General features: G+C 26.8%; 3 protein-coding genes across 3 annotated transcripts; 2 read left to right on the top strand and 1 right to left on the bottom strand.

The window, feature by feature from the left end:
• Positions 1-37,264: 37,264 nt before the first annotated feature.
• LOC113554588 (xenotropic and polytropic retrovirus receptor 1-like) lies at positions 37,265-42,894 on the bottom strand. The gene is made up of 10 exons (XM_026958502.2): positions 42,515-42,894; positions 42,285-42,438; positions 41,970-42,217; positions 39,669-39,930; positions 39,236-39,600; positions 39,013-39,160; positions 38,746-38,940; positions 38,498-38,667; positions 38,215-38,348; positions 37,265-38,144 (listed from the first exon to the last, which is right to left on the bottom strand). The coding sequence occupies exons 1-10, from the start codon at positions 42,581-42,583 to the stop codon at positions 37,889-37,891; spliced, it is 2,001 nt and encodes a 666-aa protein (XP_026814303.1). The 5' UTR covers positions 42,584-42,894; the 3' UTR covers positions 37,265-37,888.
• Positions 42,895-43,093: 199 nt separating this feature from the next.
• On the top strand, positions 43,094-54,325 carry LOC113560763. The gene is made up of 6 exons (XM_026966821.1): positions 43,094-43,819; positions 50,421-50,510; positions 52,924-53,049; positions 53,155-53,273; positions 53,416-53,584; positions 53,680-54,325. The coding sequence occupies exons 1-6, from the start codon at positions 43,622-43,624 to the stop codon at positions 54,037-54,039; spliced, it is 1,062 nt and encodes a 353-aa protein (XP_026822622.1). The 5' UTR covers positions 43,094-43,621; the 3' UTR covers positions 54,040-54,325.
• A 1,469-nt stretch (positions 54,326-55,794) lies between these two features.
• Positions 55,795-63,149, top strand: LOC113550395. Its single transcript, XM_026952187.1, has 2 exons — positions 55,795-55,933; positions 62,869-63,149. Exons 1-2 carry the CDS (start codon positions 55,795-55,797, stop codon positions 63,147-63,149), a joined length of 420 nt encoding a protein of 139 aa, XP_026807988.1.
• The last annotated feature ends 3,877 nt before the right edge of the window (positions 63,150-67,026 follow it).

The following is a 67,026-nucleotide window of genomic DNA, read 5'->3' as shown; positions in this document are numbered from 1 at the left end:
AATTACATAGTTGTCATAATGATAATAACGATATCAATATATATTTTTACGTATATACTTGTAAACGAATGGGCTGCCGTGAAATGAATATATTATATTACACTTTGTTATGTTTTTCTATAATATATGCCGAGTAAGTATGTTTAAACTTCAATTTATGTAGTATCATACGTATTATACTATTAGAATGGTTTTAAATTATATTTGATGAAAGTAAATTGTGAACTTAACTATGAATTTACAGGAATTTAAATGCTGTTTTATAAATTGGACTATTTCTTTTTAAAAATCATGAAAATTCTTTATTGAGGAAGTATTTATGTACAACTATTTTTTTTTTTTTGTAGTTACCCTTGTAAGTTGTTATTATAATACTATTTATTTTTAAATTATAAAAGCAATATTTATTCTATACTTGACTTATTTATTTATTTAAGATTGGAATTTTTACTTTTTATAAGCACATGTGTAAATCTTGACTTTATACATGATAATTGGTATTTGGTAAAATATACCTGCAGTCATGTTTACAATAGTAAAATTAATCCCTGTTCTAAGTTTAAATATGCCTATAATATCAAAATGAAACGACGGTGAATTGTAGTAACGCGCGTTTAGGTACGTTTAAAATTTTTCACCCAGTTCGTGATTCGTGAATAATTCTGTACGAAACTGGTTTGCATCGACTGTTCGCGATTAATTTACTTTTTACGCCGTTCGTGTACTATTATTTTAGTCCAAGCGAGGACGGTGACACACAATTGAGAGGGGCGTAAGTAACATACCTATACTATCGTGATCGTATATAATATACATCTAAGTAAACTTCGGAAATGTTTAGAATAAGTTTCCTTCCGATATCTGTGTAATACTGTAAAATAGGGTCATTTACATTTAAAGGTATAGATATTTATCCGCAATGTTATGCATAAATGCGTACTAAGAATTATGTCACATGTTTATCGTGGTGAAAAATAAATAAATAAAAACTCGTTTGGCAATATAACCTTGAACATAACTGTACATACACCCATTATAGGTTAGGTAGTTTATATTTATCTTTTTCTTTCTGTATCTCTCTTTCTCCCCTCTCGGAACATATATTTCCTCAAGTCTCGAACGCAGACCACCAGACATACAACTCAAGACGTATAATAATGTATGTAAATAATATATATATATCCGTATATATACGGACGTAACCTCTCCAATGGTATGTTAAATTGCGAGAAAATAGTTGTATGCGTGCCGACTTTGTTGATACCGTATTTGTGTGAGCAGAAAAATCGTCTTTGAAATATTTAATATAAATTCTAATGTAGCAGAAAAAAACCGTTGATATAATATTCATCGTCGTTATAAATCAATATTATGTATGAATTTTTTTTCCTTCGGAACTAATTATATATAATACTATGTGCTTAATACAGTTTAGCTATGCATAACATGAAGATCAATAATATTATGTACAAAGTGGATTTTATTATTTTGCCGCTTGATAACATTATGCAAGTGTGTCAAAATTAACAAATTTATCGAATACCACCTAGTAAGTATATTATTATTAATTATGATCGTGATTCATGAAATATAGGTAAAAATCTTACATATCATGCATAAATATAAATATAACAAAAATAGATTATCATAATACGTAAAAAATAAATTACACATTACATATGACAATTTACAATGTAGGAGAACCCTTAATAGACTAATCGACATAAAAGTTCATAATAACTAATAAAATACATGACGTATCCTATAGAAAAAAAATATATTAATTTAAAAAAATATGTTTATTGTAAAATGTGTTACATAGTTTCGCTCAGAATTTAAAATTTCGATAAATAATAAATTAGGGTGATATCTATTAAACTGTAAAAAATACATATTATATTAATAATTATATTTAAAATTCTATGTTATAGTATATTATGTACCTATGGTGTTATTTTTTTGAGAACCTTACAATAATCATTCATTCAATAATTAAAGGTTATTTTAAAAAAAATAACATTTTTATTTTCTTTAGATCACTTCAATAATATTATTTAACATGTACACTGTTTACTTCTATATTAACAATAACTGCCAACCATAATATATTATAATATAATGATCGTATTTAGTTTTAATAATTACGAAATATTTTTTGTATATTATACATATTTATATTTAGGTACCTATTGAATAATATTGTAGGTTCACTTAAAATATTATACCTACCTAGCACATATTTTGTAAATAGTAGGTAACTAAAATCAAATTGCTTATTTAATAATTTAACCAGATTTTATAAATAAAACTTTTATAAGATTCTATGTAATATAATACAGTCACAAAAATTAGAGAAGTAAACGCTTTTGTAAAGTATACCTATGTTCAAAATATAGATTAAAAAACGCAGACTTTTTATACTGTATGATAAAAATACAAAACAATGGACGCAGACAGTTTAGATTTATTAAATATATTTTGTAAAAACAATGAATTACAAATAATTATGTCATTCTCATTATCAAAATAATTGACATATTGTTATTATTATTATTGACATATTATACACAACTTTAAAAAATAAAAAATAAAATGTTAAAGTAGGTATGAAATTATGTTATTAATTTATTATAATGTTAAGTTATTACCTCAGGTGGATACTTGAAATCCGATTGTACGGCATTGTAAATAGGCAATTTAATACCATCTCTGCACATCCTACCGAAAATATTTAATATTATGCCACAGCTAATACGTTTGTTTATTTCTATTATACCTACTTATATGACAACTTGACCGCATTGACTATTCTCTACTGTTGCACTCAAAGCTCGTATATATTATAATATAATATTGTTATAGTAAAATGGTATTAATTTAATTGTAGACTATAATATCATATAATAAAATACACAGTGTTATTAATATATGAAATTAATAATTACCATTTACTAGTCAATAATTAAATTTGCCCAAAATTAATTTCTTCAGTAAATACTTTCATAAAAATAATATTCTTAAATAGTTACACTATAAACTGTTTACTATAATAGTCGAGATGAATATTCAAAAATTAATTTTGTTAGATACCGTTAGACTATGCCTGTTATTATTTATAAATATTAATTTAACATAAATACAAATTTTAAAAAAATAACGCAGAGTTTTAAAAATAATAATAATACATTACGTAATTTTTACTATAATATAATACGACGGATATTTTCGCAAGTACTCGTAATTTGTTTTTATTATTTGTATCAAAAAATTAATTTAAAAATTACTATCTGTAATTTTAAGTTGAGATTATTATATCCTGTATCTGATTAATAATGTTTTTTTTTAATAACTTAATAAACTTCACATTTTTTATACAAGTACTAATTCGCCATCTGGTGGAGTGGGGTGATGGTTAGTCTATAATAAAATTATAACAAATTATATAGGTAAGGAGAACTCATTTTATTTGTATACATATTTATTATTTATTTATTATATTTTAAATTTTGAAGTTTTCTGAATCTATAATTATAACTTTGAAATGTCCATGACATTATTTGGACCGTAATAAAATAGCAAAATAATAATTGATTTGACGAAAAAAAATATCCTCCAAATTACGGTTTACTATAATTGATATATAATTTTGTAAAATCCATATCATTGACGCGTTTCTGCGTTTTAAGAAAGACATTACTATACACTGAATACATATGTTAATGTTGTTATTTTAGTGATTATACCTAATTATTTAGTTGTTCTTTCAGTATTAATGATTAACAACGTTAGTCGACTTATTTAATGGGTAGGTATATAATTTATGTGATTCATAATAATTTAATTTAACGTTTCCGGTTAAGTGATATAATGTATTTTTTTTAGAACTTTTATTACAAGAAACAACATTGAAGCTTAACATTTTTTTAAACGTGCATGAATAAATAAAACAATGCAGAAAAATACAAAAATATTTTGGATCGAATCATATAACAGATTTATCATACTAAGTATAACCAGTGCAATATTTATTTAAGAATATAATTAAGAAGGTAAAATTATTACTGTTCTTGAGCTGCACTTATGGATTAGTTCTCATTGTGAGTAGGTATATTTTAAAAATTGATAAATACAATTTTGTTCATCTTATTTATCTATGATCATCTTGTGTTCTTAATTAATACAATTAGAATATACATCAAACATTTGTCGAATTTTCAATTCGAAGAAACCGTAATTATAAGATATTACATCATATAGATTATAATATAATCATTAACCACGTACATTTAGTTTTCAAAATTAATTTCATTATACGTCAAATGCTTATTAGTGGCTTCGATAATTATTAGTTTTTGCTTACGAATTGTCAAATAATTTTACATATGGTTTTTTAGGTCGAGGACGGATATTATTTAGACTAATTAGACGACGCGAAGTCTTAACAGACAACTGTAGTTCAAAGCCGAGCATTAATTATAATATTTAATATTTACACATTTTAAACATTCGTGGAACCATTTTAATATTTTTAGTCTTTGTGACATTTTGAGTCAAAATCTGAGAAATAATTTATGATTTAATTATTATAAATAATGGTACACTTTTTATTTGGTTAATATTTACATGATATCATTAAATACTTATCTAATTCTAATACTTAAATATTAAATGAGTTGTAATAATAGCATTATAATATTTTAAGAGAAAAAAATATAAATAACCAAAACCGTATCTGTATAAACACATAGGAAACATAACCTGTAAGTTTGGAATCTATTATTTTTCGGTCCGATACAGCACATACACTAGCAAAAATGAAGAAAACGACAAATCAAATAACATATTTTACCTGCTAACGGCACTATTACTACAAAATAGTTTGCAATTTTTGTAATTTTGACAAATTTCGTAAAAATTTTAATTAAAATAAAAACTTAAATCAGATCTTGTATAAAATATCCCTGCATTTTCACCCAGTGAATAACTTTTTATCTACAATTATTATAGAGAAATTATAACATAAAATTTAAAATATCTACATTTATTCGTTTTAGAGTTACACCAAAGAAACAAAAACCTGTTTTTTCATAATTTTTTTTTTTTTTGTTTTTTCTGATTATAAAATTTAATTTTTATTTTTGTCCTATCATACAAGTTCAAATTGGCTACCAGAAACTACCCTCAGTTTTAAAAATTATAAGATTTTTACTCTTCCAAAAATTGTTTATTGACACGAATAATACACATTGTAAAATTAATAAATTCATCGTTCTCCTCAGAATCCAAAATAAGCAATTAACTTTTAAAGAGCTTTTATTGGATTAAAATCTACACAAGAAATTTCAAGAAATTAAATGTGATAAATTTTGTAATTTCCATTTAATCTTGGTATCCAGAATTAACATAATTAGTCATACATCGATTCGAAATCTATTAGACTCTATTTAATTATTCATTTGTGTGAAACCAATAAAACCTCATTTTTATCTCTAATCATCACAGAAGACAAATTAATATCGGCTAGGATTGAATCTCAGAAGAGTTTTACACAGTTTGTTCAAACATTTAAGCACAAGTCTTTCATTTAAGTTTAAATTTGTCAACTTAGTTATTTTAAATTATAATTTGATGTAGCTTTAAGTACTTATAGCCTATTATTCTGTATATTAAAAATATAAACTTAAAAATGTCGTGTGTGTTAAATACGTCCTTACAGGACATTTAATTTGTTAGTTATCAGCCTACAATATCACCACGGCCATACAGCATTATTAGATCTGGTTCTTATCTCATCGTGGTCAACTTGGCCATGTATATAATATACTACATAGTATATACGCCATCGATCTTGTGTGGGATCGATTTCTTCTGAGTATATATATGTATTCACGAAACAATTACGTAGCGTGTGTTATATTATTGTTGGATCTAAGTGTACGTATTTTAAATAAATATATACGTCGAGGTTGAAGTGTATATTAGGCAATATCGAAGTTTCAGTTTGTGGGAATCTACCAAAAATCATATCAGAGAAACAAACATCGATCTTGAAGACACTGGATTTTTGCAATACCAACGGGTATACACAATCTTACGTATCTTAATATTATCACGTTTCGGAATATACGTGCACAAGCTACGTTTAAAGTCAAGAACGCTAACACGCTGTTTATTCTGGATATCAGCCGACTCTATACTGCAGACATCCATTAATATATATGTATAATGTTTTCACCTAAACCCGAGGCGTCGAATATACATTATTATATAACAACATCATCGCACAACCTTCGAAAATTGTTCGTACTTGACTTTTACAATAATCCCGAATCCACGACTTGAGCGGTAAAAATTATTTCCAAAACCAAATATACTGTAGCGGCGATTTACTCGTATATTATTCAATTTGTACATATTATTATACCCATGAGCCGTATATGACGTAAAAATCATGACACCAGTAAAACGTGTGACCTATAAAAATATTTTTTTCGAAAATTTGATAGTTTTATGATATTATGTATATAGTTTTCAATCTACGTATGATAGGTGAAGAGGGGGGTATTATGTATGTTAAATATATATTATGGTTATTGTTAACTGATTATTAATAAATTTTAAAACACAAAAAATGTATGGTTTTTAATGATTACGGTTCATTTAGCATAATACTATAGTAGGATGAACGTGATTTTACGTGCAGACTGTGGCGTGGTCCATTTAAATGAAAAAACTAGAAAACCATAAGACCCATATTTTAAAAAAATTTCTCGTATTTGAATCGTATTCCAGTCTTTTTATGATACGTTGTTTTAAACAACGCTTTCATCGAAAATATCTAAATTCTAAATCAAATAATTTTTATTCATTTTAAGAAATGTATATGCTATATACTTAAGTAAAACATTCTGGAAATAAATAATGTGTTAATTCATAGTATACACATACATCGCTATCGTAGCCATGGGATCTATTATAATAATACATTTCTTACTCGTATTAGTCGTGTGGCTAAGTCAGCACTGTGAAATCGTCGATCATCGTGGATATGAGAGACGTTATTCTGAGTCCAAAAATGTTTATCGTTAGGGGTATGTTTGAATTGCACTTGTACTCATAAAAAGGTATTTCGATAAAAAAAAATTATGCATTTGATGAGGTTAAAATTTAAAAAAACATTAATTTCCCTTCCCATTTGCAGTCTTAGAACTGACAACAATTTTAATCATTGGTGTGGTTAAAAATGAATTGTTTTATATACATAATTATGTTAATTTATATATATATATATATATATTTATTTATCTGTAATAAATTTGACACAATTTGTTAAAACGATTTTTAAACTTTTCAATTATTTTTTGTGGTAATCATAACAAACCGAATTCAAAAACTTTAACCGGGTAATTAATTGTTGACCATGTAAGGATACAATGTATTTTTCAGTTTCGCTTATTTTTTTCCGGCACCGTATAGTTGAAGGTCTAATGTGAATATTCTACATTAAATCATAAGTACCTGTTTGTAATAATGTTGAAACATCAATAAATACAAATATATTTAGATAATAGTGTCATGCGTTTCATTAAGAGATTTTGGTAAAAAAGAACAATTTTTTCGATGTTCATGATGTCTATAATATATGTTTTCATATTCGAGTTATGTTATTATTATTCATTTTATTAATTGTATTAATTCTACGGGAACGTTGATAATTTCTTCCCTAATAATTCGTAGTAGTCTATAAGTACTTTAATCAGCTGCCTTTCTCTTTGCTGAATCTAAAATCATTTTTCGAGGTGAATTAAGTGGTTCTTCATGGTTATTTATTAATCCACATCCAAAAATTATCCGCGTTATTTAAACAGCATTCACGAACTAATAAAATGCTACCAAATACGGTGTAACGTTCGTAAACTGGATTCGTAACATTACATTTATAAGTTTATTTTTCAAATACAAATACTTATGCTGAAACATATTTTTTAAACGAGTGCAGTTCAACAATTACCCAATTTTAAAGTTCAGTTAAGCCATTACCTATTTTTTTTTTTTGCAATCTGATCATTTTAGGTAAATATTACAATTCCGACTATCCCGATCGTGATACGTGGTAAAAGACTATCTAGTTATAGATGTCAGAGTTCGGTAGGCAGCACATATAGTGACAAAAGGAACATTGACATAATCTGAGGGGCAAATCATTGAGCGTAAAAATCGTTGGTCACATGCATTGACTAATGAACGATTACGGTATAGTTAATATATTAGCGTTAAAGTATGATTTGGTGTTATTTCATGAAATATCTAGGTAGTTACTTCACACACAAACCAAATTAGGGCAATAAACCATATATATTTTCAAAATTTAACTTTAAACTTTTAAAGTTATTTAAAATGTTTGCCAAATGTTTATATTAGGTATAGTTTTATTATAGTTATTGATAAAAAGTATCCACAAAAGTAATCTTAACAGTAATTTTTTATATATATATCCATTTAAAGTTAGAATTTTGACAAAATACATCAAAATCGCAAAAAAAATTAAGCTATTTTGTAGTTAGAAATTCATAAATAATTTCTTTTATATTTAAGTTTTGAAAATTTAATGCAAGATTCCTCATAAATAGTTCATAATAAAACCATAAAATATAAAGGCAATTATTTTTTATAGACATTTCAAATTCAAATTTAGTCAACATTACTATTATTAAAGGTAAACAATGATGTAAATTTTTATTAAATTTTGAGTTTTAAAAGCTAATATAATATGGTATAAATATATATTATTATAATTATTCAATAACTTTACTTGTAGAGTTGATTATTAGCGACTCTTTTTTAAAATTTCGCGATTTCCCGGTTGCGCGGACCAGTACCATTATAATTATTATAAGTTATATAAGTTGCATACGTATAATATATGATTATTATATATATATATATATAACATGGATGTACACGGTGGCCGAGAAAATGAAATAATGAAGACTTCCGCTACAAAAAAAAAGTGCAACCCAATAAACGGTTTCAATAGTTTTCAAATGAATATCTTGTTGTTATGTTCGATAATACGTCTTTAGATGCCATTAGATTTATTAGATAATATAATGAAGAGATGCTTATTCTTTGATCGTAAGTAAATCGATTTGTAATCGATACAATCTGTACTTGTTTTGACTTCATCGGTTTGCGGAATTTTATGTTTGCAAATATTTTATTGGTTACATTTTTCAAACTCGGTAAATTTTAATTGTCTGCGTCAAATACTTTTCTGAGAAATCGTGGAATATTGTATGATTATATTTTGTTCGTGTACATTTTTCTGTTGAGTAGATGCTATTTATTTGTTAAAATATTAACAAATTAGTGTTGTAACACGTATATAAACATATTATTTCTGCTAATTTTCCATTGTTTTCTTATGCTAGTCAAAATAATAATTAATTATTTTTATCATATATGGAATATGAATCATTAAATAGTGATTATTATTTTTGTTTTGTGTGTACTTTCTATACATCATAATGTGTTTTATATTATATTTTATAGTATAAGATTTTACTACAGTTCAAGTTTGATTTGGACATAATATATTGTATATTATAATTCGATTTATCAACTTTATCTGTCATAACGTTGTAATGCTCACGGTCTTTATACGCATTGTACAATGTACTTGAATTACACAAGTACCTACTGCATTTACGAACCAAACCATACAAAACCACAGAGCCTTGGTACCTATTTCTTTTTTAAAATTTCAGTTTTAATTATAATATTTCCAACTTACGACGTTATGATTAAATCGAAATTAAGTCGGCTGTTTCACACCTTCGCCGACTATCATTTTGGAAACGTCTACCGTTGCATTTTTGTCACGCAAGCAAAGACAATAACCAAGGACCCATTTAGTATAATTTTTTAAATTTTGTTTTTATATTTAATTATACACGAGCATACACGATTCATGATAAAAAAAAAAAAAAACAAGCCATTACTGTGTATTTGACCATTAAAATTAGTCATTTCCCGGTAATATTGTTTTCTATATTATGTCAAGGTTTACACGACGTATCTGTATGAACAATGGTCGGTTGGGTGCATATTGAAAAAATATTATTATTAGACATAAATTGTTAAAAAATTATAATATTATATGCAAATATGAGTATTAGACAATAATTGTTCGTTTTTAAATAATTATTATTTATTATTTTATCAACGCGTATTTACAGAAGCAATTTTCGTTTAGGCATTTGACAACAGAAAACGCAATACCATTGACATAACCCCATTTTCATTAATGTTTTGACCGATAAAAAGCAAAATCCGATGAATCGTCAATTTTCAAATAATAATATTTAATTAAAACATAAGAATATATCAAATATTCAGTTCAAAATTTAAATTGTCTGTAGGTTTTGTAATATGATATGATATCAATGACATAATGTTATAATATTACTCATTGTTAATAGGGATATTAATATCATATACACAACAACAATAATTATTGTAGACCGTGTTATACTATAATAATTTATATATATATAAATTTTAAATAGGTAACTATTACAATGTCAGTGCAGAATATTATTTTTCCGAATCACAACTACTCACGTGTCAGCGATTTTTGTACGACAATGCGATTCAGACGTACCTAATGAATCGTGAAGAAAAATATCGATCTATGCGTTTTTTCACTGTGGTTTAACACTGCACTTGTGCAACTATGTCAATTATGCATACATATAACCAAAACTATGTTACGCTTGTAAACGGATAGGTACACACAATATATATAATAATAATAATAAACACTATATTATTATATTGTGCGCACGCGTGGGTTTTCGTACAAACGTAAGTATATTATGCCAGGTGATTCGTTTAATAAAAGACACTCATTATTTCAAAAACTATTAACGTTTTAACAATGACTTCAGGACGTCACAAAACAAAATTTTTAAAAATCAATTATATTTTTTAAAATTTTTATAATATTATTATTTTTTTAAGTTTTTTTATATTTGAATGACAACATGTGTATTTAATTTCATATTACGAGAACTTTATTATTCAATGTATAGAAATCAAATACTGAACGAGTTCATTAATTAGTTACAAGTATATTATTTAAGTTAAGACTTAAAAAGTAAGAAAAATGTATTATTGTTGTTTTGTATAACAACTTAAAGTATTGTAAAAAAATATTTTCAGAAGATTTAATAGTTTTAAAATAACGAATGGGTACCTAGATATTGCATGATGAAAATATAAAAAAAATTAACTAGTATAAATATATTGGTTTTCTAACAGACTGTTGACATTACTATTATTACTCAAAATTATAATTTATTATTTTTGCATGTTTAACGCTAAACGGATCGTTTATCATTTTCATTTTTGAATATTGTTTCCAAATTTTGTATCTTATTCCAAGGTGTTTCCATAAAAACAATAGAAAATAATTATTGACACCTAGGAAACATTTCTCGTAAATTTACAATATTCACAGTCTTTGCTAATTATACACATGTCTTAACATACACAACAAACGTTTAACGAGAATACGCGTATTTAAATTTTACCGACACCAGTGAGTAAATAAAATGTAAATTATCCTTATATATTAAGTTCACGAATTACTAATTACCGTTCCTACGCACAGTAATACATTTCATCAATGTTACTTGTTACAAGACATTTGCTTCAGCATAATTATACACATATGTCTTACATTTTTTCAATTCTGAAATCCAATAATACTTGATATTATTTGTACGTACATATTTTAAGTTGTTATTAATATTTTTAATTCTGAAAATTTAAAATTTAAACTATAACAATTATATAAATTATTTTAAATATAAGTTTAAAAAATATTACATATTCTGTTAATCAATCTGATTTTGCGTAATAGTTAGTGTAAACTGTAAAGTTATAGTATCTATATATTATACTTACCTATACTTTGAATTTCGAAATGGTTATTTATTTATTTATTGGTATTAAATTTTCAATATATTACCCCATCAGGTTTTGTAACCTAATATAACTTAGAAATATTAGTTTTAATGTTTTTTTTTTTCAATATTTTTGTGTATGGTTTTGAAAGGTTTACTGGTGATAATGTTATGTACAATTCATTTTTTAATAAAAATATGTCGATCTTTCCTTTTGAACTTTGAAAAAGTATTAAAAAATTGTTACTAATTATATATTATTAAATAATTTCAATATATAATAGTATTGAATAATGTTCATATTATTTTGGTTATAATGTAAAACATTATAAAAATACTTAGGTTATAACCTGCATGGCATTTTTCAAGCAGCACATAAAGAAAAAATATGAATAAAAGTAGAAAAGTTTCAAACCACTCGTGATGCATGAACGTGATATAACCGTTTTTTTTGAATAAATAGATTAATAACTATGAATGATGACGATTTATTTATCATAACTTTATTGCTTTCAAAGCAATTGTGCATCACAGGAATATTATAGAGACTGTGTGGTCAACTAGATTGTTATATTTTAATTTTTACAATTTCGTTCCATTATTATGTTGTGTTCTAGTGCGTGCAATATTCTTCGACGCGTCATCCATCTGTCAAATGTCATACTTTTTTCGCTACACGTCACACAGTTCGCCGCATAAACCATGTCCCATCTATATAATATATATTATTACAAAAACCTTTTTTTATAAAACGTTATTTTGGTTTTGCGTATAACGATCGCCGTGTACACGCATACATATGAATATACGTTTATAAAATTGTATGCTAAAAAACAATGATTAAAGATATAATTATTGTTTATTGCCGAGTAAAAATTATGACAGTAACGCATTTTTTTTGTATCAGCAGAAAAATCAGCAATTATATTATCTCGTCTATGTTAAATAAAGAAAAAAGCCGCAAAAACTTAAGAAAAAATATTACGACAAAATATTTATATAATAACTGTAAATAAAACATTTATCCTTTTATAGTATAACACCGGAAAATAGTGACCACTATCGATGTACAAAAAAGCTATATTTAAATGTTTATATTAATAAAACTTGAAGCATATTTATAGTATATATTATATTCTTAACATTAAACTGATATATTCTGCTCGTTAAATGTTGTTTTGACAACATAGAACACGCCAGACTCACTCAGATTTTTTTAAGGCTAAAGAGAACGCCCCAATTCGCCCAACATGTAGAACCAATCTTACTGCCAAGCACATCAATTCCGACTGCCTAAAATATAATCAAGAAAGGGTCAAACATAAGATATCACAGCACAACTTCGACGCAGCTCTTGGACCCAATCACCAGCAAAATACAGATTTATTTAATTTCCTCAAGCAAACCAATGTATATAACTAAATTTAAAGTTAAATAATTTATAATGTATTATCAAATAACCAAAAATAAAATCATAACGTTTAAATACATATTAATATAAATAATATGTTAGTAAACTAAATTTTAAAATAAAATAACTAATGGCCCTTATTTCTGCCAAAGTTGTAAATGATCAATACAAAAAATCTGTATATATATACATACATAATCACATTCATCTACTTAGAATATATGTTATAACTTATAACTATATATTATATAGGTAAATATAGAAATAAAAAGTTAAGTTCTGAAAAAAGGTTTGGTAAAAATAATTTTCTGACAGCATATTTTTATACATTTTGATAATTCACCACTCTTCTTCCCGTTTTTCTCTGTAAAAATAAATGTAATCAATTAATAATTTTTGAAATTTCATATCATTTAAGAAATCTACATACTTTTCTTTCAAACTTTAATAAACCTTTTTAGTATCAATTGTTAAACAGATGATATTTTTGTAAATGTTGGTATATAAAATGTTATAAAATAAAGTTAAATGTAATATAATGTTTGATATGTTTTAATATTCGTTTGTTTTTAAATACACTTACGTCGCATTTAAGACGATATTTTAAAATTCATTATATATCATTTGTACTACATGAAAAGTGTCCTATGATGATATACGAACCTCTAAATTTTTAAAAGAGAACCCTTCTTTTGTTTATTTTAAAATTATTAAGCGAATAATTTTTAAAAGATTTTGATGTATCGTATAAAAAATTTGAACAATAGTCCCTCAATTATTTAAATGTCTATTAAATTAAGAATGATTTATCTTCAAAAATAGTTTTCTAAAAATAAAATATATGCATCAATATCAGATTAATATTTTAGTATTTATATATACATGGACCATTTTTATAAATTATAAATATTCATAGATTAATAAAAACTACTTTAATATTTAGATTACCATTATATAACATTTCATTCAACATTTTCAGAAAAATTCTACAAAAATAATTTGTAGTAAAAAAATAATGTTGTCATTTGAAAAACAGAAGTTTCTATCCACACAGACCACAATTAATAATATTAAAAATATTTTTAAAAAAAACTTCTAACAAAAATAGTTAGCTTATATTATTCTTTATAATGATTATAATAGATAATGATACCTTTATTTCAATAATATAATAGATCAGAATTAATAAATACGAAGAAAGGTTTGATCTATATTACACGTGTGTGAGCACGAAAAATATGATATTTTCGATGTAATGTCCTCTGTTAATACTTAAAATATATAATAATGTTTGTTTAATACATTTGTAATTTATTATTACGATTGTAATTTTGTATTTCGTATTATCATCATTAGTGAATGAATCAGTACTTAAAGACGTACGTGTGTTTGAACCATCGCTGCGTGGAAGGTGTATAATGTATCTTAACTGCGTAGAAATCTACGAATAAATAACGCATGATAGATGCTAAAAAGAACATAAACAATGCATTTAGCCAGATTGTTCCGGTTGTCAGCGTTTAAAAAAAAAAACAATAGCGAATTCAAATTTGTAATTGTGCTAATTATTATTCAACATAATATCCGAAGTTTGCCGGAAATTCAATATATTCGATGGCAGTATACAAACCATTTAACGCGTACCTAACAATTTATACCTTAGATATAATATATACATATATGAAACGCGCGTTCTCCGTTTTATTTTTTTTCCCATGCGCCCAGAAAACGTTTTTTTCGAAATCTGCTTCATAAGCCAAGGACATGGTAAGGAAAAAAAAATACCTTGAGATGTTTTTTCTTTCAATTTTAAACACATACCATATATTCGTCGAGAAGGTCAGAGATGCGTGTTTGAATCTTTTTCACGAATTTTCTTTTATTCTTCTATTCTTTTCCGATGATCAAGGATCGACCGTCGAGAGTTGTGACGGTATCGGTAAACCAACCTGTAGGTATACATTATTATTATAATATTAAACGTCTGTATGGAAAAAACTAGATGTAAAAAATCCACTAGCCGGGCCCCTCATGACTTTACAATAATTATATTTCAATAGCAATATCGACGGTAAAATTATGTTAAGAGCGTAACATTCGTACGAAATCGTTTGTTTGAATTGTTAAAATAATGTGCGGTCCAAAAACAAGACGTGAGTGATGTTGATATATAAGTGCCCATTATTACTATCCAAGAAATAGGATTCAGAATAATTTGTTAATTACTATTCAGACATAAATCAATATTGCAGCGTTTGAAAGAAGGAATAATTAAAATTATAAATAGGCAGTAGTGTATACTATTTGTACTTGCCTATACTTGGAAATTGAAAAGTGTTTTTAAATAAATAATAAATTCTACAACATATTGTACAGTGTACCTATAGGTTGAGTTACGATTATTTATAAATTGATTAGACAGTATAATATCACATAAAAAATAATATTGATTTATTAAAATTTTTTTCAGTGAACTTTATTTTTATGAACTTGATATAACAATTATTTAAATTAAGAAATATAGAAATATATTATAAAGATATTCATTATGCAATATTATGCCTATTAATCAAAACTGAAGAGACTTTAACGCTAGGTCACTGTGCATGATGATATTTATAAATGAACAAAAACATAATAATGATGTATAATAATATATAAAATATTATATAATAAATAATGCCGTAAAATGCAGTTTATTTATTTTAAAATAAAGTCCGTTATATATACTCTATAAACACAAACATATTTATGTATGCTAATGATATAAATTAAACTTTATTTTTTTTTAAACTATAAATTATATTTTATATATTTTAACATAAGATATGCTTTAAAATTCATCATCCTGAATGAAAACCATTACATTTTCGTTCTTTCGACTAATAAAATATATAAAAAGCACTTAATACACCATAGATCGAGTTGAAAAAGTTTGAAATAGAGAATATACGACTCTACTTCATATACACTATACCTACCTCCACGCAACACGGTAACATCGTAACAAAGTTTAAATAAAAACAAATCGATTATATCTAATACGGAAAACAATAAATACGCTGTAAAAGCTTGATATTTATACGTATGCAGTTTTATAAAAATAATAAATACTACATTACGTAATACCTATATGGGTAAATATATACTGCAGCTACCTGATGTTTTTGTCATTTCAGTTTATTAATTTATCGTTATCAGTTATGAATCAGTGATTGTATTCATGATACATTTACTTACTGGCTATTTAGTGTAAAACTCGGTTAGTATGCTAGCTGTATACGACTGCGTATGCATGCGATTTATAGATTATAAGCAGGTACGCTTAAAATGTCTATAATTTATTTATAATTTGTATCTATACCGAGAGGGAATTTCTTTGTATATTATTGAAATTCACATATATTCCATGCAATTGTTCAATCCTATGTCTTATGTATTATAGAATTAACACACATTTTGTTAAAATTTTGCAGTGTATGCTTATTGACTTTCTAAATGAAATTAAAAACCTATGTGCAGCTTGAAGGCATTCTATTCATTATACTGTGATTATACACTGTGCTGATTATTATTAAAATAATGTAACGAAATTAAATTAACTGCAAAAAAAAACAAGTTTATGAAAGTAACCTAAATTAATAATCAATTTTTCAAATTTATTTAGTGCAGAATCGACTATTCCGGATTTATGTATATACAAAAAAATATAATAATAAAAAATAACAATTAATATATACTTATATTTATATTACTATTATAACATAACTATATGTATTATGTATATGTGTTATACTTTTATAGATTCTCGCTTAGTATAATGGATTTGACGATGGTGAAAAATAGAAGAATTATACTTATTTATACAAAGATAACATAAGTATTTAATATAGAAATATGTTTTTCAATTTCGGAATACACGACTTGGAAAATTTATTTAGTCAGTTACCATTTGGATAATATTTTATATTTACGGTGATGCGTTCCTGAATTTATATATATTACCAAATAGCTACGAGAATCTAAATAAGTAAATATCATAATTTAATACACAGATAACAGATTATAGGTACGTATTATGCATTATAATTTAAAGCCGGAAGGGTTAATTCTAATCTATATTTTTATTTCTGTAGCATTGTTAAATATTATTGTACTTGATAATGCTGCCCTGCTACTGCAAAAAATCAGTAACTACAAAAATCAAATTTTCGGGAAATTGAACTTTTGTGTATTTGTAATGTTTTTAATTAATTGAAAACATTAAAAACAACTTTTGACTGAAATAGATAGAAATTTATGCTAGCAATTCAAAAATGCAATTAGTTTTGTGATTAATAAATTATTTTTGGCAATTTTCACATAATATTACTGTTACTGCGTTTCTGATTAGTATTACTCACATTATATCATAAAGTGGTGCAATGTATAAAATGCAGTATTATTAATATAGCAATTTTATATTATTTATTCATTTTTGTACCATTTGACTTTTATGACTCTCTTGATTCATTTGCATTGTTACATTGTCATTACATTTGATTGTGTAATTTTTAACTGTCTCTTTAATAATTATACTAGATTTAACATGGTTTAGCTTTCTGGCTCTGTTTGATGGGGCCGACATAATAATGATAATTTGTTTACAAATGGTATTATTTAGAATAATAACAATTAAAATAAATATATTAAAAATAATATTTAAACATAAGTCTTACTTCCGTAATATTATGCCAAGTTATCATTAGATAAAGATAATGATTAAATCGACAAAAACAAGTTACGACAGTTGCGCGGCAAATGATAATAATAAAGTTGTTGTATTACTAGAAGAAAACGCAGTAAAAACATTGAATATTTTGATCCCAGCGGTAAACGCAGTAACTACAATGTACATACTGCTTTTAATTGTAGGAATTGTTAATTACTGCGTTTTACTCTAGGAAAAGTACGATTTTTGTAAATGTATTGTAGTTACGACATTTTTTAGTTTTACATTTTATACCATAGATGTAAAATTTTGTGTATTTAACCTTACTAAAATTATTATACTCAGAATAATTTCATTAGCGATATGACATCAAAACCTCATTTTTGATATTTTTGTAGTTATTGCTTTTCGCAGTAGCAGGGCAGAATTCGTGTTGAATTTTATTTAAATTATTAAACTTGTTGAATTATGTGTAAGAAAAAATGTGAACGATTACAATCTTAATGTATAGCTCTATAATTAATGTCTTAAATGTCTTAATATAAATGTAATTTTTGTATACAATTGCAAATGTGTATTGCATATTTAATTTGAATGTATAATGCATATATTGTAATACACATATTATGAATATTATCTCTAAATTTTAATAACTACATTTTATAAATTCTCCATGGAAAGTTAGCAATATTTCAGTCATTTGAGGAACCAATTCTTTCTTGATTCTCACCATATTTAAATGATCGAAAATTAATATGGATGAGATTACACGGAGGCTTCTGACATCACTACCGCTTGATGTTCATTATGATAGTTATCGTTATTTTCCTATTATAGGTACTGTTTATCCTTCTCGTAAATAAGTTGCTCCTTCAATTTTATTTAACGCTTGTTTCAATTATATTAATACCGTTGAAGTATATGTTAGAAAAATGACAGCTTTTTTTATAAAATGCAGTAATTATTATTTATTGTTTACATTTTTCAAAGTTTTAAAATCGGTAGTCAGGTCTAAATCATGTATATTATATATAATATAATGAAAGTACTATACAACTTTGCTTTAAAAATGGCATATATATATATATATGTATATCATTATATTAATCATTATTTTGATGACTAATTCTTTCATTTCACATTAATACGATGCTCTTTAGTTGCTTAGTTAATACGTTGTTTAATAAAATCTGAATTAAGTTAAATATTTTAAAATATATTTTTATTTCAAACTGTCCACAAAAATATTTCTAAAAAACAAAAATTATTAAATAATGAGTATTGTTTGCTAAACGTTTCACTACCTTCACATATATATATACTCGTACGTATATATATTAAAATTGCTAATAAAAGTATTGAAATATTTAGATATTGTGAATAGATATAATAAACATTAAACAAAATTTTCAAAATCACCACAAATTTCAAATTATGTTGCAGTTGAAAATTTATAAAATGCACAATTTTAATAGATTAGACTTAGAAATTTAATAAAAAGTTTCTCTTAACTTCACAAGTAGTTCATAATAAGCAAAAAAATTTAAAAATATATAAGTATAATATTTTTTTCATAGATATTTTCAATTAAAATATAGACGAATTAAGTATTTAAACTATGAAAAACAATATTAATTATTTTTTTATAGTTCAAAAACATTATTCGTGAGAAAATCAAACTATTACGTGTATTATTATATTTTTTACACACAATGATATTTTAAAACGCTATGTTTTTGGCAAAGATTAATTCAATCTATTGTATTTACTAGGTAATAGTAAAATAGTAAAATCTAAAATTCTATTGAACCTAATTTTTAAAAAACCGAATCCAACTCAAACAAAAAGTTAGAAATGTTATAATAAATCTTAACTTCAAAATAATTTCAGTTCTTAAGAAATTTCCGACGTCAAACAAAAAAAATAACTAGAACACGTAAACAAACAAACCGAATAATTCAATAATAAGTTATTAACTAAAAGAAAAACGAGAAAATAGCTCGTACATAAAATGATTTTGACTGTATAATTTATAGAATCGATGTTGCTGGACAATATTAAAATTATGATCGATATTAATCAATGTTCATTATAAATCATTTATAACGTTGGTCCAGTTCGTGATAAGTTGTTACTCTATATACAGCTACACGATACTTATAACTCGTAAATCGTTAAATACAAATACTTATTCAAGTAAGCTGTAAACAACAGAAATAATAAAAATGTTTTACTGACAAGCATCTTCACAAAAAATTATGAAAAAAAATGTCTAAAATACTACAATGTATAAAATTAATTTAATACATAACTTAAATTATTCGGTTACTTAAAATTCACTCATGTAGCTAACTTGGTTCAGAATTAGTTCAGTATTAAACAAAATATTTTGTACGGGTTCGGTACGATGTTGACTAAAAAGTACGGTATGTATATTTTTTAGTTTAGCCAATCTCTATTAATTATTATATATAATGTTAACATTATGTACGTCGATTGATTTGTTTATATTATATTTATTTTAGAATTATATTTATGTTTATATTGTGTATATAAAAATCAATCGTCATGTTGTTTACAACAATCTATTAATTCAACATTAATGATTACTATCATTTAACATTGTATACCTTTAGATAGTCCACCCATCCCGTGATCGGAATTTAAAATCAACCTTATCTGAGGTGAACGAGGACGCTTTTACGAGTTTCAATACATATCTGCCATACCTATTTATCATATGCAGACGATATAATGTGCGTCGGAACTCGGAAGTGCACCTACATTTTTTTTATCCTAAGAAATATTATTATGTTTTTCTGCGTATGCACGAAACGGTTAACAACTCGAGGACGTAATTTTCAATCATCGGGATTTGTCAAGGTCACTCGCGGATCCGATTACCGATCCCATTTTAACAACACACACACAGGGTCGAATTGAAAACTAGGCGTTAAATTTGCATGTAAAACAACGTTTCCCAGAATGACGGTCAAGGTCAACGAATACGCAGCAATCATTTTACTGGCATTTTGTCAAAATGTATTAAGTAGTTCAATCAAAATCCTTGAACGCTAAACGAATATCCAGTATACGCCGCAGTATATACGAGTGATACGACACGCGTATAATGTCGCGTATATAATGATCGTAAATTAATTTTTATCTTAAGGCGTCGGACCGCGGACAATCGCATACCGGACGCTGTCGGCGCTCTTTTCCGTACACAAATTAATCATCGCGGGAGAAACGTCACTTTCGTTGTGTACTTGTATTATATGATAATATCGTGTCTATATAAAATAATGATTAGGTTGGTAAGTACCTGTGTATGCATCGGTGACCAAGAACGGAAATGTAAGTATTTATTGATAGTTTTAACCACTCTTCCGTCTTAACCAAGTAAAGTCTACCCGATATTATCTTATATTTTTGTTGAATTTTACTGCAGACAATTACATATATTACAAACAAAAACGAACGACGATCAGTGACATATTTAGCGGAACAAATGTGGACATTTGCGGACTGAGCCCTTGCTCACGTGGGTTTTAGAGCCTTTAGAACTTTTGATAAACATAACGGAAAATGATTCGATTTAATAACTCCAGTAATGATGTGTCACGTAGCGTCAACTATGATAAATTTATAACTGCATTTCAAACACATCCTCACATATTATTGACAATCAAAACACATACGTTTATTTCTAATATACCTATTGCCTATAAATATTGTCCACAATTAAAAATATTACAAAACATTATTGATAACTTAAAACAAGAACTAAACGTAAAGAGCAGTTTTACAATCAAGTAGTATTTATAATTTTTTTTTTATTCATCTTTGCCTACGTTTTTAAAAAAGTTGTGTTTCAGTGTTTAATTACAGTTTTAAAATGTTAAATACTACAATAGACAAGTAACTATAACTATTTCACAATTAATTGTTATAACTTATAAGTTTAATTTAATTATAAATATAAGGTAATTTAACTCAACATATTTATTTCAAAAAACGAAATGTTGTCCTACCCCAACTGAATAATTATTGTTTTACTGGATTCTTTCATCTCTTTTTAATGTATTCTGTGTAGACCTTTCCTTGTTCAATCTATTATTGATGTCGATAGCGTACGCCTGTAGCAGCCACTGTGCCACAGCTCTGCGTCTAGTGCCAGTGAATATAATTATTTTTATTGACTCGTTTTTTTTCGATATCTGAATTTTGCACAGATTGTTATTGGGTGGCCACTTATCGAAATAATGCGGCGTAGTTATACGCCATTATTTGCAAAATCAATTTCTATAACATTTTGTAGGTCTATTAAAAAATATAAATAAATACAAAAGTAGTTATAATAATAGGTAAACCGTTTGTGATCCTTAAAAATTATAATGTATTTATACTATATTATATACGACGCGTTAATTATTATATATTAATTAATAGGCGAACTGAGCAAAGAGAAGACGAAACCCTAACCGATGAATGCGGTGATGATGCGTAAATACATACATATATATATATATATATATATATATATTATATCATAGGTATATAATATATTTATATATAATAATATTATTGCTGCCGAAGTGTCGAGAATATACATATACGTAATGATGATAGTAATTTATTGTACTGCGACGTTATTAAAAAAAAAAAAAATTACAAATACGAATATTGTGTAAACCAGGAGACAGTATAAGCAAAAAAACCCGGTAATAATATATGTATATATATTTACAGAAATCGAAGACGTATTTCATGTACCACCTACTATAATATGTAATATATGTATATATACTATGTAATATATATATATATATATATATATATATATATATATATATATATAGATAGATAGATAGATATATAGGTATCGATACTGAAGGTACATAATATATTAGGTAAATGTACTAATTGCGTTTTAACGTGATTGCGCGAATTCGATTTTTCGCAGACCTGTCTTGCGTGTACGCACGTTTCACGACAGATAGCCGTTTTATATTATATATAAGTACGTAAGTACACGATGTGTGCGAATGATATGTGTGTATGTGTGTGTTTAATGTACACACTGCATATAATATAACATCAGCCATCAGGGCACCGCCTCTCTGGTCAAGGTGAATGATCTCTCAACACAACAATAATAATAATAATAATAACGATCTATGATAATATAAGACCTAACAGTTTCACAATGTCAATCAGAATCTCTTATAAAATATATCATATTATAATATGTATAAAGGTGCATGCGCACATATGTGTAGCGTGTGTGTGTGTGTGTGTGCTCGAGCGCATGGAAAAAATACGTATTACATTATAGGTATATATTTTACGAGCGCGCCTCTATACACGTTTTAATCTTGTCGATGGACGATGGCCCGCAAATTTATCGCAATATATATATATATATTTATATAGAAGTTAAGTGGGTCGAACGTTAATATACGTCGTCTTGTCGTCTCCGCTGGCGACGTATATGAATTTCGCGCCACTCTTCTTTAAAAAGTTTGACGCGCGTCGACCCGAAATGTAGGTCGACCGGTACCGTTTCGCACTTGTGCAGCACCGAAACGGCGACGCGTAGTTACATTATTTGCTGTATGTCAATAATAAATAATAATATATTATTATTGTTATGAATGACGTTTCGCCGCCGTATGTATTAATTATTGTTGTAAAACAATCGCTGGCCTTTAGCAATTCACGCAATGTATACATAAGGGTTGAATTATTATGATAACGTAATTTTATGTGTTTCTGGGACAACTAAGGCAGACCATAAAGATAAAGATTTCGAAGATATTTATCCACGACCACCGACTAATTGATCCTGATAGTGCGATCGATGTGCGGTCATTCAAATGACGGTGATGAAGATTTCCATTCGGACCATAAACACATAAGTTTAACATTCATATTCATAACTAATAACGCAGTTTTTTATCGTAGAGATTTTTGTGACATATTTATCAATTTTATAACGTTCGATAAAAAATAACTAATTTTAAACAATATTTTCGTAATACTTACCGTTTCTATTATAACTTCTGATATATGTTCAAAATGTCAATTTTTTTGACAAAGGCTAACCGTCTCATAAAAAAATGTATGTGTAATCTGTAATCGCATCCATTTAATTAATTTTATTAAGAGCTTAAGACTAGTAATATCAAAATCAAAATAAATATAATAACTATAATGCACTAAATATATAAAATATTATGAACAATATTTAAGTACAGATAACGACAGAGAACACTAATTTTGAGTATACTAATTGCGAATGCACTTTATCTAATACCTATATATAATAATATTATTGTGTTTATCGCTTAAGGATATATATGTTAGGCAACACAACATACGTCATTTGTTTCTTTTCGCAAATATTAAAAACTTTTCACTTCGTAGGTCAATATACCGACTTGTCGTCATTTCCGGTCACCATAAAGACTATATAGATCTAAAACAGCAACCTCCTATATCTATCAGCGCAAAATAATAATAATCTATCAATATAGATCACTTTCAAAACATATACATACATATTGACGTACTGTATATAGTCTATATGAATATATTAGCAATATAAAACTAGATAACCAGTATCTTTTTGAACCGGTTATGCTTGATTGAAGATCAATACACATAATATGATTAGAAAACTGATAAATTATTATTTTATACGGTTGAAAACGTTTAAAAAATTGATCTAAATACAAAGAAAGTGTTACTGACAAAATATAATATCATAAATATATTTTTGAGATAAAAATTCAGTTTTAAATTTCAAAAAAATACATTGAATATTGATATGTGATTATAATGTTATAATGAATTACATAAAAATAAAATAGAAAAATATTTTTATGTTAACATTTTCATATTTATAAAATTATGTTCTATCATAATAGTATGAAATTAAACAAATTTGGTTATTAATATAATAATATTATTATAATGTTTAATGTTTTAATAATATTTGTAAGTGATTACTAACTATATCAAATTGGTTTATCAAAGTAAAAGTCTATTTACATAATTTAAAGTTTATGCTATCATTTATATAACATGTATAATTATAACTAATTTAACCTATAATATGAAAGTTAAAGAATAAATCAGTTAGTTTACTATAGGTAAAATAAAAAATAATACCAATGAATATTATTATTACATTCACTGAAATGACCACACTTGTCTTCTTTAAATTTTAAATCAAACTTTCTTTCTTTCGACATCTCTAAACCAAGAATTATAATATTTTTTACACATTTAGTTTAGTTTAGAAATAATATATAGTTAAGTTTTTTTTTAAGGTGGATGTATTAATTTCGTATTCGATTATAACTTATTGTAGTAGTTTTGCACACTCCATCTTCACAATGAATAATATTAAATATGATAATTAACCATATGACAAAATATTTTTTTCAAAATCTTAAGCGCATACTATATGTATACATTATACATATACATATATATATATAAGAAAACATATTGTTTTGTGTAAATACAGTAGATTGGGGTTTCAACACCTAAAAAATACTCTTATGTATACGTCATTTATCGTATTAAATTTAGTGCACAATAGTTGACAAATTTTAAAATCGTGTATTTATCGTACATATGAGTAAGGAGTCACCAGTCGGCACTTAAAAGTATTAAACGATCACTCCAAAATAACATATTTTCACGATTATAATAACAAATCGACGAAATGAAAGGATTCCTTGCAAAAAGAAATTGATGAAATAATAATGTTATTTCGATCGATTTGATTGACGTGCAAATAACTATACTAGATAAATATTAAAATGTAGGTACATAATAAAATATGTTCAAGGATTTCGGATAACTGCGCAATACAGCCAAACTAAATTCATTATAAAATCACACTAGCTGCTCCTAACGGATTTTATTAATTTTTTTTTTTTTTTTTTGTAGTTTAATAATAGTATGTCTGTATCTCGTTTTGTATACTCCGAAGAAAGACAGAATTTTATGTACTTTAATCCACTATAGATGACCCAAATAATATTGTTGCCATATACTGCAGACAAGAGCACTTCTGGCGTTTTGCGATTGACAGCGGATGTGATAGGTAGGTACAATAATAATAATAATGCAATACCCGTAGCCATATTTTTAAAAGAATTTGAAAGTCACAATCAATAATATAGTAGCTATATTATAATATATGTTTCAAACTTCAGAACAGACATATTATAATACATATAAAGGTGTATTGTTTATATATTAAGTTATTTAAATAATCGAACCCAACATTCCAAAACAGCCACGATTCAAAAATATCAGGAGCCAGAAAATAAGTTTTTGGTAGGAACAAATTGCATATTATACATTATAATAATGTATAATAATTTATTACTAGGTATAATATATGTTATACCACGCTAATTAAATAATTATATAATTGAGTAGAAATCTTTAGTAGGTACTTCATCGGTTACACATATTTAATGTACTCAAACTTTTAAGTCCCAGCTGAATTCCCTACATTATGTTTAGTTGTACCACTTGATACAACCAGTCGGTTAATTCGACACTACGTGGTTTCTTTGATTTCACATTATGCAATAATTTCTATTGTATTGTATATACCTTAATAGATACTTAAAGAATTAACGTCGTACGTCTTTTACAAAATGTACGTCGTCCTCGAGATCGTATAAAATATAAATTTAAATTCAAACTAAACAAACACTAAACACATATATAAATAAATATTATAGGATATATATCATAAATATAGTATAGTGGGTAGATGTATAATTACTTTAAAATTCATTTTTATATTATTAATATTTTCATACTTCTGCTAGGTATATGCAGTTAAATAGAAGTAAAAAATACTGACGATATTGTTTAGCAGAAATAGCATATAAAATAATTTATAGATACGATTGTATATAAAATGTTGTGGAATTTATTGTAGAAAATGTATACAAAATATTATAAAAAGTAACCATTTTTATAATATGTTTAAATTGATTTTATATTATCTTTAAGGTAATCTAAAATGTATTAAGTGTTAATTAACATTATATAAAAAAACATAATTTAACTATGTAAACATTTATTGTGTAAATTTATCATTATACATTTTACAATTTTAAAATAACATTTAAGTATTTAACGTATATTTTAAGATTTTTAATGCGTAAATACATTTTATTTTAAGGTTTTTGGCGCCTATACAAATGAGGACTTTATATATAATGTACATATATATTAGGTACTTTACCTATACGCATACTTGCGATCTATCTATAATTTTAATATTTACTTACGATCGTTTTATCAGGTCATTGACGTTAACATAATATACCTATTTAAACATGCTGCTAACTATTTTTTTTTATTAATTGAATGCAATTAAATTTTTATGTATCTGATGCGAACAAAACCATTACTTTTATATTCGAAAATCGAAATTCAAGTATAGGTATAATTGGTATTAAAAACTCTGCTTCTGTGGTGGTTACGTTTACCACGTATAATACATGTACCTAGTTATGTTACATCTATATAGTAGTCCGGCAAGTGATCGTTGTCTTCAAATAGTTGCTAAATACAACAAATTTATTCTATTATTTTATAGAACCGATTTAATTTTTTTTTTATCGATATTCTCAAATTAATTCTATACGAAATATTATAATATTATACTTGATGCATTCGATACAACTTATTAATTTAATTTAATATAATTATGTTTATGTTTTTATTTGACTATCTTTGTATAATATTTATATATATTCATACTCGAGGACGTTTATATAAACTTATTAAAAAGATACAAATCGCAACACACCCTCGATGGTTTTTTTTTTTAATAAACTTTTCCACGAAATAACATTTTCCGAAATGTCGAGGTTAATTGGTGATGACGTGTATCTTTATAATAAAACAATTATCAAAACATTTATACTAACGCCTCCGGATGTATTATAAATAATAGTTGGTTTTTTTTTTTTTTAGTTGGTTGTGTAATTATACGACCAATTATACAATGTGTGATGATATTTGTTTTTATGCATAATAATATTATTATTTTGTTGAGACACCAATATGTAGGGTCATCTAAGAATTTAAAACAGATTATCTTATTCAGCCTTGATTTTTGAATTTCAAAAATAAAACCTACGCACTACTTATAAAAAACATTATACAACATATATTGTTCGGTTAAAAATTAAATCTGTACGCAAAACCGGACTACAGGATATCACGAGTTCGCTCACCTCGGCATGAGACAGTACAACAGGTGCGTGTTACTTATTATGATTCAAAATTTTAAAAACGACGATAAATGATCGCATACAATTCGAAATACTGTTCAAGGGTGTATTTATACTACATATATTATAATGTATATTATACATACATATATTATATACCTTTATAAAATACAATTTTGCAGAACACAGCGTGTACAATCCATGAAAAACTATATACTTTATGTTTTTGGTTTCGCGTTTTTTATTTTTTCCAATAATACTTAAATGACACATAAATAATAGTGCGTATGGATATGTATTATATGTAAGAAAATGTTTTGGCAAAGTATATCCACGTATAATATTAAATCAGATAGTATCTATGTTATTATATATATGCATAATTGCATATATAATAATATTTGGATTACGTTAAATTTATACTATTTATGTTGTATGTAAATCTTTAAACGTATACTATAACAGCTTAGTTTAATTTATTAACCATGTATATATATATATATATATATATATATAACCATATAAAGTACATCCATTACGTTCAAACCTTGAAACGAGAAAAAAAGAAATTGCATTTCAATTCTACACCACAGTCGTTGACGTGTGTGTTTATTTTTAAACTTTACTCGTGAATATTCATAGCTTATAATAATAATAATTTAGGTAAACGACACGGCTTTGTTCGTTTTTTCGTAAATTACACTATTCGCGAAACCGACACCAATACGTTTTATATTCACATATAGTATAATATTATTACACAATAATATCATAATAATATGCTCAGACGGCTATGTATAATGTATATTATGATAAAGATATTAATATAATATTGTTTAATTGTTTAATTTGTATACAAACAGTATAAACCTACCTGTCCTACCTAATACCTATATAATAATTTCTGTTTTTTAAGTATTAACTATTTATCTAGTAGTACTACGATATACATGTATATATATTTGTGCTACATCATTAGGTGGTATACCTACATAATAAATAAAACTATTTATTATTATTTTTTTTTTTTTTTAATAAAATATACTGAGATAATGAATATTAACTTTGAGGTGATCATTGTTAAAAAAAATCTCCTTGTACAAATTTGTGCGTGTGTGTAATTACTATATAGATTTTTATTTATGATTCCAGAAAATATTTTCATGTTAGTATAATAATAATACGTATGCAACTGACAAAAGCTAACGAATGACACGAATGATGAGTTACCCGTCGATGTACCGAAATTTTTGACATCAACATTAAAGCTTTTTGTTAAAATCTCTAATTTATTGGTGATTTACATTTCTTTGAGAATTCCCTATTAAGAGTTCCGCGAACTGTGAATTGTGTATTTTTAAATCAGCATGGTTTTAGAAACATTTTGTATGTATACAATTTCTATGAAAACCGTAAAATTTATTACTATAAATTATAATAACATATTATAGAGTTACTAGTTTTAAATCAAATGCAAACGAGATAATAGCTGTCAACTTATAAAATCGACAGCATACATGATATTATAATATTATTAAATTATGTATAATCATACCAATTTAATTACATAGATGCGTTTATTGTACAATGATACATTATATAATGTAATTGATAATAGTAATCCACTTAATAAATTAATAATACAACATGCACATTATATTATATTTTGTACCAAATCAATTTTTCAATTATAACGTATTGCTCTTTGAGTTCTATCACGCAGTTTATATTTTTAATACATATAATATATACTTCGATTTTAATATTATACGTTCATATTATCTTAGTCACACTTTATGTGTGTACCTGTCAACGTCTACAGTGAATAATAATATTTTATACAATATACTATACAACCAGCTAAAAACGTATTTATTTTGAATTTTATGAAATGTACAAGAAATAGGAATTTAAATTTAAATATAAATATTTAACTTATTTAATAATATTATTTTTATTATTTATGCATGGGTAATATTTTTATTGGCAAAGGCAACATTTTTTTAGTTTATATTAAATATAAATATAATTAAAATCATGACGGATTCAGTTTCTTAGTCCCTCTGAATATGCACCAGTTTGCACTCTCTGCGTTAAAAGTCACGTCTGTGGTGTATGTATAAGACATTTTTTATTTTAATGTCGTAGTTTCTCACTAATCTATATATTTTTATACACGTTTTTCCATTATTGAAATAAAATGCGTCAAATATCAAAACCTCCGTGTATATTGTATTACACTTCACAGGGTAATGCACCTAAATTTCTCACCCCTATTTTCTTGAAATAAGTTGTTTAACAACGAATTTTCTCAAATTCTGATTTTGGATTTTTTAACTTGTAAGTATAGAAAGTATACATATAAATACTATATTTAATTACTTAGATTTGATGTACTATTTAGTATTTAAGAAAAATCACGTGGAAATGCAAATTTTTTTTTAATATAGACACATTTTAAACTTATGATTTTTTATGAAAATGTTTATGGCTTTATAGTAAAAAAAATCAAAAGAGTTGTTTCTGTTTCAAATTTAAGTAGATAATTATAATAGACAATTTTATTTAATAATGATTATAGCTATTTACATGAAATATAAATAGGTATAATAGGTATGTATTATTATCTAATCTAGTATTTATTATACACGAACAATTTTTTAAATAATAAAATATTATAGGTTATAAAGGTAAATTAATATTAATAATTATAATCTTCATTTTTTAAACTGTTATAGTTTAATTATTAAATCCATCATGGACTACATATTAAATAGGTATTTACTACTTAAAATTAAATGACTAATTAAGTACTTATTCAAACCATAATTTCTAAAATACATCAACATTTTCAAAATATAGTCGTCTCCTTAACAATTTAAGTAAAATAAAACGTTATAAAAAAATTTCAAATATATAAGTTAATATAGACACAGCTCCGCAGTATACTCTTTAAATAGTATAAAAATATAGGATTTTATAAAAGGGATCTTTAAGCAAACTTAAATGCTTTAATTAGAATTTAAATAAATTCATAAATAAAATGGAAAATAGGGGTAAACAATAAATAGATATATTGGTGGATCACAGTTGACTACCTATGTACAAATATTAAATATACACATATAAACCATGATAGTTTACATTGTTACAGATTTTGATATCGTTGATTCTATTTTTCCTTTACAATGTTTACCCATGTACGATGTAGCTATATAAACGTTTATCTGGTTACATTAGATGTATAATTCATCTTTGCGTTTATTCCAAGTCCGATTTAGAAAATGTATAGGTACCTACCTACTTAATGGAACAACTGGCGATTAGTAAATAATTTGTAATCAATGTTACATATTATTATTTATTTACCTAGTTATTTGTATTATGTAATAATAAAAATTACAATAGTCATTGTTTAATTTATATAATAATTTAAAACTCACGAAGTATACATTCGTGTAATCATAGTACGATTAGCGAGATTTGTTAATTTCATTTATTTAAATACAATTATTACGACACGATATAATAATATAATATTATTGTATAATTATTGGTACATAATACGCCATCATGTCGTTCATCAATTAATCATAAATTAATCAATAATGTTATGTCGTCTTAAGTTATAACACTTTACGTATCTAATATCTATAGACTATACCTAAATACTATTTTACTTACATGCATTCTGTTAGAAAAACCTATTCGTTGTTTATGCGTGATATATATTAACGTGTATTTTCAGCCGGAAAACGTAAGTCGAATTCGTAACGGGCGATGATTTTTTTTTTTTTAACAAGTCTATGTTTTTGTCTTCAAATTTTCCCTTGCAGTTTGAGCCGTGGCGATGACCTTGATGTACACCAATTATAAAATACTAAGAACAAATAAAGCTACTACACAAGCCTATACGAAACAGTACTATAATATATTAATATTAATATAATAATAATATATAATATGGTTGTTATGATGTAGTGAAGGAAGAGGAAAGTTGAACAAAAACATAATATTGTTATATTATATTATACCTTTACCTGTCAATTTATAAGGATAAATAATAGGTCATAACCAAGCCTATAATTGACTAAATAGGTATAGTTTGTATTTTACCAAGTTATCATTAGCATATAATGTTATATAATTTTATTATACATAATATAAGATTACAGAATCCAATCAATTTTACCAGTAAAGTTAAATATAAATCATTGAAATTTTCGCGTACACATAGCAGTACAACAATTTAATACGATTCAAGGTCGACTATATTATATTATAATATTATATATATTACAAAGTTCGTTAAACGTATAAATATCGTCAATATCGAAAAGATTATGTTCTATAATCGAAATGAATCAATTTCTGTAGGTACCCAAGGACGCAAGGTAATATAAAATAAATTAATTATAATTTAAGAAATTAACGAAGAATGAGATATTAATGATATTATTATAAAAAACACTCCCACAAAAATTTCATAATCATATAACTATTATAGTTTATATAGATACATCAACTAAATATACTACGAATATAGGTATTATTATATTAACATCAGGAAATTGAACTGAATCATCTATTATTAACTAAAATATTTATTTTTAAAATAGGCACCTATACGTATATATTTCCTGTAACGTTCCTTCTTATAGTTACATATTTACATATAATAATACCCATGACCAGGCTCGAACGCGGGAAATAATTTAGTGGGAGGGGGAGCCGGGGGAGGGTGAAAAAATGTTCATGAATATCATACTATTCAATTGTAGGTCAAGTAATTTATTTTTTGTTCCTGCAGATATTTCGGAGGGAGGTTTAATTGGTTTAAATACACAAAATCATCTCTGCGTTCGCGCCTACGCGTGGCATAATGTTATAATACATACCTAAATATCCTAAACACATCAATAATTGGTGTATCATATACCATACATATAACTCCCTAGAGATTATAATATAATATATATATATCATATATTTATTTATACGTTAAAAGTATTTTTAAAGTGAACAATGTAGTATAGCATACTGTTTGGACATTAATTGTTAAGACATATTTTTGTTAATTATTATTTATTACACCATTGGTATATAAATTGATGAATTACGAAACAATACCTATAAATTATAATATAACATAGGTATTTACATATAAGCTACGAAGATACGCAGTCTAGTAAACGTATTTTAAGTATTCGTGGCGCGCAACAACTGAAAATAATATAACATAATAATGTAATATAAGACCTAACTTAAAGATATGTAAAATTAAAACGATATAGTCAATGCTCATTACTCGATACAAATGAGAGTTTCTTGCTGCCCTCGTCCGCACTACCGCCAATTTCAGCATATTGTACGTCGGCTTAACAGTAAACAGTCTATACACGGCTTTATTTATCAACTGTTCAAAATTCAAATATCAGATTATCAGAACACCGAACAAGATAATAACACTACAGAATTAATTCATATTGGAAATGTAAAGACCCTCAACGTACGCACGTATATGTTAATATATTACATTTGTAGTGTTTGAACAATTCTGTAACGGAGCCGGAAGACCATCAAACCGTTTAGAATGTGTATAACACTGTAGCTTATTAAAATATGTAAGTATATAAATAGGTATTACCTAGGTCACGTAATTCAGTAATTGTGATTTATTAGTGTGTAGCCGGTACCTACAGAAACACTATACCGTGGTTGTGTTACAGTACGTTTGAGGTCTGCGGGAACCATATATGGTGACGGATATGACTTAACAAAATAATATTATATTTATATATATTAAAAACATTTATACTTCTACGTAATATTTAAAATAATGTTTTGCATAAAACCGTATAGTATTATACAAACTAATAATATGCACGTAGATACCTATATACCTATACATAATATGCAAGATGTAACGGATGGCAAATCATTGTGAGGGCCAACGATGGTTTTTTTTTTTAGTTTCGGTTGTTATAATTGTTATCTTACCTATATATATATATACCTACGTATAACGCATTGTATATTATATATATATATATATATGAGAAGTATTGAAATATAGACCTTCTCCTGTCAGAGGTTCAGACTCTAACCATGGAATAATTTTGTGCAAAAATGTCATACAAGTGTTAGGTATGCTGACAAAAAAAAAATGTTTAATCAATGAAATATCTATATCATAACCGTGTAAAATTATTTTTTTTTAAGTATATGGACGTTGTTTTTTGCTATACCGACCATAATATAATATTATGGTGAGCATAATAAAATAAAATTATGTACCTATCTACCTATATTAGTGATGTTTTATTATTTTTTTTAAAAAATTCTGCGATTGATATTTTTAGTATACATTATGATTATCATTGATTATATTTAAATATTATAAATATTTAGTATTTATTACTTTTAGAAAGTATAACGATAATCTAAGATATTTTATATTAAAAAAAATGATTCTTTTAAAGGTATAAACACTAATTTTTTTCGAAAAGTATTTATTTTTTGTGAATAATTTAATTATATTTCAAAATGTATACAAGATAATTTTCGATTATTAGTTAAGATTAGGTATTTAAAGATTAAATAAGCAAAGTGAATCGTGGTATATAGATAAGTCATGAAATGTTGGTGCGCCACTCCTTTCACTAAAGGTGAAATTACTTATAACTATTTAATTACCTAATTCGTTCAAGATTTGATTTTTAAAACTCTGAATTCCAAGAAAAATACTATAGTACAAAATATGAAAATAAAAAAAAAATAAAAAGGGTGCCATTTTAGTTAAAAAATATGGCTGCCAAATTTTTAAGCAAGCCAAATAGGTAGTTCCATGCCAGAACACATAACGTCAGTAATATCAGTAAAATGCGCATGATTGTGTTAAAAGACAGGGCGATGTTCTTTAATACATTCTAGCATATGTGTAGATGTCTCACAAGCACCATAAACTCTAAAAAATACCTACTTAAAATTAATTATTTTTTCAAAACAAACCATTAACAGGTGGCCGCGTGGTTCATATGAAAAAAAGTGTTTATTGATTCGGCAACACACTTAACCATGAACGTGAAGTTTCAATATTCGTATTTTAATTTTTTAATACTTTCTTCTCCAGTTGAACAGTTAGACAAAATTAATCGGCTTACCGATTTGTCGACTAACTAGAGATACAGGGTACGTACAATTAGGTATACAACATATCATTTATTAATTCAATAAGTATAATGAATTAATTTTGAATTGTATAAAGTAGGTACCTAATTTTTACTCGTTTTAATGAGTACCGCCTACCTGCTAAGACTTTCTGATGTTCTATGTGTTAAAAACTATAAAATATAACATGTATTAATAATTAATGTAGGTACTTATTCATAAATTATTTATGCATCGTAATTTCATTAATAAGACAGGACAGACTACTCGCCTCGTGGGTTACAAAAAGACACAGATAAATAGATCGTTATTCTGTATTAAATCTAACTATGAGTCAAGAAACATTCATTAAGAGACAAGATGTGATCGTACTACGGATACGGATCCCTAACCGCATTTGTCTGCAGTGACCATTCCCGCAGTATTTTTTTAATTCTGTATTGCTTTCGTGTGAGGACATGCGGCTGGTAGATTATATTATTATTCTCGTTTACTGCCATGAATTGATGTGCATAAACATTTTCTGGGTAGAGACTAGTGGGTGTATGACGAGATAGCGGTTATTCTTTGATCCTACAGCACGGACTAAAATATCTCAGTCCATGCCCTACAGTATATTATCTGATATCATTATAATATCGTTCGACTAGTTACCTATTCAACGGATTTTTTTATAGTTATAGATAGTAGATACCTACTAATTGGCGAAGGTAGTATGAAAATTATTAACTTCTTTGAATTGGTATCTACTTTAAGGTATTTATTATGGAAGATGTTTAAATGTTTAATAGTGCTAATCTAGTCGCTGATGACAACGTCACGCAATAAGTGTGTCTATAAACAGACGTCTAAAATTTGTTTTAGAATAAGTAGTTTAAAAAATATAATTTTCATTGCAGAATTTAAATCTAGTATGGAGGCTACCTTACTCGCGTTTCGACTAACTATTCTTCGATTTTAATTTATCGAAGTCTTAAAAAAGTCCATTTATCGCTCTTGTTGGATAGTATAGCCAGTATAGGTTAAGTTAGATACCTAAAAGACTTAGCAGTGGTAAAATTTTAAATTGTATACATTTTTTTCACCAAAAAGTTTGTACCTATTTTAACCTATCACCTTTTAGATATGATACTTATAATTTTCATAGTATTTTGGTTCTTTTCATATTTATTTTAAGATTTATGTATTAGAAAATAATTATTTGTGATTAAAAACGCTTGTAAACCAAGATTTCATAAGTTATTCTTATATAACTATAATTGTTTCTATAAGGGGTTTAAAATTCGAATTTTGTTATTGGTAATTTAAAATGATACACTAAGACGTATATCTACATTTTTAATGAGCAATTGAAGTTTAAATTTTGACGACATGTATTAATATTTACACTTTAATAACAATTTTTCCTCTTAAATTCGAACTTGAACTACATTTTTTTGTAATATTCAAAAATTATAAGTTGTAGAAACTTGAAACATTTTACAATTAGGTAGGTACTTAAATTATCACATAATCCTTATCATCAAACATAATATATCATTATTTAAAATATTTTGTAAAAAAGTTCACAAACAATATTTAACTATTCATATAATTTCTAAATATTTTATTAACCATTTTAACAAATATAAACTGTTTATAAATATATGCATAAATAAAATATAACAAATATTTATTATAAAACTATTTTTAATATTATAATAATAATACACGAAGACAATTAAGTGACAATCATACTGAAGGTTTTATTAATATAAATTATAAATCATAGTTATTAAAAATATATTTTTTATAAATGTGTACACCTATAGTTAAATTCCTTAATTATAACTAATTTGGCTTTCTTGGAAAACACATTTAAAAGGAACATTAACAAATAATAGTAGAGGAATTAATAGATTAGTTATGTAAAAACATGTTTTCATTACGTTGAATTGACTATTATTAATTTTCTAAATCACAAGAAAAAATAAAATAAGGCAGGCATCAATTTCCCGTGTATCCATAATAAAATCTTAGCTATAATACTATATACCCAAGGTTAATTGAAAATATATTATACTACTTAAATAAACTAGAGATCACAGTATGTAAGTGTATAAAATCAACTTCAGTACCCTTATTTATTTCTTTTTAAGTAATACATTAAGCAAATTACATTCATCAACAATATGTTCTAAAAAATAAATTAAATTCGATTGTTTTCGACTATATATATATATATATGTATATATATAAATATACTTGAGCTTACAAAGTCTATTATTAAGAATACAATATATTTCTATACATAATATAATGGAATAATAAAGTAGAAATATTTTATGTTAATTCTTTATTTGGTTTATTCAGTTAAATCTAAGGAATATGAATTCTGATCAGTAACTAACTGCAACTTATCTTCTTTTAAAGATTTCTTTGTTGGTAGAAGTTTACGTTTTCGTCTGTTCGTCACGCTCATATCTTCATCCATCATGCGTACAATTTGAGCAGAGTCAGAGAAATCAATTGGTGCTATTGATATATCTCTCACTGCTCGGAACTTACCGCAATTGTTTAGATGTTCGTTTTCTAAGCGGAAGAAATTCCATACAAATCGTCTGTAAATAATAATTAAAAATAGATTTTTAAACCATACACAATTTGAGTATATTAAATTGTATTCCTTACCTAAAAACTTCAAGAGGTGATACTAAAGAATTAGCCATTTCAGTACTTAAAATGCCATTACTTGTAAGTATGTATTGTGGAACCCATAATAATCTAATTACGAGGTCTTCAACAATTGCAAAATAATAATAACCCTAAAACATATTAATTTATTTTTTAAACTTTACTCAATATTGAGAAACTAATGGCACAATTTAAATGTATTAAATTGAAGAAAAAAAACTATACATATACCTATTTATTAAAAATTTCCTTTTAACTATAAAATAAAAATTAAGCTCACTGTATTATCATATACAATCTCTTCTCTTAAGAATGTATATTCTCCAGAATTGTTATTGAATAAACCCCAGTCCATTTTTACATCCCAGGTGTATGTATAAATTGAACTTATCACAGAACAAATGATCCAAAAGAAAAAGAATGGATTGTCATAACTATCTGCATAATTATCTATAGCAAATTAAAAATATTTTAATTTATTTGAATATATTTATAAGCAATAAACATACAGTCAAAAAGATTCATTACTTTTTGTTTTTTTCAGCAATGCTCTCGCAAATACAACAAAAAACGTCGTTGAATACTTTCCAGCATTAGCTAAATGCGGAAATGTTTCACCAGTATCCCTGTAACGTCTAATACATTGAGCAAACCGAATCCAAGCAGGAATACAATTGACTATCATTTTTGAAATAAAATATTCTTCAACATTAAATTTAACATCTAAAATTGTTAAAATACAAAATTAATACGGACCAATTCAAGAACAATATTTTAAAACAGATTTTGTTTTACCTGAAGTTTGATACCAATTATTATTGTAAATGTAAAAACAAATCAAATAGTGAGCGTCGAGCAGAACAGTTACAAGACTGTTCAATTGATCAGCAAGCCAAAAGTCAGCAAATCCAACATAATAAAATGGAGCACAAGCCATTCGCCACTAAAATATAATTTTTATACTTGAAATATTATGTAAAGTAAAGACAATTTATAAATATATATATAACAAACTTACTACTATACGTAATAGCCAAAATCTTGCTTCAAAGTAAAATATTTTAATTGGGTTGATCATGAGCAGTGTAAATAAAATTACTAAGGACAATGGATTTATATATGCTGGTATACTCAGAGCATCAGAATATAAATAACCTAAAATACTAAGAGCACACACAACACCAAGGATTCCTGCAATTTCAAAAAGGTGTTGTTCAGTGACATGCTTTCTTGGATCCAGTTCGAATATCAAGACATGATTAACACCAGAAGATCGCCATCCATAAACATTTATGCCCATCAGAAAAAGGAACTCTATTATAAGGAATGGTCCACGATATAAACGGAATGCTTGTTTAATGTTGGTATTTTTTTCAAAAGTAGCTAAAACAATTAATCAAATCTTTTTAAAAATAATTTTTTTTATACTTATAAGTACAATGTAAACTCACCAGATATAAAGATTGCAACTAGCAAAACAATAAGGCATCCTAAGTATAATCCTACTTTAAAAGTGGTCCAAGGACTTTGTGTTTCGCCTAGAGGTGGAACTCTAAGCCGTTTCATAGCTTTTTGACGATCACCAAATTCCAGATCGTGAGTAACAGTATGTTCTGTTTCATTAATTAAGCGTAATATGTCTTTATTTGTATAAAAATGAGATATTTCTACTTGTTCTTGGCGCCACTTTGCACCACTTTCTTTATTCATCAACTAAAACATATAATTTTTTTAAATGTAATAATTTAGAAAAAAATGTCAAAAAAAAATAATAAATATACCTTGGTCCTGTAAAAACTTATCTAAAGCTTTGTAAATGTGGGGAAGTTAACATTTAATACAACTGATTCTCTAATCTAGATATACCTTATATATTATATAAGCTTAATTTTTATTTGCTTATTTACGATAATATTCATTTTTATTGAATTTAATGCTAATTGTATTATTGTAAAATATAAATGCAACATAAAGTATAAAAAAATAATAAAGGAGGAAAAGCAGTGATCCATTTATTAAACTCAATTATGCCACTGCTTAACCTACAATCTATACTTCACGGCAATTACATTTTTTATGCATTTAATAATACTTCCTAAGTTGTTAATGTGACTCATGAATTATGCTGTATAAATTATAGAGATAAATCTTAAGAAAAAAATAAAATTTATAAAATGTAACAAACAACTTTTTTTTTTAATTGTCAGATTCCAGTTGTATCTTAAATGGGCAGTCAGTTAGGTTAAATTTTTAAAGTAAGACACTAAGCTTTTGCCTACAAATATAGCTAAAAAAAAAAAATAACGAAATTAAAAGAGGTTACTTAAATGTAAATATGATAAATGTAATATGTTTAATCAATAGATATTGTTATATATTATTGTTCATTGCAGAAATCTATAATAGTACTAAGAATGTAATATCTGAAATATCACATTTAATATTAGTAATTAATAATAATGAAACATGACACAAAATTGATAAATCAATAAAAGTTAAACAAAAGAAGACATTTAGATTAGGTTTTATAACAATTTAAAAGATAAAATCAATGTATGATTATTATGTTTACTATTACATAATTTATTTTAGTACTAAAGAAAACTGTAATATTTAAAATTAGTGTAAAAAGTATTTAAGTATAATTGTTTTATCTGAATAATAAAAATTAATGTTAAATTATTAAAATTGTAATATTTAAATGTTGTATACATATCTATGAGAAACACATATAATATATATTAATTTAATATAAAAATATGTGTTATGCAGATAAAATCAAATAATTCAATTAAATATTAAGATTTGTTGTATAATTTAAAATATGAATAATATGTTCAGCTGCATAGATAGCAAAACTATAAAAATATTTATAAATTATGAGTATCATCTTTAGTAAATTTTTGTATTACATTTTAATTCTTAACCTATCACAGTAATTTAAATACCTAATGCAATGTTGTATCTTCATATGAAAAATTGATTAATTCAATGGCTTAATAACATTTAATGGATCATTAGTTCATTATTGATTTATTAAATTCTAAGATGTTGTTCATGCAATTCTGCATAGAGGTATTTATTTTTTTAAAAGAAACAATCCATTAATTTTATTTGGTGTAACAATCATTTTTCTACTATAACCTAACCCCACAAACTACAAAAGTAATCATATACTTCCAGCAATTTCATCATTCATTTGATGTCATCATACATAATACATTAGTATTGACAAGAAAAAAAAGAAGTAATTTAAATTGTATAAACATAATTGGTTGATTAATTTATTATTGACATACAAATTATATTTGTGTACAAATAAAAGATTGGAAAATAGCTAATAACTATGAAAATTTAAAACCAATGTGGCAATGTCTACAATTACTTTTTGTTAAAAAAAAAAAATACTGATAATACAGAATTCCAATAAAACTAATTCAACATAATATTTGTTAATCAAATAAAGAAAGGCAAATAAAAAAAATTATAAGCGGATTAGATTATAAGAAAGTAATTAGAAACTAAATGATAAGATATAATTGGGTATACAAATTGATGACAGTAAAAACATTTGAGATCACAGTTTATCAATTAAGTAGGTAATAATAAATAAGTATTAGATTCTAAAGAGTGATACTAAAATCACACATAAAAAATAAAAATATTTTACCTAACCTAAGAGTTCAACAACACAATGCTATGAATTAAAAAAAATAAGCTTACACTAAGATATTATTTATAAAAATACAAACCTTATCGTGTTTTTTCAAAATCTTTTTAAAACCTGTATAGTTCAGATTTTGGTAATTTTGCAAAAGTATCAAGCTCAAATAAAATTCGCTGAAAGCTAATTTAAGCTCTTGTACTTTGCGTTGAGGTAAATTCAGTTTATTGGAATCAGACTTTTTACCGTAATCTTTCATTTTGATTGCAGTGGATGAGAGCAAGTCAAGCTCATTCTTTAATGTTGCAAACTTACGCATTGCTTCGGCAAGTTTTTCTAAAAAATCATCAAAATACAATATAGGTTATAAAAAATGATACTATTTACTATACAGTACACAAACCTGAGTAGAAAACATTGATTTTAGCCAATTCCTTTTCGCAATACTGTAAAAAATGTTCGTCGAATTGAATGAAACGGCGATGCAGGTTTTCGGGGTCCGTGGACTCTACTGAAGGTGCTTCTTCTATGATTTTGTAGAGCATCTCTTTCATGTCCTAGACAATAACAGGAGGAAAATAGCAGTAAGTCGTGAGTATCGTGTAAAGATTGGCGGGCTCTCAGTATACTTACCTCGTAGTTGATGTACTGTTTCCGCCATTCTGGCGTGATGTGAGCCTGCAGATGTTCGGCGAACTTCATTTCGGTGGAGACTATAACAATACGAGCGTAGCTTGGGCGGGGCGAGAGGTGGGAACGGGTGGACAAGTGAAACGAACGAAAATAAAAAAAAGAAAAGAGGAAGAATGCAAACGAAAAAAGACGTTAAGTACCTAAGATCACAGCGAGTTCAAGTCATGTGTGTAAGTATATCGGAAGTACTAACCGCCGTAGTACGACCGATCGTGTGCGCAATACGCCGATATCGCAACACTGCGATGTTAGCCGCGCCAGTTGATGACGGAGAATGAAGATAAGTGAGAACAATAATTTTAAAGTGCTGTGTTTTTTTTTTTTTTTACCGTCGTCTGCGATAACCGCCGCGCTTGATAAGTGATAACCGAACGTTTCGCGTGCACGCGGTCGACGCGGGCAGAGCGCTCGTGCGGACGGAACCGCAACCGCGAAACCGTGCGCCGCCACCGCCGCCCGCCCACCAAGGGGGCGACCGAGTGTGTCGCGCGCGTGGCGCGTCCGGCGACGGCTGTTTTCGTCGGCGCTATCGTTAGCCATCCGTCGTCCAGCGTCGTCGTTTCCCGTCGGCCGCCGTTGCCGTGTGCGGTGCTTTTCATGTCCGTGGCCCGTGCGATTACAGCGACTCGCGACACTGCGACAGTTTTGTTGCGCGCGCGCAGTGGGGGGCCCATGTGACGTTTTGAATTTTTTCCGTTTTTATTTTTGTTTGCCCGGCCGCCGCGGATTTTTGCGGAAGTCTACGCTGTCCGTTTGAGACCGGGATCTATATTTAATCGCATTCCAGCGGGGCACGCCACCGGAGTACCGGACATATTTTTTTTTCGCTGGACCGTTTGGCCTAGTTTCAAGAAAAAATAACGCATATAGGTAGTGTACAATATTGCACGAGGTGTAATAATAAATCGTAAAAGGTCGACGACTCGAGCACGCGTGTGTGAGAGTGTATATGCACCGCTGCAATCGTCTCGTGTTTGTTTATTGCCCGTGAAACGACTGCGACGACGGTGGTTCTCGTCCGGGTAAAAGTGTGCGCCGCTACCGGAAATGGAAAGAAATCATTATTTGTCAGGTTCGTTTGACGGTCTGTCCGACGGCGACCCGGACCAATACCACAATCAACGGCAGTACTTCAAAAGTTCGTTCGCCAAGTCCATGGCGCTCGAGACGACTAAGTCCCTGAACTTTGCCGATCTAGACTTGACCGGTAACGAACGGTACAACACCGTCGGATCGCAGCGGAAGGTAATTAAAATTTTTAAAAAAAATAACGGATTCCCTCCTTTTTCGTCATCCCGAACGAGGTTTTATGATTATCGTTATTGTGTATCGTACTATTAAATAATATATTATTGTCTAAACCTGAGGCGTATCTTTCCACGATGTTGATTGACTTCACGTCGCCGCTGACCGGGTAAATACTAGTTACGAGATAATAATATTATTACCCACTTCGCCGTACGTGACAGATAGGCGAAATGGGTTTTGCCCGAGGCGTGGTTCGATGTTTACCTGCGTTATTGCAGTTATGCCGTTGACCGGTTGCTAGGGGGGATGGTGTTAAATTGGAGCTCGGTAAAAACTTTTCGTTATTGTTATGGGAGGGACCGACGTTCCGTTTGTTGTGTCGACTCGAAAGAAAAAAATTAATTATTCACGTCGGTTTTATATTGATGAGCTCGGAAATGTGGTTTTAGGTATTGCTACCCAACAATTTTGGTATACCTACCGTTATTAAATTTTTTCCCAAGAAGTCGGCAATATAAAAAAAATGCAATTTCCGGTAGGTATCCGCTTACCGACATGTTTATTATTATATTGAGAGTACCACCTGATGACCCTGATAGGGGAGGGGAGGTTTAGTTTACTCGTGTTACAATTTCCGAGCGTTTTAAATTTTCGTATATTTTAACTATAATAATTATTATTATCATGCGTATATTATATAGTACTCATAATATTTGTATTGTTATAGATTAAAACTATACAACAATATTGTAAAAAAAAAAAAATAATTAATTAATGTAGTTAACAATTTATAAAAACCTTTATATTTCATTATATATATTGTATGTACTTAGTAGTATTACCATTAAGTATAACGATTAACATTGTAAAATACATTTTAATTTTAAATAATTAAATATGTATTTCATAATTTTTTGTTCAATTTTATATACTGACATATTATTGTCATTATATTTTACGGTATCTTTTAATCACAATAATGTTAAAAGAAAGATGGTAGAAATCTATATATTGGATGTTTATCAATTTATTCAGTGGCTGATATAGGAAGAAAATATTAGTAGGCTAAACACAAAATTTGCAGACATATTATGATAAAATAAATTAAATACTTGTATCTGTACATGGTGATAACTGATAAAGATTGTGCCTAGGTGCCTGGAAACTCAAGTACTAAAATTTTTTTTTGAAAATTTACTGATATATTCGAAAAAGAATCTTTAAAATACGTAGTCTCTTCTCTATAATATACGCCTGGCTGTTTCTTGTACCCGCTACTATTTTATTATTTACTTGTGTACTTAATGTAATGATTCAAGAGGTTAAAATTTAAAATATTGTTGAAGATGCAAGATCAAAGAACCATAAAAGGCTTGATTTGATTTGACCATGAATCAAATAAAACCGGTTTAATATGTTATCTTTTTCTATGCATAATCGTAAAATATTAAAAGTAACCTTTAATATGATGTGTATAATATAATATATTTTATTAAAAATATTGAAGGCGTATGTACATGTATTGATAATTTCGAGGATAATTTTATTTACACAATAATTATTAATAGTTGGCCATTAGGTATTTATAGAACATTTATTTTTTAATGATTTTATAAAAATTTGTATAATATAGTGTTTCTTTCTAATTATAATCATCATTCAAACGAAAACTTAAATATTTCTTATCAAAAAATAATAGCATTATAGATAAAGATATTGTTTTGTAAGTATTTCATTGCTGTGTTCATTATAATATAATTTACTAAGTACTTAAATATTAAGCTTTTGTTATAGCCTAATGGTTTATCATTCTTATGCATGCCAAATTATTTAAATTAAATACATTTATATTTAGACTTCATTTGGATGTTACCAGAAGTTTTATCCAAGTAGGTACACACTACACATCAGATACTACTAAACCAAGGCTATTATTAAATATTATAAAATAAATAACAAATTACTGATATAAGATTTGTTGGATTTAGATAGGTATTATAGTTTGTTTAGATACCACTATGGCACTATACCAGTTTTTGTCATGTGATACCTGTTGAAAATAGGCGTTTCTTATAATATGTAGTGTGTAAAGTTAATTACTAATAAGTACGCATATAATATATCATACCGACACAAAATACTCGTTTAAAAATGCATACTTTATGAACACTAATGTTTGTACTGTTTCTAGTGAATAACTGAATATGGGTAATTTATAATTTTATAATATGAGCCATGAGATCTTGAATTAGAAAGTACATGGAGTGTAACGGTTTAAAGGTCAATTTTACATTCGGTTATTGTGTCAAAAAAGTTAACAACGATATGGATACTTAGATAAAATTATGTATTAAAAAAATATATTTTTTGTCGTTGGTAGGTGGTAGTTATATTATTGTTGTACCTACCTATTATTCATAAATTCATAATATAGGTAGTTGTGTTTTCTATAATATAATAGTTACCAGTTTTGTCCCTAACATTTATGAACATATTTGCCTTGTGACCTACCTTACCATTTCACTATTTTTTCATAAATTAATTTATTTGTAATTAGGTAAACACATTAAACAATGAAAATATTATAGAATAATTGACAAATAGAAGTTTTCTTATTATTAACTTCGTTTTTTTTTTTAAAGTATACAATATTATATTTAAGGTGTTTTCTATAACATCAGAAATAATATGTTAAATAATCAATATGCTGTATCTTAATTATTTATAAAATAATTTGGTGAAACCTATCATTTATTACTTGAGATCATCGTCTACGCGCATTTATTGTTTCCGTAAACGCATAAGTATTTCACGTAATTAATGTTAGCAGAAAAAATTCCTTTTAGGAGAATTAATTTTACTCTTAATTTTCATAACATTTGTGTAAAGTAAATTTTAAAATGCTCTTAATTTGCTTAACTTGCTTCAAAATTTAAATATAAAAGATTGTGATTTTCTGTAATTATCTATCCATGGGATTATTCTTAATTCTTATTTTGTATCTTTAAATTTGGTAATAGACCAATTTATTTCATTATTAAAAATAGCACAGTATTATTCTGAACGTAAAATGTTTTCGTTATTAATTTATAGCTTCCTTTAAATTATCGATTTTATAATCACTGCTATCAAAAAAAAAAAAATAATAACGTCAGTGATTATTAAAAATCATTTACTGTAATTTATAGTCAATGAAAATAATACTGTTACAATTACAAATTAGATGTTAGTTTGTTACACATTTAATAATTCCGTACTGTCCATAACGAATTTCGAATTATGATTTTGAACATAAAAATATAGGACCTGATTATTATAAATTATAATATTAATATTATAGTATACCTACTAAAAACCCTGTATGGGGCAGTGGCGGATCTAAAGGAGGGGTAAAAGGGTAAATAACCCCCCCCCTTTAGCTTATTATATTTAAATTTTATAAATTTATAAAAGTATAAAAATGTTGTCATTAATACCAATTTGTAAGAATAAATTCTAAATAGTGAATATTATGATAAGTAATTAATGTTTATATTAATAAGTATGTTATTAAGTAGGTATGAATAGTATCTAATGGATATATTTTAATTACCCCCCTCCTTGATGAATTTCTGGATTCGCACCTGGTACGGGCCAAATTTTATAATTGGTAATCATGTATTTTGATTATTTCATCAAGTTTAAGTTTATTTTTTTAGACTTCCCGTTTATGTTTAACTTTATTGACGTTTTATTATATCTATGTTTAAAACTCGCCATGTTCTGATTAGGACTTTTCGGCGTGTTTCAATAGGATTAATGTGTTGGGTAATATTAATATATTTATAACGATATGTTTTGAAGGTTTTGATAGATGTATTATTTCTATAAAAATGTATTTTAGTGCATACCTATGTACTTACCTTATATATATATATATATATATATATATATATATATTAAAAAATACAAATAATTTACAAAAGATTACCCAGGCCAGGGCACTATTCCAAAAACACTGAGATATCCGCTATTCTGACTATAGGACAGTAGAACGGGCTTGCTCATAAAAAATTCTACCCGTGTCGGACTGATAAAAAACAAATACAGACTTCCTCAATTTATGGTCTGTGCAAATCTCTATTATCTACATTAACATACTGTTTTTAATTTTCATTTCGGTCCCTAAAATAAAGTTTTATTTTTAGAATATAGATATTAATTTATTATAGTTTCATAATATAATAGTTTAAAGTTATATTTCTAATTTTCAACCATGAAGACTAGAATATAAATCTTTTAGCCTTCATGATTTCAATTGATGAGTTTAGACAAACAAGTAGAGAATATTAATAATATTTATCTAAATTTAAATGTTTTCATTTTAATTAAATTTTAATATGTTACTAAATTACTTTCGGATAACTTTTGCTATGTTGATATTTTATTATTGTTTTAATTTTTACTAAATATTACTGCATTTAATAGGATTAGACATTGTAATGACATAGTAATAATTAATATTATAAGGAGATTAGAGGAGTTCTATTTCCAACGTATCGATTCGTTTAGTGCATAAATTATTGATGATGTAAATTATAATTAAACATGCATTATTATAATTTTTATAAAAAAATTTAAATATTTAGTAAAATTTGTTAGTGGGTTTTGTCTGGGATCGTTTATTTTAGTACCTAACGTATAGGTAGTTTGCCAATTTTACGTTATTTGGGTTTAAATAATTTTAGGCTAATTAACTGAGATGAATATATAATATACAATTATGTACATACTTCGTATAATTCATACAATTATCTACGTTTATGTAGAATTTTTTATTATTTAAATATTTTTATTTTTCCGTAGTTATATTATTTTTCAAGAATAGTATATTTAAATGGTGTTAAAGATGTATCCATTTTGTTAATGTCTACAAATTAACGTAGAACCCTGAAATAATGGAATATTTTTGACCAAAATTACAGTATAAAGGTCCGCAGTAAAAGTAGCGGTAAAATATAGCCGGACACAATGTAATTTATCAACACCACGGCAGTTTGCAGGTTTTGCATTTTTTAAACGTTTTTTTTATCTTGAAACACATTTGTTGTTTCCGGTAAGTGGCATACATCAGTACTACCCCGGATATCTACAACTATATTAGCAACAGTCATAAACTTATTATAAGTATATTTGTATCTCATGGGAATTTTCGAGCAAAAAATACCGTTATAATAAAATTCAATTTGAATTAATATATGGTTTCAAATTATTATTAACTGTACTACCTCAGACAAAACCACGATGAGTCAAAAGTATTTAAATATATTCCTAAGTTAATGTTATAATATATTGTTGGATTTATACCGTTGTTTCATTAAGGTTATCTAGTTATCTTTATGTATTTCTAGTTCTTCGAAGTACTTTGTATAATATTAGTATACTCTACTATATAGTAGAATTTGCTGTGGTAAGACTAAAAAGTTGTTGATACGTCGAAATTATATTTGAAATTGAATAAAATTAGTAAATGTCGCGAAAGTGAATAGTAATGCATTGAGTTGTGTAATAATTATCAAGTGTAATAATTGATATGATCACGACAGGATCACGATGAGTTCGAGGTCTATAATATATTACAGATAATATGCCGTTGTTTTTAAGTATTATGCAAATACAAGAAAGTACCTATCAACATTATAATGCTTTTAAATCAAGTAACGTTTACACATATGATCAGTTATCCTATAGTGTTATATATTATGTACAAAATATAAATAAATAATGACGATAGTCGCCATACTACTCGTATTACGTTACTAAGTAAGTTTGAATGAATTAAATGAGAAACTATAACTTTAAATAAAAATGTAGTTTTTATATAGTCTATATTTTTGAAAACTGTTCGATACATCAATTGTTTTCTTTTTTTTTAATTTCCATAAATTTATTAAATAAACTTTCGTTCCCGTTTAATTAATGCGATGAATAATTAGACCATAAAATTATCATGGTTTTATTTTATTATTTTTAACGCATTTTATGAATGCGTTTAGCCCGCAGAAATTACTGACGCGTCCTCTAGTCCACATTGTATAAATAGTATATTCTACGTGTATTCATTTCCACACTAATTTCCTATGTAGTATGTAACGCCCGTATATTATACAATTTTCTTCGACAAGAGTATAATTCAAATATCTATGACACACAAATGAATAGTTGATGAAATATGATTGTTACGTCAGACAAAAAAATTGTTAATATTTGAATCGTCTTTACCGTTGTAGATTATTATTACTGTTATTGAAATTATTTTGTAATAATTTAGATAACTTTCTCCATGAAAAATGTCAAGTATTCTCGATATTATTCATATTTTCTGGCACTATACCTACTATTAAAATTCCATTGTTGACGGTATATAGAATTATTTTAACTGTGGATATGCATATCGTCTATACATAATACCTATCCTATTTTGTTTAATATATTATGTTATTTCATTGTAGATATTAATTTTATATACATATATATTTATATAGACTTTTAATGTAAAATAAAAATATTATGCTGTTGATAACTAATTTGATTAATATGTATAAAATATGATTTCTAGGTAAATAGAAGACTTTCTCAAAGGTTTGAAACAAATGAAAACAATGAATCATTCGAGTTTATTAAAAAAGAATACAAACATTTACAAAATGTAAGTAACTTCCTACGTAATTTATAGTTTCTTAAAAATATAGAATTAGTTATTCAATGGATATAGATAAATAATTTAATGTTATTACCTAAAAAAAATTGTTCGTTTGCAATAGTATTGTAAAAAAATTGGAAATCTAGTAATCATAGATACTTGAATGATGTTTATAAATAAATAGGTTGAGTTTATTTTTTTTCTATATACATCCACAAAAATAAAATAATTTTAAAATGGCCTGCAGCTAGAGATTATTTTTTCTTTATTATTATGCGAAAAAATCTAGATTAGTTAAAAAAAAAAAAATGGTCAGTAAAATCTCGCTAGCTTTCCAATTGTACAACTCATTTGTTCATTTATTTTGTGATTTATAAACTAAAAATAAGTACACTATACACCCGTGCATTGATTCAGTAGGTATGGTTTATTTATTTCTCTGGTGACTGAACGTAATAAAATAATAACTAATCGAAAAGAGGTAATATTAAACTAATAACATTATGCAATCCGGCCAATTTGTGGTAGGGAGAGCCAAGAGTCTGTCGTCGGTGTACTGAATTTCACAGAATTCGCTATAGTATTAAATACATTATTTTCTTATCGTTCTTAAAATTATAATCAAAGGAAACCTGAAACCTCGAACGTATGACCAGTGTAAAAATTGGATTTTTAACCTTCGAAAATTTTAAATATTACATTATTACATATACCGAAAAATATGTGTATTTGTTGCATGCAATTATACTCTGGTGAATGAAATCAATAGGTACCTATATGAGTTTCTTTGAAAACTAGAACATTATTGAACAATCACTACAAATTTTCTTTTATTTATTACTAAAGTGTAACTTCTTCTACTTTTGCATTGTATTTGTTAGTTACTAGTCGATATTAGCAAGGTCTGTTGCATCAGATCGTATTATGTTTATCTTGCTGAAAGTGAGATTGTTATAAAATTAATAATAATCAGATAATATTATAATAATAATGGTACATTAGTGAAAAATAACTATTCTAAAGAAATATACTTTCACTGAATATTATTGGCTCTTTGTCAATTGTTATAAAATATAGCCTACTTTTGATGTTGTTATTGTTATTGCAGAATAAAATTTGATCAATATTTCTGATTTAAAAGCGTGAGAAATTAATTGATCATAAAACAAAACAATTTTGAATAATACTTCAGAATACACCTGCTATAATAAGGGGGGTTATTACTATTATTTTAATTATTTTTGTTAAAGTAAAAAAAAAATGCTTTCTCTCTAGCATTCGATCAATTGCCCGACTTGCATGGTTTTGTTACTCATAATGTCAGTCTGTCATAAATTTCGTGTTCATGCATATAGAGTGTATAATTACACGTATAATACAGCCAGAGCATAATTCCTTTAAATGTTGTTTGGCCATTGTTATTTCATAATAGTATGCCTCAGTACATGGTAAACCTATATTATTATTATTCTGATTCATTACCCGTCAAATTCTTTGTGGTTATTTTTTATATGTTTTGCTGTAATGTCAACCGTGTTTCAACATTTTTATTAATGGTGGTGGTTAAGTTAGTCTTCGCCAGGATCGTATCTATGTGTTTATGATACTTAAAATGGGCATTTTATTATTTAATCAATGTCAACGATATCGAAATGAAGGTAATCTACTTTAATCCATGCACATATATTTTTTGCGCCTTGTATGAACTTATAATCAGAAATTATTGGACTAAAAGCATTACATTTATTTTAATATTCATATTTATAATTAATATACACATATAATCTGAGCTACTTAAAACACATTTTATGTGTTGTGTAAACAAATATGTGGCAACAGCCGATGTAAGTACTGATACTTAGCTGATAGATGCATATATTTTTTTAATTACGCACTTAAATCAAATAATATGCACTCCCGTGACAATTGTATTATATTGTTTTATTGTATCTACTCGTTTTAGTTAGAATATTTATGGTACTTACCTATATTATATTTTGTATTAATATTATGAAGAGAAAGTCGCATCTATTATATCATAGAGATCATGTATTCTATATTAGGTCAAGATTATTCATACTTAAACAATTTCGTTATTTATCCTTCGCCCTATAGCATTAACTAAAATTTGGATATTTTGCGTTTTGAAAATTGAGTAACCTGTTTAACATTTTGTGCGCACAAGTAGTAAACTCAGTTCCAGAACGGTACAGGATTCACACATGGTTTATCAACCATGACTTAGGTACCCGATGAATTTGTCTTTTTTTTTATTTCTACATTAAACAAAATATAAATAAGTAAATAATTCGTCGTCCTGCTGTATAATCGCCCTACGAAAACCATTATTGCTAAGTACTTATCATGTTTCCCCGTGTTGATTAATAATAAATTACCATTTGGTGTTTATTTTTGCTAGCTGTACGAAGACTTACGTTCCAAACACGAGAAACTGATGCAGAAAGATGCCAATGACCAGGCACCTTGCATCGAGTTGACATTGGCAAAATCCCAAGTTGACACTCTTCAGTGGCAACTTAAACAGGTACATGTTATTATACATGTTTATTATAATATATGTATACATATTTTTTTTTGCCATAATCGCATACACTTTTTTTAACGTAAATAACTTGAAAATTGTTTACAGGTTGAGGCGAGTAATCAAATGTATAAAGCAGTGTTAGAGCAAGTATCTAAATTCTTGGAAAAAGCACACACGTCTTTGAACTCCAACCTTGATAAACCTAATCTGCCCATTAAGAATAGGTAAATTAATATTAAAAAAAAAAAAAAAAAATTTTAAGACAATAAGACAATATTATTTATAATTTCTTCATTACATATCTTGAATAAATAATGTTAACATTTTTATTTACCTAATTTATTTATAATAATTATCTTTGTCTAGGAGACCATCACTGAAGAGTAATAGATGTGAATATACAGAAAAGCTTTCGCTAGAAGCGTATAGATTGTATCGCACCGTCCAATCTATAATTCATACTAAAGAACCAGATCTAGTCCAACACTTGACACCATGTTATAGTACATTATTTGAAAAGAACAGCAATTCTTCAGTAAGTGCTTGTTGGTCACTTGAATGTAACCTCGTTTTATTTTCTAGTGTTCATAGAATTATAATCAGAATTAATAACTGTTATCCAATCCACAGCTCTGCAGTTGTGATTCTTTACCAGCTGTTTGTAATGGTATAAAATGCTTGGAAGTTTCTAGTAGCAGTTCAAATCAGAGTGAAACATCTATTAAGGGATCAGACTTTTTCAAAAAAGAAACTAAGCAGAAGAATAATGTTATAGAAGATGAGAGTGGTTTCTCATCAATCAGTTCACACGATAACAGTAATTCTCCTACTTACCCCGAATTAGGATTGCCACCAACTGGGCATTTCCCAATCGATAAAGTTTCAAGAAGATGGAGTTCTGTGTCCACTACGCCTATCAATCAATCATTTAATTACCACACGACTGGAAGTTCAAACACTTCGCCACCTATTAAAGTTTGTTGGGTATAAATTTACAATTAAGTATACAATATAACATAATATTGTATATATGAAAGACTTATGTATTCAGTAATTTATTTTTATTTATTGTTTTCATTAATTTTAGTTAATTTGTTTGAAAGTATAGCTGTAATTGGCGTGCTTAAATTTTCTTTATATATCATGTTTTTCATAATCTTAGTAGTTAATTTCTAATGACTGTCACATTTTTTATTTAAGTATTTTTATTTTTCTGTTTTAATTTACATATTACCATACCTTTATCCTTCACTGTGTTTTGCTTATTAATTTATCATTACTTAATTCAGTATAATTTTATATTTTATTTTAATGATATATAATTTATTATTTTTGTTGTACGCAGGATTTGTACTTTAATCAATAATTTTTTTAATTTAAAATATAATAATATTAGGATGTATGAACGTCAAATATATATGTGTTTATATATTCCTTAATGAAGTGTATTATTTTTCTTTTTTAAATTATTCCATTCTATAGTAGTTTTTATATAAAATATTGAATGTATAATGTATGCAATATAAATGTATACTTAAGATATTTAAATTACATACAAAATTAAATTAATCTTTTCTGATGAAATATGTAATTTAAAGCATTGATCTGATAAATATTATTCAAAACAATAAATTAAAATTGTTTGCGTTGGTTATTCTACTTGGGAAACATTTTCTTACACTGAATCAGTAAGGATTAATGATCCTAAAGAATCTTAGCCATTTCTAGTGATGCGCTACTACCATCTATCATATTTATAAATACCAGTAGGTATTCAATATTGGTAGTGTTATGCTCAAGTCCAACCATAAAATATTACAATCTCTGTCAAGTTAATACTTGATTTAATAGTATTATAATAATATAAATATATATAGGTAACAAATAACAGTACCTATAAAGAACAAAAAAAAAAAAAAATGTCGGACATTGTTTGGTTTATTATAATTTTCTTGTTATTTCGACGAGTTAAATTTTATGCATATCAATGCAAGTATTATTGCCGACTTCGATATTTTATGTTCTATGTACATTTTTATCATGATGTGATAATTTGTTCGTCTCTGCAATTTACACAGTGTAATGACTGTTATATATTATGTTTTCCTCCTACGCACTATATTATTATTTCGGGTTAAAGCGTTCTCCGTTACATATTTTATACGCTGATGATAAAGTGTGAAAACGATTTATGTTCGATTTCTCCCCCCTCCCCCGTTGCGACCGCAAACAAAAAAAATCGTGTACAAAATATCATCGCGCCGAGCCTTATGCGCGTTTTCCTTCTTCCGCTCTCTCCGTTTCGGACGATCTATAATATCGCGTCCGTTTGACCACTGTTTCGTATTATGTGCGACTATTCAAATCTCCATCATAGACAATACTGAAACAACCTGCTCTCTGTCCCACATCCACTCGTGTCCATCAACGACCGTGACCAAACGTAAACGAAAATACCGCGTAATAACTGATAAAAAAAAATATATATATTTAATATATACCTATATACAAAATGAAATTAAGAATTGCATTATTCGCGTCCTAGGTTTTTCTATATATTTTTATGTATTATGTATGTATAATATTACTGAAATATATATTTATTTATACTATATGTATTATATGCGGAGCTGTATATGTATGTATACATATTTTTCCGTCGTTAGGCGACAATCAAAACTCTGTTTGTTAAAAACCCGTTTTCGAAATTTTTGTTGTGGTTGTTATCTGGAAGATTTAAATTGGATGACTGTTATAACTTGGTGTTGGAAGAAGATACGGCATGCGTATGCGGCGTGCAAACGCGTCGTAAGTCGCAGCGGCGGAAACAGCGAAGTGGATCATGACCAAGACGCTGTTTATCATGTAGATTTAACCGTAAGAGGTATGTTTACGATTTTCGTGTTTACCAAATTATTAAGACCATTGATTTAAATTCTGTTATTTGAATGTTATTTATTACAGAAATACCTTGAAGGGGCCTATAATATAGGCTATGTGTAGGTATATATTATAGGTATATTATAGGAGTGGCCCGTTTAACTGTCCACATTATATTTCTAAGTGAATTTTGGAAAAAAGAATGTTTGAAGTAGATACCCACTACAATTTTCAGAAAAATTCAATTTAGGATATATTTTGGACAAGTAATTTTTAGATTTTTCGTTATTGTCAAAACTAATAGATCTATAATATCTATATTAACTTATAGACTATAGTCATCTTTAAAGTTCAATACTGTTGGTTGTTGGAAAACAATACTTAACAGAAAAAAAAACATATATTCTTGAAAAGTTACTTTTATATTTTTAATTATTACTTACATTTTACTTATTTATTTTATTTTAAGCGCTTAAATACATTCGGTTTTATGTTCTTTACTTTTTTTAACGATTTAAATTCGTAGAACTGATTAAACATTATGTACAATAATAAAAATAATCAGTATTCAATATAATAATATATACCTATTTGTGACATACAGTATACTACATACCTTGTACAATAGCCAATAGGTACTAAACTTAGTTGTTTACAAACAATTGTAACAACTAATAAGCAATTTTAATGACATTTTTTAAAATTGTACTTATTAATACGCAGATTAGTAAATGGGTATTTCTATTTAGTATTTAGGTGTATAAAAATATGATATTATTGATTATACTTATAATTTACATAGTCCCAAAATTATTGTGTCTCGCGACAATAGAACAAATTCGATGGCTTATGAAATATTTTTCGTTAAATAATAATTTTAAACGTGTATAATATAATATATTGTATTAATGTACCGTGTACCTATGGTCATTTTTAGTATTATTACCGTTGAAATAACGATAAATCGAAATACCCAACTAAATAACCAATTTTAACGGTTTTCTTTTGTACGAGTACACCCTTGACACGAGTTACGGATTTTTAAACGTTTATTATTAGCTGTGGTATTCAATCAAAATTCAATTGTTAATCCATCTCGTCAAATATTAATTATGGCATGGGTACTCATTTAATTTTTCTACCTATATATATATATATATATATTATAACATGACCATCTGGCAGGAAACTAGTTTTGTTTAAATATCAATTCGGTTTCAGACACATATAAATCGGTTTGTAGTTGTTATGAACCGCTACATAGGATTTAACGTTATAATAGGATAAAACAATCGTTAAACAAAGTTCAAATATAATTAGGTACGCATTAAATACTACAATCATACGCAGCTATTAATAAATAATATAGTCCTGTACGCCACCAACCTTGTACGTTGAGCAATTAAGATTGACTGGTCAATTAAACTATTAGGTTCATAAGTAAGCGTGTATAATATTTAATCACTAGTAATAATCAATGTTAAAATTAAAATAATAATTGGTTGGCAACGTTTGGTATAGTCGGTATAGCCGCTTGGGTCAGCCAGGTCAGGTCAATCGATATGTAGATCGCAGTGATCGCACATTATGTGCGGTACGTCGTAGTCAAATCGATGTGCGACCGGTCACACACTGGACAGTGCACTATAGTGCAGGTTTATCCTTCCATAGTTGTGTACGTTGTATTCGTTCATTCAGTTAAAGTATTTTAATGTCTTTGAACTTGAATAATAAAATATACCTATACGGCATACGCCGTAGATAAGTGCACTATGTAAGACACAGCGTGTAATACGTATGGAATTGTTACGTAAATTCATTCGCTGTAAAGTCTGTGTTTGATGTAACAATGCGACGAGTACACGACCTATGTAATATGCGCATTGGATCAGAACGATGCAATTATAATTGTACGCATACGTATTTTGTTGAATGTGAGGATATATTATGATATTTACTATACGTTTCTGTAATAAATGACACGGATTCGAGTCGCGGACGATAAATTCAAAAACAAAAACCCTCGAAGGCTGTGTTTGCTAATGTAATGATGGCCAATTTCGATTTGTTTAAACATTTATTGTAGCCGCAGTTGTATTAATATTTATGAATGTGATTGCGACCACTGCAGACGCCGTTCCATCTGTGGTTCAAGCAATGCTGCAAGCCAAGTCGATTTGCATGCAAATTCTTGACATAACTTAACCACTTGTTTATAATTTATAAAACTGATTTCCATTCGGCATGGCATCATTCTACTAAGCAATCCAATAAGCAATTTGAACGAAGTGCCACTTTATTCCTTTATAATATAATTTATATTAAAATACACTGCACCGAGTATTCTCATTACTTAGATAATAATATGTAAATCTTAACATTTTATTTTATTATTATTAGTTTTTTCTTACTTCTTGTTTATATCGGAAACGAGTAGGTACGATCCACATCTACAAGTAATAATTCTAATGCGCTTTTCATACGCACTTATATAACAAATAGGTAGGCGTATATAATGTTATTGTTGGTAATATAATATATGGTACGTAGTTGATGTAACCGTATAAAAAATAATCATACATAACATTTTTAATTTATGTTTGATGATTGGGTAACTTTAACATTTTATTAAATCTTTGACTCTAATTTTAAATTTATAACAGATAAAAATAATAATTAATGCTTTGAAATGTGTTATCTTGATAACAATAATATAATATAACTCAATGTATTTTAATTTGTAATATGATGTATACCATCTATATCAAAGTATTACGGTTAGTGATTTCAGTAAGTATCGATTTTCTTGATTTAGTTGAAAACTAATGTCTAATATTTTGAAAATTATATCATACCGCGCGACTACATATTATTATAATGTATATACGATTAATATAGCCATATCGCATCGCCGTATAGGTACAAACAATTAATACAAAACGGCGATTTTCATAGTTCGAATAATATAATATACGTGTACAATATTATATATATATTTATTTAAAAACGCCAAATTAATCAAAATCCATAAGGATTTGCTGTCTTGCCGGATAAACCTCAAATATATTGCACTTGATGTGTGCAGTTGATTTGAAATAAAATAATAATCATTTTTACATATTATTAATTATAAACCATGGGTCACCAAATGGCGGCCCGCGAACACATTTTATCCGGCCCGCAGACAAATAATAAACAACACATATTACGACAACATTATATGTGTTATTATTGTAAATTATTATTTTTGATAAATATTATTGGTTTTTAAATAATGTAAATATGTACTTAGAGTTTTGACGGCCCGTGAAAAAATTTCAGATCTCTAATGTGGTCCTTCAAAAATATTAATTGGGGACACCTGTTATAAATTATGGTTTAGATATTTTGTTTAATGATAATCGGATTGTTTTACTTTTTGTTTAATTTTTTTGATTATTTTCCTTTATAACGTTATTAAAAACGTTTTGAAACTCTGCTAATTTTATCACTTATTATTAGCTTGTATACCTAGGGTAGACGTAATAAATATTCAAAAACTATAGTTTTTGAAATTTTTAAAATAATGGAATTAAACAATGTATATTAGGTAGGCACAAGCTTGACTTGTTTTCAACGGATATGATAATTATTATTTTGTTTTAAATATTTTACTATTTTAGTGAAATTGAAAACGCATTCACTGGAATCATTTCCTTGTGTCTATAACTACCGATGCGTATACTTAAATTATAATAATATAAACAAACAATATATTTAATATAATATATTTTTATGTTGCTACAGAATTTCAAATTATTCTCGTGGGTAATACCACTACAGTACCTATGGTTTATTTTACGGTTCGAGTTATCGACAATGTTTTCGATTCGTTTAAAGTTCATATCGGTCATAATATGTGATTCACTTCACGATAATAGATGATTGGGATGATTCTTTACTCAGAGAAAATATAGTTTTAATTTCTATGATTTCATTTCAACGATAACATAATCAATTCAAAGATATTTTCTTTAATTTAAGAATAAAAATATACAAATAAATTTTAGCAAATTCATTGATTATATTATTCAGTTCTCTATAAAATAAAGAAAAAAAATATTTTATTTTATGTTCAACTGACTTAGAAACAATGAAAGATATCTTCATTTTTACGCATAATTATGATGTTGAATTAATGAAAAATAGTACTTAATTTGTTAACAAAATGGTTTAAAATCAATAGCTTATTAAATTAAATACATTTCAATCAACCTTTACATCAATTTTACTTTTCCTATAATCAATGAATCAATGTTATCGGATATCAATAATTCAAGTTTTCTAAAATAGTATTAGTTTTAAAGAAAAACATCTTAATGTTAATGGAATATTATCAATATTTCGTTTTTTCTCAATTTAACAACTGTAAAATGTTAGATATTGAATTAATAGCATTTTTCGTTATATTGACGAAAATGTATTTTTAAAGTTTAAGATAAAAAAATATCAGTCAATTAGTAGAAAAGTTTTGGCGTCGCCTTATGGCATAGGTATTTTATGTAAGATTGCAGCAAACGCATACATTACTACTGCGCAAACTATTATAGCTTTTATTTGTATAAGAAGTGTCTAACATAAAAAATTTTAAACTAAATCTGTTTAGTAAATTTATTTATTCTATATTCTTTTAGGACTGAAACAAATGGAAAGCAGTTATTTAAATCTTATGTTCTATTTTTAAAAAGAGTACCTAGACCCTATTGTTATAGTACTGTATAATTCCACCCCTCCAATTTGTTTTTTTATCAAACTATAGTGTTTATACGGTGTTATAATGTATTTACTGAAATTATATAGAACAGGTATAAGCATTAATAATTAATTCTTTAAATAAATTTGGTATATTAAAATAATATTGTGTATTATATATTCTGTATTTTTCTATGCTTTTCTATAAAAAACATGAAAATATAAACAGATATTGTTGATAAATAGAAAATAAATTAAAAAGATAATTAATAAGAATATCCAAGTTTAATTACACATGAATTATACTAATCGCATAGGCATAGCTAAACAATGTTTAACGTAAAATAAAAAAGCAGCTCAGAAATAACGGCTTAAATGCTCAAGATTTGGCATCAAATATCAATTTAAACTGTAGTCGACAGGTGTTAGCGTTAGGTTTCCAAGCATAGGTAGGGTACAATAGTAACAAGAACGAATCCCGCTCCGGCGGATTTGGGCGACGCCTTGATTAACATGGTATTCGAATTTTTTGAATTTTTTAAAAAAAAAAATCATTATATTGAAAGAAAATTTACTTTTATCTATTACATTAAATCTTTAGTTTAAAGGTATTAAGGTTATAATTTAAAGGTGGTAGTATTAATTTTATTGCAATTAATATTTGTTTCTATTATATGAGTTCTTACTACGAAAGAAATAATTTCTTTAAATTGTTTATAGTCATAATTAATTTCATGGAAAATTTATTGTTTTTCAAGAATTATCAGCTTCATTAATCTAACGAAATCAATAACCTGAATATAATGAGTTGACTTCATTGGATCAAAATCATACCCGTTTTTCATTGATTTAACATACGTTTTTCATTAATTAAATGAAATTTTTCTCTGAGTGTTCCAACAGTAATCTTAGCCGTTTTGGGTAAACCAAAATTTCAGATTTCGGATTTCAAGTTAAAGTACCACGACGCCGTCGTCAGTCAGCTATCCTTATTATTACGTTTGTTTATGGTTTTACTTTCCCATCATATTTTATATTATTGTTACCATATAATGTCGAAAAACGAACGTGTTATACGCCGTCTAGCAGCTGTTGTCACAATATGCCACTATACTATGGTAGTATGGTTTATGGACAATATCATTTTATGTTGTGTGATGTGTATGCGAGAGTACAATGAATAGTCGCACTCAGACACCGTGACCAAATCTAAACTATGCGCAACAAAATGAACAAGTATAATACACCAACACGCAGTCGAAATTTTTTTGTTTCACATTATTAATCTACGACCAATCGCAGTGGTTTTAACGTACAAATCGTTTCTGTACAACTGAACTCGGTCTAGTAACAATATGTATACAATATGTATAGGCAGGTCGCAGGTGTTCGGTGTATCTAGGACACTATACAATTTTTGTAAATTCGTGTATCTATTTATGCATATTTAAATCTACTACATTATAATATAATGCGTTAATGTTGTATTTGCACAACCGGTGTACTTGGTCAATATTTAGTGCTGGTGGTATTTATCTTGCCGTAGAAACAGTATTGGCACTTTTACAATTTTATTGGTCATTGGTGCTCTTCCCGATGATTGCCGGTAAATGTGACAAAAGTCAAAGTAACAGCTAATATATAAAATACAAATGAATATATTTGACAAAATACTAGTTTTTTGAACACTATAATATGTAGTATAGTATCAATATTATATAACAATTTGTAATTATTTGCCCATATATTTGGCAAGTATACGGGTAGTGAGAAACCGGCTTATACTAATGGCTCTGCCGTCAACTTGCTTCGATCACCGATCCTCCTCACCCTCACTATATTCACCGAGATCTTCGTCACTGGTGAGTGGTCACTTAAGGGTCGCCTCATCTGATTATTGAAATTTAATATGAGTATCTGCAATATAAAATATTAAAAAATATATATTTGGTAGATAAAATATAGAAATTATTATGCTTATATATTAGAGACGTATAACAAGTTAAAAAAATGTAATTGTTCAATTTATTTAAAATAGTATAGTAATGCCAACATCCATCACACCTGTTAAAATTAAATAAGATAATAAACAACAGATTTTGAAAACTATAAAATTTAAAGGATACAAAAAAAAAAAGGAAATAAATATCATTTTATTTTGACAACAACAATTATTACAATTATTATTGTTGTGGCGTTTGTTAGCAGCGGGGGAGCAAAACCCGTCGGTCCACCTGCAGGTCATCGGTACATTGCCGCAACAGCGGCGCCGCCCGGACATCCAGCCGATAGGCATGCGAAGATTCGCCGACCCGGAGAAATTAGCGGCTGTATTTAAGGCTTGCAAGGAGCTCCGGGTGCCGATCGGCGACGACCGTCTGGAAGACGGCGACGACGACGATGGCAGTGGTCCTGCGAAAGAGAACCGCATGAATGCGAAACCGAAAACCAAAAATAATATCGATAATACCGACTCGCAGCGACGATAATATCGGCAGAACATAATTTAAATTATCAAAATAATATAATAATATATTTTAATGATATTGTGATATTATGACGTGTGTTGATGTTGATTTTTTTTTTTTTTTGCCGTCCAACTGGCTTTACAACGTTAAGTGATCTCGATTTTCAGGTCAACGGTACATACGCCAACACCGAGGCCGTGATTTTATTACGTGAATTCTAATACTCTATAATTATTATTTTTTGAATGATTGCACTATTATTACCATCTGCATTGGTCGATGGTCATTACTGTCGACAACATAATTTTACATCAACTCATTAAGAGTACGTGTCACCAAATCGTGCATGCGTGCAATGTTCCTAAGACCGAAGATAACGTTGTTTGCCATATTTTTACGCAGCGTCGTTAGCGGCGGCTTTTGATTCTACCCATTTCCGCGTTAGAATGGATATTTTACATAATTATAACGGTAAATTTAAATAGATGTTACAGATGTTACAGCCAAATAGTCATATAGTTTGATCGTAGATTCAAAACAGAAAAAAGTATTAATAATAAATATATTATACTCAGTAGATAAATTATAGAGAAAGCATTAAATACATATAATAACCGTTTTTTTTTTCACCTGGTAGAAACGCTAAGACGGTATAATTTTACACTCTTTTGCAATGTCTTCATTTTCTTTATACATTTTGGATAACCCTAGATAATGGTGTCTGTGCAATTAATAACTGTAATGAAACAAGATTATAATACTGAATTTAACGTTTCCGTTTTAGCATTGATTATAAATACAAATAATACATATATCACAATATGTACAATAGTAATCAATGGTTTTAGTTTATTCGTAAAATTTCAAAAATCCTGTCAAACTACGGATATGTTTTCACTGACGGTGACGGTTGAGCTGATATAGTCGTGAGAATACATGACAATTGACGAGTTTTGGTCACCAATTAGTTGGGTTCTCTCGGTAGACAGAGTGTCAGAGTATTATCAATACACTAACGAGCCAATAAATAATATGTGCGTTTGGATGTTTGGACGACCGTTTGGTTCACATTTATGCGGTGTAAAATGATATTAGAAACAATATAAACATTTTGCCTGTGACTATTGTTGTTGTACTCATGGCCAATTAAAATTTAGTAGGTAAAGTTAAGCCAGTTACCAGTTCACTACGGCAAAACACATGGTGCTGAGTAAGTTGTTTTGTATGCGTGACTGTTCATACATCGCGCAGCTAGAGTAAACTGTAAACTTAATAATTTTAATAAATTCTTTCTTTCTATTTCAAATATGAAATAAGTTTTTAGATGCTGTTTTATCAAACCATTTTTTAAGTTTTTAAAATTACACGTTTTCATATTATAAGTTCCGGGTTTCAAATATTTTTTTGGTGACAAATTACTACATAGTACCAAATAATTTTTAATTCGAAATGGTCACTGCAATGCACTTGGAATAAATATAATATATACATAACTAAACCTGTAAAACTATAGAGGCGACAGAACCCATTTCATAAGACCAAAAATCTTGCTGATCTATGTCATTTTTATTCTCATTTCTATTATTTCGCTTTGGGTTTTTAGTATTAAAATAATAAAGACAAGCATCGCCTATGAGCAGTATCTTTTAAATTGGACTTCATAAAATTAAAAACAAAATTTGTTCGTATCATTTTGAAACTTCAGACTTTATTAAAAATATAGACAGAAAACTAATTATATCAAATTCAATTCCAAAATTAGCTGGATAAGTAACTATTTATGTATTATATTACCTATTAAAATTTGGTACCTATTTTATTATAATTTTTGTTACATTTTAGTATCCAAAGTCTAACTTCATCTTTAAAACTACAGTAAATGTAATTTTTTAATAACAAAGAACATACAAATATATCTTATGAAAACCCATTATGTTCAATTTTATTAACCACAAACAAATAATTGAAAACCAGGTTATTAAAATATAAGAATGGTCACATGTTTACTTTATTTATTATCAAATTTAGTTCACTTATACGTGTATAATATGAAATAGTATTTATAAATTATAAATATCTAATTTATTTAAATAAAATAAAATTGAACATAACATTTTAGGATAGTATATAGTAAATACTATTGATGAACCCTCGAGTATTAAAAAAAAAAAAAGATGCTCTTCAAAATTTTGAAATTTAGCTGGTGAATCTAATCCATATTTATGTTTAAGTGCATTATCCATTGATATTACATTTTAATTGAATGATATCAATAATAATATAATAATGAAAATATCATGCTTAGGTATGTATCTTTAATATAATTTAATTTTTTATTATATATTAAACCATTTTTTTATGTGTTGTTTTTGTAGACCATATAAAAAAATACTATTTCATAAATAAGAAAATACCCAATTTAGTTTTAGTAGACATAAAAGCCTCCAAGACAATTCGTAAAATATTCATCATGTACAACAGGTGATGACATTGCTGTCTATCGATGAAAGTAAGCTGCAGCCGTTTCTTCGGTACTTGTAAAAAAATTCAAATCGACAATTATAGATGGCGCTACCATTATCGTTCGAATGCGTTAACGAATAATTAAAATTCTATTTGTTAACATCGGACCACATGGCGTTATTTCAAAACTTAAAACACAATCATCAGAAACGAGTAATGAATAATGACTTTTTACAACCGTTTACTGTAAGATACACTTATTATATTGTATGAATTTAAATAAATAATAATATTTTTATTAATTTACCACCAAATTTGATTATTAAAAATTTTATAATTTTAAACTTCTTTTTTTCTTTAAAACAAAAATAATGTGCGATTTGAAAAGAGTAAAAATAAAAAGACTAAAATTTATAAAAAAAATCTTAAGTTCATGAAAAATATTGTAAACAGTGGTAGAGTATATTGTTAGGGAACGGCTATCAGGTCAGATATTATTTTTAGTTTTTGCTGCAATTTATGATATTTTATAGCTTTTAATTTTTACTGTTTTGATCGTTTTGAGGAATCTGATAAATTATTAATTAAATTATGAAAATAAATACAAAAATAAAAATTACGGACATCATAAGAATGAAATTAAGCGATACAGATTTATAAAACTAATAAAAAACTGGACTTGTTAAAATGTTAAGTTCATAAATTGGAATATTATTTTATGATGGAGAGACCTGAAAATTTGTCATGTATGTATTAAATATTGCACATTTGTTAATTGTTGAAAAATGTTTGTATCCTAGACACATTTAATTTATGCATTAAAATTATACATAGGAGTATAGGACGTCAAAACTTTAAATATACCTCTGATTATAACTTACATTAGTTATTAGTATCCTAATAAAAACATTAAACAAAAGCCCCATTAAATGAACATTTTGTAAAATGAAGTAAATATATAGATTTAGATTATTTTTGTACATTCGAATCTCTTATTTATAATAATGATGATATCATAATTATTTTTTATAAAATGATTAATCAACTCAATAACAAATTGAGATGAATTTATTAATATTTAAAAATATTTATTTTTTTACGACAATATTAAAATATTAAATATTAAATCATAATTTTAACTTCAATGACTATATTTATAAATTTATTTTAGAATTCATAATGCGAAAGGTCTATCTATGATTTTTCTTTTTTATTCACATCAATGAAACAACAACACAATTATTAAATATAGTAAAACGGCGTAATGGATAGGCTATTTAGGGGCACAAATGCATTTGTATGCAAATATTTTCGGTTCCTTATCATTACTCACGAGTACATTTATCATCATTCAATAATTTTGTGTTACGATTATAATACTATATTTTATTCGTTTAGAGAAAATTATTATTAAAATATATATTCCATATTTTAA

Source organism: Rhopalosiphum maidis, chromosome 1, assembly GCF_003676215.2.
Source record: "Rhopalosiphum maidis isolate BTI-1 chromosome 1, ASM367621v3, whole genome shotgun sequence".
Lineage (NCBI taxonomy): Eukaryota > Metazoa > Arthropoda > Insecta > Hemiptera > Aphididae > Rhopalosiphum > Rhopalosiphum maidis.
This window is presented reverse-complemented; position numbering and strand designations above follow the sequence as displayed.

Coding starts and splice junctions, on each gene's coding strand:
- LOC113550395 (XM_026952187.1), top strand. CDS start 55,795: ATGACTGTTATAACTTGGTGTTGGAAGAAGATACGGCATGCGTATGCG. Junction 55,934..62,868: donor TGTAGATTTAACCGTAAGAG/GTATGTTTACGA, acceptor GTTTGTTAGCAG/CGGGGGAGCAAAACCCGTCG.
- LOC113560763 (XM_026966821.1), top strand. CDS start 43,622: ATGGAAAGAAATCATTATTTGTCAGGTTCGTTTGACGGTCTGTCCGAC. Junction 53,050..53,154: donor TTCAGTGGCAACTTAAACAG/GTACATGTTATT, acceptor AATTGTTTACAG/GTTGAGGCGAGTAATCAAAT. Junction 53,274..53,415: donor AATCTGCCCATTAAGAATAG/GTAAATTAATAT, acceptor ATCTTTGTCTAG/GAGACCATCACTGAAGAGTA.
- LOC113554588 (XM_026958502.2), bottom strand. CDS start 42,583: ATGAAGTTCGCCGAACATCTGCAGGCTCACATCACGCCAGAATGGCGG. Junction 38,668..38,745: donor ATTGCTGAAAAAAACAAAAA/GTAATGAATCTT, acceptor AATTTGCTATAG/ATAATTATGCAGATAGTTAT. Junction 38,349..38,497: donor AGATTGTATATGATAATACA/GTGAGCTTAATT, acceptor AATATGTTTTAG/GGTTATTATTATTTTGCAAT.